This window comes from Triturus cristatus, chromosome 11 (assembly GCF_964204655.1).
Source record: "Triturus cristatus chromosome 11, aTriCri1.1, whole genome shotgun sequence".
NCBI classification, from domain to species: Eukaryota; Metazoa; Chordata; class Amphibia; order Caudata; family Salamandridae; genus Triturus; species Triturus cristatus.
This window is the reverse complement of record NC_140594.1, coordinates 419,526,237-419,598,325: the sequence shown is the minus strand read 5'-3', so window position 1 is coordinate 419,598,325 and position 72,089 is coordinate 419,526,237. Positions and strand designations below refer to the sequence as shown.

Genomic DNA, 72,089 nt, shown 5'->3' with positions numbered 1-72,089 from the left:
CCTTATAACAGTAATGTCCTGTATATCTCTCATATCATACCATTTTCTCCATTTAGGTTACAAGGAGCACGTAAGACCCAGTGGGGCGGTACCAACTTTTGGAGGCTATTTACCTCCTTTGTTTATTTATTTATTTTTTCACCCACTATTTCTCACCACATCACAGTGCATTGTTGGAAGGGATCTTCTTAGGTCCTGACGAAGAAGCTTGGGGTAAGCTTCGAAACATGTCGACACCAGGAGGTCAAGCTCATTGAGGCATACACCCTCCATCCCCACATTTTTATTAATACCAGCTTAGATGGCAGAATAAAAATTTTTTCCTAGTCCAGTAAGCCAGGTATTTTTTAACATCACTCTCCACTCACTCCTGACCCTTCCTTGCACACCCCTGCACTACACATAGTAGTCCTACCAAGAACAGTGCTCCCACGTACACGCTGGTCGTAGCACGCCCCGTCCCGTAGAGGGGCGGGAAGACCCCTATGATGAAGCATGACACCAAGGGCCCTTTTGGTGTGTGAGGGGTATTTTAACAACAGATGTGTATTCTCCACGACCGTGGGACACACATGGTATGAATGGGAATCTCTTGATATGTTATACATGCGGGTGGATCCCTTTGTTTAAGTACGCTTTGTTGGGAGGAAGTATCCACCTCCACCACTCGTTGAGTGGAACCTCTCTACTCCCCCCCCTTGTTTCTCTTTCCATGATAGACAGCGTACAGCTGTGGGAGTTTTTTGTTTTCACCCAAATTCTGGGTACTGTGATATCAGTGCTATTAATATTAGCACTATATATCCCATTTTCATCTAAGAGCAAAGGCTATTTACCTCTGCTACACATACTTTTTTGTAGACTACCATACTACTAACCTCCTTCACATAACTTTTCCCAGTCGACACACACACTCTATCAAGTATCACTATACTTACACCTCCGGTTCACCAAGATGGCAGACAACATGGGTCTAACCTTCGCTGACGACGAAGTAGAAAGGATCCTGGCAGCTATCAACCCTTTTGAAGGACTGAGCAATACCGATCCAGGTCCCAATCATGCTGATTGGGATGAGCTAGCTAACTTAAGGAGAAACCAGATCAGAACTGCCCTGCATGGTCTATTAATGACGGAATACCTGCGGGCCAATGCAGCCCCCCAAGGTTTAATTGTCCGCAATGAGCCTTTCATTTTCCAACAGGATAAGACTTTCAAACGTGATTGGTCACTAATCTCGTGGCATTGCACCCGGGACTGGCTAGTCCTAATTATAAAAACAGCCACCAGACTCACACAAGAACTCAAAGTCGAGATTGTCAATCTAGAAGTCCGTTTGAAAGCCTATATATCCCCCAGTGTACTCAAGAAACGTTTAGAGGAACTCAATCAAGAGATGACTGAGTTCGAAATGACTTTAAAACAAAGCAAATATAACAAACTAAAGAAGGACACTTCACGGTTCAGTCACGAACGAGTATATCCCTATATACGAGATGACTATGTTCCCAAGAACCAGGAACAGAGTGAGGATGGTGACTCCTCTGACACTGGTTCAGATAACTCTAACTCCAGCAGGGGCAGTGGTAAACGTTTCTATAGAGGGAGAGGCAACTACAACCAGCGCCCTCCGTACCAGAGGGGAGGGAGATGGGATGGTTATCAAGGCCCCCCGATGTATCCCCCATACGCTTATGGTCCACCTATGATGGGACCTTTTCCACAATGGATACCTCCTCCTCAAGAGTACGAATACAATTACAACCCACAACCTTTTTTAGGGGCACGCCAAGGCCCACGGAGGGCCCGCAACAGAGGAGGACACAACGTCCATTGGTCTGCACCCGAGACCGAGACCCCACGGATGTCAACCAGGAGTATGACCAACAACATACCTCCTCAACCATCAACGAGCCGGAAGTAAATCTGGTGGTTAATCTCACCGATGTGGTTCTTACACCAACACAAAAGAAGGTCCTTGAGAGAGGATTGGGTTTTGTACCCACTAATCGGTTGGATAAATTTAAGATCCTCACTGAGATTACCGAATTCATACGTAAATTGAAATTGAAGGTTTTCTTTGAGAACAATCCATCTACCACTGAGGGGGTTAGACAAGATACTGGCCTCCGTAACAAATCCACTTTTGTTCCCCCTAACTCCACCCTACCGGTAGAGTTGCTTGCTTTTGAGAAAGCGGTGATGGGTGAAATCCAAGACATCACTACAGGTTGTGGTAACACCTTTCACAATACATCAAGGGAGGAGAAGGTGGCTATACATGAACTATCAACAAACCAGGATATCACCATCAAACCTGCAGATAAAGGGGGAGCCATTGTTTTACAAACCACTGTCAACTATGACATTGAATGTAGGAAACTGCTGGATGACCGCAGGAACTATGGAATCCTGCTGACTGATCCCACTGAGTCGATAAGGGTCAGGATTGTCACAATGGTAGAGGAGGCCCTAGCCAACGACTGGATCTCCAAGAAGGAGGCTGAATTCCTGGTTAATACCAATCCCAGGATCCCCTATTTCTACACCATACCTAAAATCCATAAGAACCTGGTCTCACCACCTGGTAGACCCATCGTCTCTGGTGTGAATTCCATTTTGGAACCTCTGTCTAGATTCGCAGATGCGTTCCTTCGACCGTTGGTTCAAAGCACCAGTACATACTTACGTGATACCAAGAACGTCCTACAAATTCTGCGGGATATTGATTTTGACCCCACCAAAAATTTACTCATGGGATTAGACGTGGAGAGCCTATATACCAGTCTCCCACACGACGAAACACTGCTAATCATTGAGGAGGTTCTATTCTCTACTCCCTGGGAGTACCAGACACCTTGTAGTCTGGTGATGGAATGTGTTTCATTGGCTCTCACCCGCAATTTCTTTATGTATGCTGACAACATATATGAACAACGTCACGGTACCAGCATGGGGAGTACCTTTGCTCCAAGTCTAGCCGGGCTTTATGTACACCATCTGGAAACCAACAAGATCCTACACACGACGAACCCATACCTTGCTCACATCAAAGTATGGAAAAGGTACATTGACGATGTCTTGGTCGTGTGGGAGGGCGACATGGAATCAACAGAGGCATTCATGCTGTGGCTTAACCAACAGAATGCTTTTCTGAAATTTACACACAGTGTGTCAGCGGAAAACCTGGTGTTCTTGGACCTGAATATCTACCCTGAACAGGGGAAACTCAAAACCACGACACACTTTAAAGCAACAGCTAAGAACTGTCTACTTCTGTTTGACAGTTTTCACCCCCGTCACCTGAGGGAAAACTTACCGTACGGCCAGTTCCTGCGTCTGCGGAGAAACTGTACTGAACTCAGTGACTTCAAACAACAAGCATCTGAACTACGTACCAAACTGATGAAACGCAATTACCCTAAGAAAATCGTTGACAAAGCCTTAAAAAGAGCAAGGAATAATAACAGAGAGGCTCTTTTGGAAGACAAAGTGGCAAACCAGATCGATGAGAGACCGATATGTGTAACAACTTACAATACACATTCTAACCAGATCACTAAGATAGTGAATAAACACTGGCGTCTACTCAATTCCTGCGGATTAAACATAACGAAACCTATGTTTGCCCACAAGCGGGGACGCAACTTAAGAGACATGCTTGTTCATACAAGACCTAAGAACATATCTCGACCAAGACCTGTTGGTCTACTACCCCCAGTACAGGGGCATCATCCCTGTGGGAACTGCAGCACTTGTCATCTGACGAGAAAAAGCACACACATTACATTCCGGAATGGCGATAAGTGGGATCAGAGGAGCTTCACGAATTGCAACAGCAAAAATGTTGTGTATCTAATTACTTGTCCGTGTGGCCTTGAGTATGTGGGTATGACATCCAGACCAATCAAGGTACGTATTGGCGAACATCGCAGCAATGTCAGATGTGGTAGGAGCACTACCAAGATGTCCAATCACTATATTTCCAAAAGCCACTGTATAGATGATTTACAGTGGACAGTGATAGAACAATTGAGTAACGAACACAGCCTCCTAGAGAAGGAACAACGTTGGGTGTTCCGTCTCAAAACACACATCCATGGATTAAATGAGGATATACCATGGAATCAGTTCCGAGTATAACCACCGTCATCATACTTAACTAAGCACTGTTCAACTACCGGTTATCTACCTGACTAGAGATACCCCTTCAAGTCTGCCTTCTTTCCTTCTCTTTTGCCCCTCGTATCTGCCTAGAACCAGCATGGTACCACTCCAGGACCACTGGGTTATCTCTTTTCGTTTTTACATGTACTTGTCATTTGCCCCCTGACCACAGCCGAAGCCCCCCTGTAGTAGCTATCCGATACATACACATACCTCTTGATGCAGCCATACACCAGCTGTGTGTCTTCACTAGGCATGGTTGGGGCATTTTTCCTACCTGTTACATATGTTTAGATTTAATTTTATATCAACCTTCCAGATCAATATCTGTTAATCCGTATGTTACAGGCAAAGTATTTGGACACCTAATTATTTTCTTAATAATGATATCTTCCATAGTTCATTTATTTTGCGAGGTTTCATTACACTCGATTTTGTGTTATGTAGATTATCCTTTACACACACCCCAAAGCCTCTTTTACTCTTTTAATTATGAGTTTATGTAAGGCGCTCCATCAGGCACCTACTTAGACACCTCCCTGGGGGTCCTTACAGTCTCATTGCAATGACCCGTCTGCCTCTACCTTCCGGCTCCGGGTCTCGTGCAGCAGCGCCTGCGCGCTTTAGGTTACTCTACTAGCAGGGACCGTCTATTGGTCCGCCATACGGGGCGTTTTTTGACACTCATTCCCTGATTGGAGGGGGTATTTAAAGTACATTTACTCCGATCTTAATTTATCGACGGAGCCGACCGGGGTGGTTTTTCCAGCAGGACATTGATCCTAGGAGGCGTAAGTACGGCACAGCCGGCAGGTGGAAGGTCAACCTTCTAAAAATGACAATGGGAGTACATTTTCCTCTCTCTCGCTATTTAGGTAGCCTATTTTGTCACTTCAACCACCCGGTAAATGAGCTCATGAGGAAATTATCCTTTTTGCAGCAAGTATGTGTTCATTTCTCTGCTTTGTTGGGCATGCAAACAACCACAAATGACATTTTCGCCCTACAGGAACTTCGTTTCCTTTATGAGTAGAGTGTGTGTTTTCTGTTGTTTTGTTATTGTGTATTTTAAATGTAGTATGTCACACTATGTTTTTTATCACAGATCACGTGATAAGGCTAGAAGACGATCATTGCTCACTTCCTTTTCAGATCACTGTTTTAAACACCACGGAATGAGCGTCTGTCCTTATAACAGTAATGTCCTGTATATCTCTCATATCATACCATTTTCTCCATTTAGGTTACAAGGAGCACGTAAGACCCAGTGGGGCGGTACCAACTTTTGGAGGCTATTTACCTCCTTTGTTTATTTATTTATTTTTTCACCCACTATTTCTCACCACATCACAGTGCATTGTTGGAAGGGATCTTCTTAGGTCCTGACGAAGAAGCTTGGGGTAAGCTTCGAAACATGTCGACACCAGGAGGTCAAGCTCATTGAGGCATACACCCTCCATCCCCACATTTTTATTAATACCAGCTTAGATGGCAGAATAAAAATTTTTTCCTAGTCCAGTAAGCCAGGTATTTTTTAACATCACTCTCCACTCACTCCTGACCCTTCCTTGCACACCCCTGCACTACACATAGTAGTCCTACCAAGAACAGTGCTCCCACGTACACGCTGGTCGTAGCACGCCCCGTCCCGTAGAGGGGCGGGAAGACCCCTATGATGAAGCATGACACCAAGGGCCCTTTTGGTGTGTGAGGGGTATTTTAACAACAGATGTGTATTCTCCACGACCGTGGGACACACATGGTATGAATGGGAATCTCTTGATATGTTATACATGCGGGTGGATCCCTTTGTTTAAGTACGCTTTGTTGGGAGGAAGTATCCACCTCCACCACTCGTTGAGTGGAACCTCTCTACTCCCCCCCCTTGTTTCTCTTTCCATGATAGACAGCGTACAGCTGTGGGAGTTTTTTGTTTTCACCCAAATTCTGGGTACTGTGATATCAGTGCTATTAATATTAGCACTATATATCCCATTTTCATCTAAGAGCAAAGGCTATTTACCTCTGCTACACATACTTTTTTGTAGACTACCATACTACTAACCTCCTTCACATAACTTTTCCCAGTCGACACACACACTCTATCAAGTATCACTATACTTACACCTCCGGTTCACCAAGATGGCAGACAACATGGGTCTAACCTTCGCTGACGACGAAGTAGAAAGGATCCTGGCAGCTATCAACCCTTTTGAAGGACTGAGCAATACCGATCCAGGTCCCAATCATGCTGATTGGGATGAGCTAGCTAACTTAAGGAGAAACCAGATCAGAACTGCCCTGCATGGTCTATTAATGACGGAATACCTGCGGGCCAATGCAGCCCCCCAAGGTTTAATTGTCCGCAATGAGCCTTTCATTTTCCAACAGGATAAGACTTTCAAACGTGATTGGTCACTAATCTCGTGGCATTGCACCCGGGACTGGCTAGTCCTAATTATAAAAACAGCCACCAGACTCACACAAGAACTCAAAGTCGAGATTGTCAATCTAGAAGTCCGTTTGAAAGCCTATATATCCCCCAGTGTACTCAAGAAACGTTTAGAGGAACTCAATCAAGAGATGACTGAGTTCGAAATGACTTTAAAACAAAGCAAATATAACAAACTAAAGAAGGACACTTCACGGTTCAGTCACGAACGAGTATATCCCTATATACGAGATGACTATGTTCCCAAGAACCAGGAACAGAGTGAGGATGGTGACTCCTCTGACACTGGTTCAGATAACTCTAACTCCAGCAGGGGCAGTGGTAAACGTTTCTATAGAGGGAGAGGCAACTACAACCAGCGCCCTCCGTACCAGAGGGGAGGGAGATGGGATGGTTATCAAGGCCCCCCGATGTATCCCCCATACGCTTATGGTCCACCTATGATGGGACCTTTTCCACAATGGATACCTCCTCCTCAAGAGTACGAATACAATTACAACCCACAACCTTTTTTAGGGGCACGCCAAGGCCCACGGAGGGCCCGCAACAGAGGAGGACACAACGTCCATTGGTCTGCACCCGAGACCGAGACCCCACGGATGTCAACCAGGAGTATGACCAACAACATACCTCCTCAACCATCAACGAGCCGGAAGTAAATCTGGTGGTTAATCTCACCGATGTGGTTCTTACACCAACACAAAAGAAGGTCCTTGAGAGAGGATTGGGTTTTGTACCCACTAATCGGTTGGATAAATTTAAGATCCTCACTGAGATTACCGAATTCATACGTAAATTGAAATTGAAGGTTTTCTTTGAGAACAATCCATCTACCACTGAGGGGGTTAGACAAGATACTGGCCTCCGTAACAAATCCACTTTTGTTCCCCCTAACTCCACCCTACCGGTAGAGTTGCTTGCTTTTGAGAAAGCGGTGATGGGTGAAATCCAAGACATCACTACAGGTTGTGGTAACACCTTTCACAATACATCAAGGGAGGAGAAGGTGGCTATACATGAACTATCAACAAACCAGGATATCACCATCAAACCTGCAGATAAAGGGGGAGCCATTGTTTTACAAACCACTGTCAACTATGACATTGAATGTAGGAAACTGCTGGATGACCGCAGGAACTATGGAATCCTGCTGACTGATCCCACTGAGTCGATAAGGGTCAGGATTGTCACAATGGTAGAGGAGGCCCTAGCCAACGACTGGATCTCCAAGAAGGAGGCTGAATTCCTGGTTAATACCAATCCCAGGATCCCCTATTTCTACACCATACCTAAAATCCATAAGAACCTGGTCTCACCACCTGGTAGACCCATCGTCTCTGGTGTGAATTCCATTTTGGAACCTCTGTCTAGATTCGCAGATGCGTTCCTTCGACCGTTGGTTCAAAGCACCAGTACATACTTACGTGATACCAAGAACGTCCTACAAATTCTGCGGGATATTGATTTTGACCCCACCAAAAATTTACTCATGGGATTAGACGTGGAGAGCCTATATACCAGTCTCCCACACGACGAAACACTGCTAATCATTGAGGAGGTTCTATTCTCTACTCCCTGGGAGTACCAGACACCTTGTAGTCTGGTGATGGAATGTGTTTCATTGGCTCTCACCCGCAATTTCTTTATGTATGCTGACAACATATATGAACAACGTCACGGTACCAGCATGGGGAGTACCTTTGCTCCAAGTCTAGCCGGGCTTTATGTACACCATCTGGAAACCAACAAGATCCTACACACGACGAACCCATACCTTGCTCACATCAAAGTATGGAAAAGGTACATTGACGATGTCTTGGTCGTGTGGGAGGGCGACATGGAATCAACAGAGGCATTCATGCTGTGGCTTAACCAACAGAATGCTTTTCTGAAATTTACACACAGTGTGTCAGCGGAAAACCTGGTGTTCTTGGACCTGAATATCTACCCTGAACAGGGGAAACTCAAAACCACGACACACTTTAAAGCAACAGCTAAGAACTGTCTACTTCTGTTTGACAGTTTTCACCCCCGTCACCTGAGGGAAAACTTACCGTACGGCCAGTTCCTGCGTCTGCGGAGAAACTGTACTGAACTCAGTGACTTCAAACAACAAGCATCTGAACTACGTACCAAACTGATGAAACGCAATTACCCTAAGAAAATCGTTGACAAAGCCTTAAAAAGAGCAAGGAATAATAACAGAGAGGCTCTTTTGGAAGACAAAGTGGCAAACCAGATCGATGAGAGACCGATATGTGTAACAACTTACAATACACATTCTAACCAGATCACTAAGATAGTGAATAAACACTGGCGTCTACTCAATTCCTGCGGATTAAACATAACGAAACCTATGTTTGCCCACAAGCGGGGACGCAACTTAAGAGACATGCTTGTTCATACAAGACCTAAGAACATATCTCGACCAAGACCTGTTGGTCTACTACCCCCAGTACAGGGGCATCATCCCTGTGGGAACTGCAGCACTTGTCATCTGACGAGAAAAAGCACACACATTACATTCCGGAATGGCGATAAGTGGGATCAGAGGAGCTTCACGAATTGCAACAGCAAAAATGTTGTGTATCTAATTACTTGTCCGTGTGGCCTTGAGTATGTGGGTATGACATCCAGACCAATCAAGGTACGTATTGGCGAACATCGCAGCAATGTCAGATGTGGTAGGAGCACTACCAAGATGTCCAATCACTATATTTCCAAAAGCCACTGTATAGATGATTTACAGTGGACAGTGATAGAACAATTGAGTAACGAACACAGCCTCCTAGAGAAGGAACAACGTTGGGTGTTCCGTCTCAAAACACACATCCATGGATTAAATGAGGATATACCATGGAATCAGTTCCGAGTATAACCACCGTCATCATACTTAACTAAGCACTGTTCAACTACCGGTTATCTACCTGACTAGAGATACCCCTTCAAGTCTGCCTTCTTTCCTTCTCTTTTGCCCCTCGTATCTGCCTAGAACCAGCATGGTACCACTCCAGGACCACTGGGTTATCTCTTTTCGTTTTTACATGTACTTGTCATTTGCCCCCTGACCACAGCCGAAGCCCCCCTGTAGTAGCTATCCGATACATACACATACCTCTTGATGCAGCCATACACCAGCTGTGTGTCTTCACTAGGCATGGTTGGGGCATTTTTCCTACCTGTTACATATGTTTAGATTTAATTTTATATCAACCTTCCAGATCAATATCTGTTAATCCGTATGTTACAGGCAAAGTATTTGGACACCTAATTATTTTCTTAATAATGATATCTTCCATAGTTCATTTATTTTGCGAGGTTTCATTACACTCGATTTTGTGTTATGTAGATTATCCTTTACACACACCCCAAAGCCTCTTTTACTCTTTTAATTATGAGTTTATGTAAGGCGCTCCATCAGGCACCTACTTAGACACCTCCCTGGGGGTCCTTACAGTCTCATTGCAATGACCCGTCTGCCTCTACCTTCCGGCTCCGGGTCTCGTGCAGCAGCGCCTGCGCGCTTTAGGTTACTCTACTAGCAGGGACCGTCTATTGGTCCGCCATACGGGGCGTTTTTTGACACTCATTCCCTGATTGGAGGGGGTATTTAAAGTACATTTACTCCGATCTTAATTTATCGACGGAGCCGACCGGGGTGGTTTTTCCAGCAGGACATTGATCCTAGGAGGCGTAAGTACGGCACAGCCGGCAGGTGGAAGGTCAACCTTCTAAAAATGACAATGGGAGTACATTTTCCTCTCTCTCGCTATTTAGGTAGCCTATTTTGGCACTTCAACCACCCGGTAAATGAGCTCATGAGGAAATTATCCTTTTTGCAGCAAGTATGTGTTCATTTCTCTGCTTTGTTGGGCATGCAAACAACCACAAATGACATTTTCGCCCTACAGGAACTTCGTTTCCTTTATGAGTAGAGTGTGTGTTTTCTGTTGTTTTGTTATTGTGTATTTTAAATGTAGTATGTCACACTATGTTTTTTATCACAGATCACGTGATAAGGCTAGAAGACGATCATTGCTCACTTCCTTTTCAGATCACTGTTTTAAACACCACGGAATGAGCGTCTGTCCTTATAACAGTAATGTCCTGTATATCTCTCATATCATACCATTTTCTCCATTTAGGTTACAAGGAGCACGTAAGACCCAGTGGGGCGGTACCAACTTTTGGAGGCTATTTACCTCCTTTGTTTATTTATTTATTTTTTCACCCACTATTTCTCACCACATCACAGTGCATTGTTGGAAGGGATCTTCTTAGGTCCTGACGAAGAAGCTTGGGGTAAGCTTCGAAACATGTCGACACCAGGAGGTCAAGCTCATTGAGGCATACACCCTCCATCCCCACATTTTTATTAATACCAGCTTAGATGGCAGAATAAAAATTTTTTCCTAGTCCAGTAAGCCAGGTATTTTTTAACATCACTCTCCACTCACTCCTGACCCTTCCTTGCACACCCCTGCACTACACATAGTAGTCCTACCAAGAACAGTGCTCCCACGTACACGCTGGTCGTAGCACGCCCCGTCCCGTAGAGGGGCGGGAAGACCCCTATGATGAAGCATGACACCAAGGGCCCTTTTGGTGTGTGAGGGGTATTTTAACAACAGATGTGTATTCTCCACGACCGTGGGACACACATGGTATGAATGGGAATCTCTTGATATGTTATACATGCGGGTGGATCCCTTTGTTTAAGTACGTATTGCAAGTCACAACAGAGTTCAATGACCTTACAAAGGAACTCCTTGGTGATTTCTAACCTTATAATGTATAACAGGGCGCACTTTATCTGTTGTATGTTGTCACTCTGTAATGAAATGGGCTTATAATCAATCAGGCTGTCTTTGGGTAGATCTCAATAAACTTTAAGAATAAATCACAATCCGGAAGATAAGCTCTGTTAAGTTACAGGTAATCTGCTTATCCAGCTGTTCTTTTTCCAATATGAACTAACTATTTTTTGTGTGTGATGCCAGTTCCCGCTTTAATTAATTTTATTGTAAGGACATGTTTGTCCTCTAAGACATGGAGAGTTCTGTATCTTCTGTTCATTCTATGCTGGACCTCTCCTAGCACTCCAGCCTCGTTATGACATCACACTCATATGATAAGGAAAACCAAAGCACTCAATTAGTAATAACAAAAACTGTATGGAGTCCAGACAATCGGGACTTGTGTGGGATGAGATGTTGCTTTATTGTAAAGATGCATTGATACAATGATCTTCAGTACATTGATGTTTTACAAAAATCACGTTGTTCAGTTCTTGATATTGAATAACAGCTGACACGTGTTTTGTCACGCAGGGACTTTTTCAAGGCTGTATGAACCATAGATCAATCTAACAAGAAAAGCAGCAAACAGAAGAAGAAAAAAAGAAAAAGGAGAAGATAGAGAGCCAAAAAGAGACAGGCCCTTAGCAATTTGTCAATACTTGACCTAAAACATGGGATTCAAGCAGTACTGGATCACACTTAGTTTGGTTGGAACGCTGAGTCTGGATTTTTTATGCGCTCCCTAGGGAACACTGCGACTTATCCTTGGCCAACCAGAGTGCAGGTTGCAACCCCAGTTATCCTATCATACGAAAGCCTCGATTTGGATGCCTAGGATGATTTCGTGTTTATCTCACCTGGTGAAATCAGATACCTCGTAATTGTGATAAATACTACCAATTGAGAGTTTGTCCCTAAAAATGGCTTAGAACATGCGGTTTTCGGTTCCTTCCACCCCAGGACCTCCCCCCTCCCCCCCCCCCCTCCCGAGCATCCACCTGGAGTGCAATCTTTAACGCATCACTTATAACTGTGACATTACTTTGTACAAGGGCCACAATTTCAGAAGGCACTCATTCTACTGTTTATAAATGAGACAACTTTTGACTCTCATCACACTAAAGCTGCTGTTGCCCCAACATCTCCAGCTATTTTGTTCCAACTAGATTCTACCGTTTCTGTCCATAGGTTTTGCAGTGGAAAAGATTCCAGACAATCTAGATGCCGTTGTGATTGGCAGCGGCATCGGTGGGTGGGTGTGGCTGCGGTGCTGGCCAAGGCTGGCAAAAAGATGCTCGTCTTGGAGCAGCACACCAAAGCCGGAAGCTGCTGCCACACCTTTTCAGACAAGGGCTACGTGTTCGACGTGGGTAAGTGTCATCTGTGAACTACTACTTGGCCTTAAAATCTGCATCGCTCTCTTCCACACTTACAATAGTGCCTTTTATGCATGCAAATGTCCTAGTTACTGCTGCAGTGACAATATGCTTGAAAAACAGGATAAATCAGTGTCTGATCACTGCTTATGGGGGCTGACTATTGACAGAACTGGCTGGCGAGGCCTGATAGCTCGCACTGTAACTGTGATGAAGGCAACATTATCCCCAATAATTACTATTATTAAGGACTAAATTCTGCCACATTATCCACTCAATAGTGGAATGTTTACTACACAATAACTGTATGATGACACATGATGACTCCTGGCCGTGATGGATTGCCTTCTGAGTTTTAGAACACCTTTTAGGAACAACTAGCATAGCCTCTACTGGAAATGCATTTTGTGGCGAGAAATGTGGGCTCGTTGTTGCCTTCCTTACAAGCAGCTGCCATATTAGTTCTAACAAAACAGAACTGAGTCACCCTTGAACATTCATCTCACCAACTCCTTCCCATGCTCAATTTAGATCGCAAAGTCCTAGGAGAAGTCGTTCCTACTATACTCGTGTTGGTACGGTCGAATCTGGTACCACCCAGACCAGAGTGAGTTTGTGCTTGGTTGGTGCACGCCCCTGAAAATGCAGAGGCTCGTCCATGCCATGGATGGGATTTCTGCGATCTCTCTAGAATCAGGGATGACCCCCAGAAACATGGTGAACGCTCTTGACACAATAAGCCGAGTGTGCCTTTTCTGGGTTTTGCCGACATATGGGAATTGGAGCGGATATAAGCTTATTGCAAAGTTTAGTTTCATTGAGTTTAACTACTCACATTGAATACGTGACGCCCAAACGGTTACTTAGAATCTATCCAGGCATTCCCATTTTATGTTCTCGCTGCTCTTTTCCACATGACGTGGACTTGTCTTGACCTACAAGATTGCTGGGTGAGAGTGATAGACTAAGGAAAAAGTGCTTTTGGTGGGACATATTTTATGGACCAGGGTTTTAATGATTGAGCTGATGCCCACAACTAACACTGAGAGGTCTAGCACTAGATTCGTATACCTAGTCTTTCTGCTGCCAAACTTGACCTAGAGGCCTGAACTTTTGGAAATGAGCGATGGCGTGAATATTGTGATCCTCTCCCTTTGTAGGTGTATGGGGAAGAAAGTGTGCACATGAGACTCCTGCCAACACGTGTCCCGAAATTTTATAAAAAGCTGCCATTCAGTACAATGGGCCTCTGTCTTTGCCTCCCGTGGCTGAGAGGGGCTGAGATAGGATGGCTATAATGCAGGCCCCCCTTTTCTCCCCCCCCCCGCTCCTTGTTCTGACTGACGTTTAGCTGCAGCTCCAGCCCCATATCCTTTGGATTGATTTACATCTGGCCAGGATGACCATTATGGGTTTGTTGTTTAAAAGCACAGTGTATGCATGCACGCAAAGCTCCCGTGACATAGCCCTGATGCCCCAGGTTGTTTTAGTGGTTGATTTGCTTTGCTTAAGAATTGTATTCATACCAAATGTGCAAGAAATGGCTATTATACATGTGAAATCACTGAGGGCCAATTAAAAATAAATATGGTGCATGATAACGGATGCTGTAACTATCTGATTAAGGTGTTATTACTGACAAAATAACTAATTAAATGAGAAAGCAAATACTGGAAAATACTGGGCCAATGTTGGTATACTACTGATTGATTGGGAATGTATGGGCTTCTAGGGACAGAGAATGCATGTACTTTGCTTCAAGACAGGGGACCGGCCTCCCTTATGAGTTTTGCGAATGAGCGGGAGCATAAGGAAGTTCCTCTTTGCAAACAGGTTTGGACAAGAAGGCACGGTGAGTTGAACGGAGGACTGAAGGCAGAGCAGACCAGACTGATGGACTGCCCTATGCACAAGGCGAAGTGTCCTACTGGGAGAATTATTGTGTTCACTGCAACATTACTGGCCCAATAACTAAGTTTATGGTTAGGTACTAAGAGCCAGATTATGAGTTTGGCAGTCCTGGAGCGGGCCGTCACGCCACCACTCACTCCAGGACTGCCAGACTCGTTCACCGCCTGCCAGATTACAAGTTCTAAGTGACCTGGTGGGGAGGCGGGTGGCATGGCGGTGCTTCAGAAACAGGCTTCACAATGGGACCACACAACAAGTTTCCTGCAGGGCATGGACTCAAAGTCCGTGCCATGCAGAAACTGGGGTGCATGCACACAGGGGGGCACATCATGGTCCTCTCTGCATGCATCCCCATTCAGAGGATGCACAGGGGGTTCATGTAGGGCCCCCTTTGTTTCCTCTCCGCCACAGTTTTCATCGAGTAGGAACCTCCATCACACCCATGGCGGAGAGGAAACTTGTAATATGCTTGGTGGGATCGCATATTGTGGCCTCAAGGCCACCACCATGAGAACATGGCTCCCTGGTAGTTGCAGTGGTGCCATGGCGGTCCAACCACCAAAGTTGTGATACGGCGGTCGGACCACTGGTGCAACAGTGGCTGTACTGCCACCCCCAAGTCTGTCAGTCCATGGACTGCCAGACTCGTAATGAGCTCCTTAGTGATGCAACAGGCTCACTAGCAGAAAAGACTGACTGATAAGGGGAAGCAGGTGCCGACATAATGACCATATCCGATCACTAGCACAGGAACTCTCTTCTGAAGACACGAACACTGGCAAACAAATTTATTGATGGGCACAGGATTACAAATCCAATAAATATGTGTTTGGACCAATTGAAAATGGGAGCTTATTTCCTTCAGGACCTTCACACATTACTAAAAACCTTTAAGCATTTTTCCCCACAGTCATAAGAATGATATGCATGTTTAGGTTTTTGTCACTGTACTTGGAGAAATATATGCATAGATGTGGAAACATACAAGTTGCGTCTTAGCTGCTATGCAGAAAAAAGAAATGCAGAACAATTCTGGTAAAAAGAGGTTACGGTAGAAAATGAAGACCGTTAGATGACAAGTACCTTAAATCGGAGGAGGCAGACTCAATTAGATAATTATTAATATTTATGTTGCTTTTTAGGAATCCATTACGTTGGGAGGATGTATGAGAACGGCCCTCTGCGATTCCTAACAGACCAGCTCACCGATGGGCAGCTACAGTGGGAAAAAAATGGGAAGTCCCTTTGACACTGTGGTTTTGGGAGACCCCAGTACAGGCAAGAGGTACCCCTTATACAGTGGGGAGAAGGAGTACATAGAAGGACTGAAAAAAAGCTTTCCAACGGAGACAAAGGCCATTGACAAATACATGGACCTTGTGAGGGTAAGGAACACCTTTTTTGTGACAAAACCTAAAGCCACAGGTTTATTGGACTATCGGCACTGGGGATTAGTGGGGGTGGCGCGTTCTTCAAAAGCCAGTGTGGCAAAGGAAAGGCTCACCAGCATAAACAGTCTCCCTTTAATAGAGTGGACCCGCTGTTGTGTTACCTGCTTTTTTAGGTCTCGCCTGACCCAGCGCATGCGCTGGTTTGGCGAGACTTATTGAGAGGGCTCCAAAAAGTGCTACCAGGCCAGCCTAGAGCTACAGTTCATGTGCGTGGGCACGCGTGCCGCGCTTTACCGCGATTACTTTCGCGGCCGCAGGGCCGCTTTGATGTTTGATCCCGATCACTTTCGCAGCCGCAAGGCTGCTTGGCATAGCCAATAGGTCTCGCTTTTGGGACCTTATAAGTATTTAGTTATGCAACTGTTGCATGGCTAAACACTTATAAGATCCCAAAGGCGAGACCTATTGGCTATGCCAATGCTTGTTTTTAACTGTTCTTCATGGTTTACTTTTGGTTTTCTTGCAGGCGGCTTCCAAAACCACATGGCATACGGTTTTTCTGAAAGTTGTACCCCTTCCTCTGGCCAAATTCCTCATTTGGACCGGCCTGGTCAACAAGCTGTCTCCGTACTTTAAGTTGGCGTCCAAGTCTGTCAGCCAGGTGTCGAATGAACTGACGGAAAACGAGGAACTGCGAGCTGTGTTTGCATATATCTTTGGTTGTTATGGTATGTATTCTACTCTCCCGACACCACTCCTTTGTGTTATACCCAGTCATTGTTCTTACTAATTCACTAATAAACGGAGAGCACTGTCATCGTACCCTTACACCACTTGGATACGTGGAAACATGCTTTTTTGCGAACCTCTTAATGGGTTCGTTGTTTGGGCACATTCCCCTCCCATGGTCATCGGTTATGCTGGTACAGAGTGGCAACTAGACAGATTCTGTTTGTGGCTACTATTCTTATGCTGAAGCTTGCATCTAGCTCAGGCCCAGTGAATTGCCAAGCAGTGTCCCAACACTGAGATAGCTGCACTCATGTGCATGCAACCCGGAGCAGGGAGGGGCTGAGTGACTATCAAAGGTTCCTTCTCCACCAGAGACCAGCTCCAAAAACCTCACTTTTTTCCAAATTATTCTTTAGTGGTTACATTTATCATATTAAGTCATTAATGAAGTAGGTGTCTTGTGGTTCCCCACTCCAGATACCTCACTTAAAGGACAATCAGTGACTCATTTTCTTAAAACTATGTCCTTACTAGCGAGCGGTGTCCAAAGTCAAGCAGGGCTCTCATACGTGGCCTCCAGACTCCGAGTTCATCTTTGTTTCCCGCGATGGTCTGCCGAGTGTCACTTTAGTGAGCACAGGGATGAGAACATAGAGACTGCTTTACTTTCTCAAGCTCTGTATGCTTGAAACAAATGTAGGGTCAGTGTGCACAATTAGACTTATGATAACCGCACACAATTCAAATTGTTTTTGGAACTCCATAATAAGTGTTATTTCTACTTTTTTCAATGGCACCAACTTTAAAAACCTCAGAGGAACGAAATATAGAGTTTAAACCTTGAGAGGTTCAGTTTATTTGTCCCTTGGGGTGCATGCAGTATGCGCATAACCCCCTTATCTATTTTTTTTCCTCATTTTTTCTCTTTTTAATTTTATTTTCATATCATTCGTCTGAAACTTTGCATAATCTTACAATGCAGTATACAAACTCATGTTCCCGACAAGTAGGTAATTATGTCTCATCTAGTAAAAAGTGTCATAAAATATTTTTCCAGTTAGGAATTGGTAAAGATAGATGCCATAGAACATCCATGCTCTATCAATTCCCCATTTGATGGCGAATCAAGCCCTCACTCAATCTTATCTTATCATCTGATGTAATTCTTTTGTCACATTAGAATACAGTTGTCTTCATTTGTTTCAATCTAGCCTGTTTCAAATTTTTCATGTCATCATAATATCCACATTGTCTAATTCAATGTCTGCTATTCCTTTTCTTTACTCTTGTTTCTCCTTCAACACCCCTACGTTTGCAATAGCCCTTTATCTATTTTTACAGTTTTGAAAGTTGTGATCTGTAAATTACGTATGGACATCCGCAACAAAATGCATCAACCTACTGAACCATTTTAAATAGACCAAACAACTGTGCCCCACACATTATACACAGTGTTTATTAATCAGCAAAATTATTTGATGATAATCCAGAGATTAGAGATGTACATCCCGGAAGTGAATCCTTTAACCTCTTAGGCTATAATACTGGTAAAATAGTTCGAGACTTGCTGAATACTTACAGATGGGTACAGCAAATACCTTAACCCATAAATCAGTCTAAAAGGTGATCTGTTTTAGACCAAAAAAGAAAGCAGTGCACCCTCTTTTTCACATGTTTCCGTTCATTTATGCAATGCATAAAAGCAAATAAGTATTTGGTACAAATTAAGCACTGATGCTTGCCAGTACATAAGTGTAAGTGTCCAAACTTTTTCTCAGGAGCCCACTGCCGGTGCTGTCAAATGCTGAGATAGCCGAATACCAGTCGTGATTCCACCAGATTCCTCTTTCTTTAATGCCTTACCCTCTCCACTTGTTTGTCATTTTTTCATCCCTACTTTCTCCCTTTGTCACTGTTTTCCATTCTTTCACCCATTTCTGCCTTTCTCTTGGTTGCGCTGGGAGAAAGTTTGGTGATAAAAAGTGAAGTCACAGTTCGCTCAATTTTCGCTGGTGGTTGGAGGACACTGGGACTTGTTTTTGGGGAGTCAGATAGTAGGCTGAATGTCATTGACTACTCCCCACAACACTGCCTCTCCGGACTACGCCTCTTCATGTAGAATTCTTTTTTTTGATAATCTCCAGTTTTGGTCTTTGAATACTGTATTTGAACTGCCTTCACTGTTGTCAGTGATCTAGCATCTTGTCGACAGTGAAGGGGCGAGGAGTAGATTAGCATTGCATTCCCTTCAAGTGTAATAGCTCAATTGCTTCTGACCATGGTGATTAATTCAAGGAACTCCTGTTTTTCTCCTACCTTTAGGAGTTTTCCCAAAGGATGCCAGTTTTAACTTGCATGCCATACTTATCGATCACTACCTTGAGGGTGGTTGGTACCCTGGTGGTGCCAGCGAGATTGCCTTCCACCAGATTCCCATAATTGAAAAGGCAGGAGGCGCCGTTCTCAACAAGGCCCTGGGTCCAACGCATCCTGGTGAACAGTCAATGGAAAGCCTGTGGTGAGCGCTATCTGTGCGTCAACTGAGTTACTGTACTGCAATGTGTAATGGGGTCAAACTGACATTTGTGAGTAGAAGAACATACTATTATTTCAAGCTATTTCAGTGTTTTTTTAGGATGGTCTTCACAACCGTGTGCAAGACCTATTGCACCCAAGTCTTTAAAAAATATGTAGTGAGTTTTAGCTCCACCCAGATAAATATTTATTGCTCAAGTCATTCTGTTGGCTTTTTGGTGCATCATTCTACTACCTAGGAATTGCTTCTACTGGAATGCATGCGAGGCCATTTTTTATCTGAAAAGCACACCCAATCACCACACTGTCACATTCAGTTATTTATCACCCATATCTGTTCTACACAGATGGCAAGCCTGGTTCAAAAAAAAAAAAAACATTTTTCCAATGTTTGGCAAACCCATCAGTTCTGGTTTTAATGTGCTAAACAGCATGTGTGCATGTCTGGGCTTGCATCTATTTTCACATTAAATACAAGCTCATTGACTTTGCCAATGCTTGTTTTAATAGCTATTGTAATGTTTTTTGGCAGTAAAATTCTATAATGGGTAGGTGCAAGAAAGTGTAAAATAATTGTCGTTTAGTCTCTGGATGGAAGTCGATTTGTGTGCTTAGGAAAATGAACAGTTTGGAGAACATTGTTATAAATATAGCAAAGTGAACATAGAGAAGTGTGTGAATTAGTACAAATCTTTTACGGTGCGATGATCCAACAAAATAACTGTTTCTGTAAAAACAAGCATTTGCAATGCAGTCTCGCCTTTGGGACCTCATATGTATTTAGCTATGCAGCACATTAACCTGGGTGCTGAAACATCTACTGTTCTTTAACATGGTGGAAAGTAAGCACCAAACTGCGTGACACACCAGGTATGGGAACACATTGAGAGAAATATTGCCTTTCAGTGGGAAATGGTATAGTCCAAAGCTCTGTTTTTAATATAAAATAAGAGTCTTCGGTGGTCATATCACTGAAAATACAAGATTTGAAAAAAATATTATTGTCTACGGGTGCTCGTGGAAGACAATTTCTATGGACAGGAATCTAGAGAATGCTAAAGTGATACTGTTTTTTTACTGACCTCTGCTGGTCGTTTTCTCTCAAGAAAGTTAAATAGAGGCAGTTGCCAGAAAAAAAGAAAGTCCCTCAGCAGAAAGCAATTCTGGTATTTTGCTGACCTCTACTGGTCCTTTTTTATTAAGACAGTTAAATAGAGGCAGTTGAACAGAAAAAAAGTCCCTAAGCGGAAGCAGACAAGTCCTAGGGCTGATCTCCAGAGCCCACAAAGTACATACACATATAAGTATGTACTAATATACAAGTATGTACTAAAGTATATACAAAAGGTCTTGAATGCTCGACCTAAAAATGGGTCCGAGTGGAGAATTTGCGTTAATAATAAAATAAGCATTAGCATGCCCAATGTGTATGGTTTGCGTGTCTGCAGTATCAAAAGTGAACACTTGGTGGTAGCAGAATGCCATGCATACGATACATTATGATGCTGAAAATCGCAGAGTCCTGTCACTGCCAACATAATGGCAAGTGAATAGAACTATACCCTTCTACAATATGCTGGGCAATGTACGGAATTCATTGACATGGCAATAAACAGCTACGGTTGTCCCTAACCAGAGGCTATATAAGAAGCTACGAAGCTGGCAAGATGACTGAGTTAAGACACAAAAAAACAAAGCTGAAAGGCAGGCAAGGAAAAAATTATAGTTCCTACTTTCTTCCAAACACGAGGGCTCGATTCACAAAGCCATTTGGTTCAACGTATTTGTACAGCTGTTGGAGGGGGAGGGGTGGATCTACCTAGCAGGCATAAAGTAATTTACTACTTTGTGATAAAGAGTTTGTGGACATTCACACACTCCTCCTTTGACCCTTTCCCTCTCTGTAAAAGGTCAAAGATTTGCTGCAGGAAAGGGCTGGGGTTGTGGGCTGAACAGTTTAGAAGACCAACAAAATTAGAGAAAGGGGTTTCTCCAAGGATTGCCGGTGCCGTAATGGTACTGTATGTACAATCCGGCATTGGGGAAATAAAGTATACGTTTCCAGGTGTATTACTGACAAGGTCATGAGACAGTTTTATGACTGCACAGCTTTCCTGTAGAAGGTCAGTCAAATTCTTTTTTTAATTCCAAAAAGTAGTAAATCTGTGCCAGTTCGTAGGAGTACTTCTGCTGGTGCACATCTATTTTTATGTGAATTGGACTCAGAGTATAAAGCTGGGTGAACGATGCAGAAAAGGAACCGTAGGGGAAGGAACGTGATTTATCTTTATAGAGGTTTATTCGCATTTTATTGAAACGCCAGGCTTTGCATGGAAGATGAACATGTACATTCTTATTATGAACTGCTGTCTCACTCAGGTTTCATATAAAATCCACATGCAATATATTAAGGAAATAGGCTTTTAATTGCCACTTACTATTTAAATAAAGATGTTAACATATTTCTGTAGTAGCCATTTACAAGTATGCAGCTTATGTAGTGTCGGCTGGCACCAAAATGGTTTCCAACAATTTGTCCATAATATGCAAACATACATGGAATGTTGTGCCGCATAGTAATATGTGATTTTATAAAGTGCTTCATACTGCAGTTCTGCCACTTCTAAGCTCTGTAACCGTTGCTGCCATCAAACAATTCCTTAGTACTCAAAATACCAGTCCCGTCATGTGTAGGGTTGGAAGTCTGAGTTGGCCTTGCAGAGATTCAAACTTGTAACCCATAGATCACAGCAGATACCGCTTGTGGGCTTTAGCTCATCACGCCTTCTCGTGTACTTAACAGGTTCATAAAGTTTTCTGCAATTCATGAGCTGTTGGGCAAGCTACTGCAAGCCTGGGGTTTGTGAGATCTAATGCTATTACAACACTGTAAGCAGCAAACTAGAAGGAATATTTGTTTACAGGCCATTTAAGGGCTGTCACATGGTAGGTCAGGCAGTTTATTGGTTGCCATTGCTGGACTGGAAGTGCTTAATAGAAACTTTGACTGTTGTATGGCAATTCGTAATAGGCGCTAATCATTGTACGCACTGCTGTCACTTCAGTAGAGCCAAGGGTGCCAGGCTCTTTAAGGCACTAGGCCATCGCCTCTTGGGGGTGGCTGGGTGAGAGGGGGTTACATTGATCTCAGATAAGTCACCAGGATTCTTGCTTGTTCCATTATGGGTATTCTGTATACAGTTGTAACAGCGGTGTTGAACAATTACAAAAGGGTGGCATGGAAAGGAAGGCAAACTAAAAGCTCTTTATAGCATACCACGTATGTTAGAATGAGCCGGGTCCCAATGCCTGCTATGTTTACAAGAGCCGACTTGTGGTGATTCTGCTGTAGTGTCGAACTATCTCAGCTATGTATAAGTTACCTAAATTATGAGGTGACTCTTCTCCTCCCCTCTTTCCAGGACTACTATGTTGATATTTATAGAAACGTCAGCCTTTTGCGATGATCTTGGCCAATGTCCATTAGCCAATAACAGACATCTGGCACATGGACTTATTATATCACAAGGCATGTGTTAGCTGCCCGACATGCCTCAAAGACAGTGAAATAGCCCGTGTGCAGTAGAGGATTTTGTTGAAAATGGGTGGTGGGCGCACTCGTTTTTTAGGAGATAAACTGAGATTATGACGGTAGGCGTGCAATATTGCCTTATGCTTGCGTGGCACGTAGTATGAAGGAAAGGGGGTGGCCTAGTATAAAATTTACCAGGACTGCAATATGCACAGCTATAAAATTGTTTCAACATTTAATTCATTTCACTTCAAAATAAACAATGATCATATGCAATTTTATCATGTGAGCTTCCACAATATACATGATCATTCAATGTGTATACATTTATACAGTAATAAACACAAGTTACTAATGAAATAATTTTACAAACACCCAATGCATTTCGGGACATTTGTGGTCCCTTCTTCAGGGGTAAGCTGTTGGAGAAGAAAGGAGAGTGTATGTCAGAATCTGCACGGTGCGTGAACAGAATGTCGTGTTTTTTAATTTAATAATGAGGTATACGATACCTTTCAGTAGTTCACATGAGTTACATGTTTGTATTCTGTGAAGAGAGTTCAAGACAATGAAAGTATAAGAACAACTGATCTCTCTGTGAATTAATAATGATAAATAATGCAAGGAGCCCCGATTTCGTACCTGGACAGTTATGTCATTTTGCGCGATTCTCATGTTGCTAACGAAGAAGAATCTGCAGAAATAAAAACTCTATATTAACTACGTTGTGTGAAGCATTATGTCTGGATACACTCAATGCTTAAAGCCAAGCTCACCTTAATAACAACAGTTCAGGTGGCGGTGAAAACCGTTACTGGAGCAGTATGTTACTGATCTGAAAATAAAGGACAAACCTTACATTCCAATCAAATTTTTAAGTGCAAGCCCATAGAAATGGGGTCGTAGAGTATAACGTCCTTACCGATTCGAAGAAACGTTCGTGATGAAGTATGTCTCGGTCGAAGTTGGTAGTTCATCAGTATCAGGTGAGTAAATAGTCGCGCTGTAAAGCGTGGACATAGAAACTAAAAAAAGACTACGAAGCACCATGATCGCGAAGAAAGATTCGAGCGTTACCTCTGCGCTCAATACAAATCTACGAAATCTATTCACCTTAAGTGCAGTGTATAGATCATCTGGTTGGAAAATAGAATGTTATTAGAACCATCGAAAATGGTTCGAATAATTTTCAGAGTAGAATGAAGACGCGATGAAGCATGCTTAGTGTGCCCGGGTCGTATGTCAATAAAGTTCTGAAAAAAATGGAACCTGAACGAATGTTGTTGATGGATGTATATAAATTATGTGACCGCCAGAGTGTACCTGGCTTCATAAAATAGTGTGAGTGAGCGTAGTTTATACGCTGAATGTCAGCAACAGTATATCAATTTAAACATAATCAAATAATACATATGAATCATATGGTCAAACATAACATCAACAAATAAAAAACATGATCATAATCAAATATTACGTTTTAAGGTCTATGTCTAAGGGAGTTCAGAAAAAAAGGACCAGTGTGTGGGGAAATATATGTGCGTGTAATGTCAGGTAGGAAATAAACGTGGGTTGAATGCATTATGAAGTTAAAGTGCTTTCATATTGAGTCGGGGTCCCAGGGTGGAGTACAAGTATCAGATATGAATATTCTTTTAAAGAAAGCAAGCCATCTCAAATTTGTCGTTGAGTCCGTGCGGAGTAAGAGTTTTAAGCTTCTTAATCCAGAATGCCTCTCTTTGTAAAAGATACTTTGAATTGTCGCGATCTGTGTGTTTTGGTACTTCTTCGATGATCTGAAATTTCAGTTGGGCAATTTGGTGCCGTGATTCCTCCCAGTGTGTCGCTAAGCTAGACGTCGTGCTTTTGGTGCGTATTTTGCTTTTATGTTCCGTCAATCTGATTTTCATTTTCCTCTCTGTTTTACCGACGTATAGTAGCCCACAAGGGCATTTTATTGTGTAAATAACATTTTCTGAGTTACATGTTGTGTTGCTGTGAATTTTAATTTTTTGACCCGTGGATGGATGCAATAAAGTATCACCTGTTATTACATTGTTGCAATGTGTGCAGTTCCAGCATTTCTGTGTGCCTTTACTTGGTTCAAGAGACCTTATTGGTTTTTGTTTTTTGGATAATAATTCTTTCAAGTTTTGGGCTCTTGTGAAGGCGAATAGTGGTTTCTCTTTGAAGAGATCTTTGAAGTCCGTTTCCAATTGGAGTAAGTTCCAGTGCTTGTTGATAGTTTGTTTAATCTTCCTGGATGCTGTGGAGTATTTAGAGACAAAAACTGTACGTGTGCTCGTGTCTTTTGGAACTTTCTTCAGCAACTCTTCACGTGGTCGGGTCTTGACTTTGTTTAGTTGTTCTAAAACAAGTTTCTCAGGATATCCTCTGTCTGTATAGTTCGTTATTTGTTGATGCCATGTGGATTCACATGCCATATCTGTAGAAGAAATTCTTCTCGTTCGCAAAAATTGGGACACTGGTAGATTCCGGATCAACGAAGGAGGATGGAAACTGCTGAAAAGCAGAGCATTATTTCTGTCTGTTGGTTTTTTGTACACACTCGTTTGTATTTCGCCTTGTCCAATGTCAATCCATACGTCTAAAAAAGCAATAGATTTGCGGCTTATTGTATGAGTGAATTGAATTCGAGGATCGATCAGGTTAAGTGTACGTATGTTGTTGATAAGTTCTGGTTCTGACTGATTCCAAATGAGGAAGATGTCGTCTATGAAGCGTTTGAAGAATATAAGACCTTCTTTCCATGTGGGGTCCCGGAGGATATAGTCATGTTCGAATTTTGCCATATACGTATTAGCGTATGCTGGTGCTCCTGGAAATCCCATAGATGTTCCATTTAGTTGTATGTAGAACTTTTCTTCCCAACAAAAGTAGCTGTTTTGTAAGCAAAACTCCAGTAGTTGTATAATGAAATGCTTAGGTATTTGTGTATTTTCTTGTTGCAATAAAGCCCATTCAACTGCTTCAATTCCGTTAGCATGTGGTATCGAAGTGTATAATGCTACTACATCAATAGTGCATAAAATCCAATTTTCTGTATTTAGGTGATTAAACATTTGTAAGTTTCTCAGGAAGTCCGTAGTATCTTCAATGTAAGTCTCCCAATTTTGAACAAATGACTGTAAGAATGTATCGATAAACCTGCCTGGTTTTTCAAATATTGAGTCGCATCCGGAGACGATAGGTCTAAATGGAGGATCCATCAAATTTTTGTGGATCTTTTCATTAGTAACTTGTGTTTATTACTGTATAAATGTATACACATTGAATGATCATGTATATTGTGGAAGCTCACATGATAAAATTGCATATGATCATTGTTTATTTTGAAGTGAAATGAATTAAATGTTGAAACAATTTTATAGCTGTGCATATTGCAGTCCTGGTAAATTTTATACTAGGCCACCCCCTTTCCAGTAGAGGATTTTGCCACAATCCCTGTTCCTGTTGTAACCCGTCTGGTCGAATGGTGAAACTTCAGCAGCCTTATTTTGGGACGCATGAAGTATTTTCATGTAAAAAAAAAAAAAAAAAGTCATTAAAAACTGTTAAGTTTATATTTTTTTTTTTTATAGTTTACTGAAAAAAATTCTTCCCTTTTAGTCTGACAAATAAAGGCTGCCTTCTTCTTGGTGGGGCTTGGGGATGATTCAGTGAACCCATTTTTTCAAAGAACGCCTCTCATACAGGCCAGATTACGAGAGGAGTATGTCGTGGTTATTGCACGGCTGTGGTAAATACTTCCTGTTCCCCGAGTTCTCTATGAAAATGTGGAGTAAATGCGAAATTTGGTACTTACCACACTGAATTCCACCTGTATCGGTAATTAGTAGGCATTTCTTTATTGTAAAAGGTGTTAGATGTAACCACCCGACATTTACCTGGGGGAAATGGCTGGAGAATGGTAATGGCTACACAACTCGGAACTCCAAAATGCATGATAACAAAAGCATGCATCAGAATTTAACACCCCATTGGTGCACATAGCTATAGTGGACTGTGTAATTCAAGGCGTTAAGCAAATTTATCTACGCACACAAACCCCTCCCTTTTGCCTGGACCTCGAAGTTCCAGTTTGCCTTCCATTCTAGAAGAGCTTTTAGGACTCTGTGGACTTGATTACGTGCTTGATATCGCCCATGTTAAACAACAATACCACGGGTACGTTTTTATCGGGTGCAATAAATAACACCTATTATGAGTTTATGGCCAACAAATAACATGTGGATTTTAGTGTTTCATGCAACAAAGTCTGCATGATACGGTAAATACCGTATGTTTTCCCATTAAATTGTCAGGTTTGAGCTGCTGAAATATAACGAATATTGGATAATTATCGGAAGCGTTAAATAAAACCAACCTCCTAATTATGTCCCATGTGTAAACAGAGGCTTATGCACAGAATGGAATATAATGAGCCACTAATAATTAGTCTCAGTGCCTGCTATGTGAAAGGTTTCTTTGCATTCTGGAACCACGTTTCCCATCTTAATATGAAAGGTTTTAGAAAAGAGCAAATCAAAAAACCCAGGAATGTCAGCTCGCTGAGCGTATGACGCAGTTTGTATTGTTGAATATCCTAAGGAAGTTCCTGCTACGTTTCTCTTATTCCTCCCCCTCCAGTCCCTGACTTGAACCTGCTTTGTATTGTAGGTGTCAGTGTACAAACCAAAAGCCAGGCTCTGGTGAACATTCTCGCCCCAATTGTGATGCTGGGATATACAACACGTACGAGAAGCTTTTGCGACCGGAAATGCAGGGTTTACCAGGTAAAAACAGGATGCATTGTGTAAATTGCATCTAGGACGCTCGTTGATGGAACATCCATGTTTTGTGTCTTACCAGCACATGGGCATTAGTTAAAGGTTGGAATGACCTCGTTTTACCGGATTAAAGTTTTTGGCCTTTTAAACACCAATTAAGGGCCAGAGATTCATGAGCTCCACTCTTTCCCAACAGTTTAGCTTTCCTTGTGCCTTTTCCCAGTTTTCTTACAGCCTGATTTCTGTCTCTCCAGTTCGTTTTTTTAAAGTCACTATAGTATCAATCCCATGCGTTTGTTTACAGACCTTCCAGTGCCTCAATAGTGAGTCAATTTACAAACGTTTATTTCTGTTGTGAATCCATTTACTGTCTCTCATATGTTCTTAGCTCATCTCTTTGCTGTTCAGCTTGTGTCTTCAGTGTGCTTATTTGCAGTACACCTTTTACCTCCTCTGGTGTCCCCCTGCAATCTTCATTGTGTTTCTCCGGTGAGTGTTTACAGTCCCTCTTGCCTCTCAAGTGAGTATTTGTATAACCCGTGTGTACCGCTCCAGCTACTTTGCACAACTTTTTAATCTATCCACCTATAAGTTTACGCTCATTGTTATGTTTCACTGGTGAGTCTGTTTGCAGTTCCTCTTTGTTTTTCCGCGGGCTATTTCCAACCCTGGTGTCTCTAGTGAGTCTGCGATAAAGATTAAATATTACTCTATGTTATTAGAAATAGTGCAATTGCATAAAAGAGCACCACAAACCTGTGAGTTTCTGTACATTTTATTCTCTGTAAATAAAAAAAAAAAGTGCGGCTTATTAAAGTTAAAAAAATTGTGTATGCTGTATTTTAATGTACATAATTTCAGCCCTACACATTAATTCCCTGTTTGCAGCCATCCGTCTCACACTCGGACGTGTTTGGTCGCTGTTCCTAGTATCAGGCAAAGGATTTAAAAAAGTAATGTTGATGCATAGGAGATATAGCATGTTGGTTGGGGTCGTTATATTACTGATTTGAGCACCGTGTCTATGAAAAATGCAGAGGCATCATACAACTGAGTGAGTCGGAGGACAGATTGCAGTGTGGTGTGACAAAGCATGGTGCCCCATTGGCTATTCCTGTAGCGCTGTTGATGAGTTTCCATAAGAGCAGTCATTTTTCTGGAAATATGGCTTGATGGTAGGCGTTGCAAAGGATGACAAAATGATTTCGCATAAATTCCCAAACTCAAGTTAGTGTAAATTTGCTTCAGCAGGGTGACCTTGTTAGGTCCCCAATTTTATTTTGTCTTGTGGTCTGCCTTTCCCTTTTCGGAGGGGGCATATATGTCCATTGTCTGGGAGATGTTTCTCTGAGAACGTGGAGGTAGGTTCCATTAGCACCCTTGGGCGATGGGATCGAAGGTTGGTGGATCCTCCAGGAAATGAGTTCTTGAATGAAGCAGATTCTCGTGTTATACAGTAGAAGGAGGTGTAGGACTGTGTAGAGGAAACTAGTATTTTAATAGGGAAGAGGATCACATGGTGGTAGGAAACGGTGACTGAGAGGATAGACGGTGAATGGGTCTGTATCCACAAGTGAGTTATGGTGTCAAAACAGAGCCCCCTCTTTTTACAGCTTGCTTTTGGCATGATTTCTAAAGTTGCTACTGTCAGAGTTGGGAAAGCTCTTGATAATCGAGATGCAGGGGTCTTCTAATGAAGTGAAATCCCATTAACTAGATGCCTTTTGGAGGTTAAGAATGTGGTGTGAGGACATGTTGGGTTAAGATTCCCAGCATTGCTTGAAAAAAAAAAACTGTGCTGCTCCGCACTGTTCCCTAGCTTGCCTTTAGTTCAATATAATAGGTTATACTAGAAAGGGGGCTGCCCCCAATTCTTTACCCAGGGCCAAGGGTGGCTGCTGACCCCGTATCCCGCTATATGAGGCGACTTGGTAGCAGGTGAATGATAGTTAGGCATATGGGCTTTAGCTGTACTCTGGTAAAGAGGCAGCCTATAGGCCGTCCCCATCTCAAATCTACACTGTCCCCTTAACTAGGTCCCTTCCCTTACGCAGGCTGTCTGAAGCACTTAGTGTGACTTCTGATTGTGTGACAATGTGCCATGTCCTTTGTTCTGCAGTTCCTGCACTGACACTGTCTTGTAGATTTGGCAAATGCATCTGCTCATTTGCCAAACCAGTTTTTCTCCGCTTGACCATTTCTTGTGCTGTGCTGTGCTGGTGCTAGCCTAACAACTATCAAAATTTGGTCGAGGAGAATAGTGAACTACACAAGAAAAACCATTTGCCAGGGACAAGACATTATTGGAAGCAGTTTTCCCTGTCATGACAGGACCAGATAAACCGGGTTTAAAACCACTGCTGGTCTGCCCTTCCAAGGAGGCTGAAGTGCCCATTGAGAGAGGATATGGGTCTCAAACAAGAGAAACTATTTTCTGAAAGCCCCTTCCAGATGAATATGACTATAATTAGTTGATTCTGACATTTGTGCCCTTATGTTTGGTTCCCCCCAGGGGCTCTGCTGTGCCCTATATTTAACTCCCACTTGGGTATGAACCAGTTCCAGTTTCAGTGGCCGATTTTGAGGATTTCCTTATTTTTCTAACTTTCTGGTGTGGAAAACTCAGCCACTCCGAATCAATCATACTGAGTTGCCTTACCTTGCACCTGGGTTATTAAGAAACTAATGCAAAAGGAAAACAAAACATATACAGAATGGTATATTTTATCTGGTATCTCGGCCTTATTTACTGTCTTGATGCAAGTAAACAATAGTAGACAAGGGACTTCTGATGGCTGCCTGGATCACCCAGTGGTGAGCCAATGGAATAATATTGGGTGTAGGGCCCAGTATTATGGAAGTCAAGCACATGGCACATTACTTTTGTACATGTGTTTAGGCCCATGTCTCTGCATCAGAAAGGTACTAACTGATAGAGCAGTTTAATATAGGATATATAGAAAGGTCCTCTGTTTTACTTGCATGTAAATACAATTGTTTTCTTCATAGAAGGAATAACTGACTGGACAGTGGGTTCATTCTGTGTCCCTTACAGTGCCATACTGCACCTGAGCTTACAACTCGTCACTTCCCAGAGTAGGCCTCGACTGCTGGACTTGGCTACCTCTTTAGACACCTGCTTGAAAGGGAGTATCTTGATTACCCAGTAAGTGTGCAGCAGTACTTTGGTACTGAGAAGCCAGTGGTAAATGAAAGTACCGCTTTGTCTACTGCCCAGTAAGCAATAACTGTCCAGGAAACAAAAAATAAGCCTCACAAGAGGGTTGCTATGTTTTTCTCAATTCTTACTGAACTGGGCACGGTAATAGTGGAATCTAAAATTCAGTGTCTGTAAGTTTGCATTCAGTTCTAAGTGCTAGACGGAGTGGAGTGGCGTGCAGGCTGTTATTGCAGAGGATTTTGGTGACTTCTCCATGTCAGGGCTCGTCTTTAATGGAATGGAAGTGTAAAATCAAGGGTTCGATGTAGGTGAATGGAGAGGCGGTGTTGGTGAACAATGCTTCAGTGGCTATTTGAATGTCAATATAGTATATTATTACATCAAGTAAATTTAATGTGTACATCATAAATCAATGTGCACTGATTTAGAGTGCTGCACATCTGCAGAAGGGTTAATTTTCAATAAATTATTAGCAAGAGATAATGTTCAAAGTGCCCTTCTTGACATTGGTGGCAAAACGAATCTTTCCAAGTAGAAACTGGAGTCAAGTAATGTTTTTCTAGACAGGGTTGCCATCCTCCGCAGACCAGGGGCAGCTGAGACAGGGGGATTTAGGACCTGGGATGCTGTATGCTCTAACAGGAGGAACCAGTTCTGTGCATCTCGGGCCCTTTGAATAATGTGCAAGACAATATGGAGTATGTCTTGCTAAGGTGAGCAAGGAAATACCCAAAGTTTGGTTGTCCAAATGAATTGCTGGAGGCTGGTCGGATGATGACTGCTATGTAAACCATCAACATCAAACAGGAAAGGATGTGTATAGTGATCTGTTTGCATTCAGTCCTGTTTTTTGGAGAGTCTGACTACACTACCTTTATCCTTGCTGTTGTGTTTTCAGTCATTGTTCTATCACTCCCAATAGTTTATATCTGCTTGTAGGTCTCTACGGCGTGTCTTGTAATAGCCACCCCATCCTACAGCTCCCTCCTCTGAATCCTATGATGTGCACTCCACCAATGGCTTGCTGAACCATATAATGGCTACAATTTTTTTCATATTCATCTCTAGAAATCCGTTCTCAGCTCGCCATGGTCAAACATGGTCTTGCTGGAGTAAGCCTTTTCTTGGGAGTCAAAGGCACCAAGGAGGCGCTGGGACTCACAGCCAACAACTATTATTTGTTCCAAGACAAACACATCAATGTGGTGTAAGCATACACATAATTCAGGCTTGGTATTCCAAGTGCTGGCAGGTGGGGTGTGTGAGAAGTTGGCCTGATGTATGATGTCACTAGTTCTAGTGTACACTCTATATCAGTCCAAACAACCCTAATGGTGATTGGTTGTAAAGTCAACCTTATAGACCAGCTATCCTAGTGGTAGCATGGACAAGAGCAGTCTTAGGCTAAACTCTGAATGGCATGTGAAGCCAGCTGTGATACCATATATAATCCCTTGAATACCAAATGAAAGGACACCACAACAGATATATATATATATATAAAATAAAGTGTATTTATTCTAGTCAAACCCTCAGCACTCTTTATGAGATTCGAGGTAAGTACAACACAGTCTTATTTAAGCATACATTAAGTCACACAGGTAAGTAATACAGTTAGGCCCTAGGGGCCACGCAAACCATATACTAAAGAAGTGGTATAAGGACCACGGTCACGGAAATAGAATAGGCCTAGGGAATCGCTGGGGCTACACTACACTACCAACAGTAAGTGGGAGGCCCACGGGATTCAGGTGCAGAGTGGAAACACTCACGCGTAATGCGTATAATCGATAGAAATAGTACAGTTCTGAAATAAGCAGTTTTAGGACACTTCTGGAGTAGCTAGAAAGTCGAGACTCGGAAACTAGACCCTAGGATAGTCAATACCCTTGTGAGCACTGAAGTACCCAAGTTACCTAGCCCACGGGCTGCGGGTGCATAGGTGTGAACTTGTGTCGGGTTTCATCGTGTACTTCTATGGATGCCTGAAGGAAAGTTGCTGACAGGCAGTCCAAGGCCGGGATCAAGAAGGAAGGGTACCTGCAAGCAGAAGGGACAGAGTCAAGGTCACTAGCCAGTGACCACGTGGAACCAGGAAGGAACCAGGCGATGTCTTGAAGATTGCAGGTGAAGAGGTGAAGCTTGTCGCAGCAGCCACGGGTACCAGGAGACGTCGAGGATGACCAGGACCAGGAGGTGAGCTGTCCCACAGAGGCTCTTGCGATCGGCGGCGTCGAAGTCGAACTAGGACTCACCAAGCCTTGGCAAGCGGAACCCACGAAGAATGGAGGACTTGCTTCTGGTACAGACCAGGAAGGTCTGGGGTGCTTCTGTTTTGCAGAGGAGCGGGAGCCAGTCTGGAGGAGCCAAACCAGCAGTGAAGATTTAAAAGTGTGTCGTCGCAAAGGCCGCTAGCCAACGGGCAAGCAACCGGACAGACGCGGCAAGCAGGAAAATGCAGAAGGGCCCCACGCAGGACTCGTGGAGTGTGGGGGGCTGATCTTCGGTGCAGATGGTGCTTGGGGTTGGGGCTTCTCAATCCCCGGTGCACAGCTTCGAGGGAACCTCAGAAGCTGCGCTGGAAGATACTCGCCACTTTTCCCAGGTAGCCGGTCCCACGTCTCTCGTCGCCTCCACGGATCTCAGCTCGGCTGTGGATGTGGATCAGGGTCGGAGCAGTCTGGAAGTCGAGGCTCTGGTCAGGCTCTGCAGTCGGTCCCTCGTAGAACTTCAGCAAAGCAAAGGGTAAGTCTCTTGATGGTGCTTGTTTGCACAGGGTAGCCACTCCTTTGCCACAAGGGAGATTCTTCAGTCTTCTTCTTTCGTCGAATGTCGAAGGTCCAGAGTTTCTGTTCAAGTTGCAGGTTCAGGATAATCTAATCTCCTGGGGCCCAGCTACCACACTTATACTAATCGGGGGGGCTGGGTTGCCTGCTAGGTCACGCCTTATGGGTGGGACCTGGGAGGGGGGTGGTTACACCCCCTTCCCTTTGTCTAGTTTCGCGCCAGGACTGGGGCTGGTGTACCCCAGCACCGGTTTGAACTGGACTATGCATGGGACACCTTGTGTGCTCCAGGCAGTGTCTCGTTTCATTCATCCCTCCCTGCCCCAATACACTAAGGCCTGTCTGGGGTGGTGCTCGCACCTCCCAAGGCAGGAAACCTATTGTCCAAGCCTCCCTTGCCGGGATCACTCCCAGCAGCAGGAGGTCAGACTTGTGTTGTGGCAGCAGCATCCATTTTGTGATGCTGGGGCTCTGGTTAACTTTAACCGGGTAAGTAGGTTTCAACATGTCTTCTCCCTCTAGAAGGGAGGGATAATATCCTCATCCCCAGAAATGGGATGGGGGTATTATTCCAAAGTGTTAGACACCTTACACGACATGTTTTGATACAGCCAAACCATAGTTACCATAACCGTTTAAGATTATAAGGCACTTTAAGAGTATATGGTAGGCTATATCATAGAACAGCTATAAGGACATGGTTCCGAAAGCTGCAGACAGGCTCAGCTCATGCTAGAGCACCATCTCACATGTTACCAAGCACTCTGCCTCCAGGATTGTTAAGGCCTGCCATAGGAGTGGCTGATAGGTACACATGTGTCTATATATAAGATAGGTATAGGAATACTACACCTAAGCAAGGGGTGATTACACGACCTTGCCCCAGCTGAGTGATCAGCCAGTTGTGTCATAATGGAAGGCCAGGGGTGGCATAATACATGCTGCAGCCCCTGGTAGGCCTAGGGTACACCTATGCCCTGGGTACCTAAGGTACACTGTACAGGGGCCAATAAGGTGATCCTATCCAATGAGGTTATGCACCTAAAGTACATAGTATTAATTTAGAGAGAGAACAGCAGGGCTGTGGGTCTGATTAGCAGGCCCACAGCCGCATCTAAGTCGAAAACCAGTAAAGCAAAAGCAAAAAGTGGGGGTGAACATAGAAAGCAGACCCTACTCTCCTACACTCACTACTATCCTTTACTATCGGGCAAACACTACATACACTACTCTTACTGCTCTCTCTACTCCTTCATGTATACTACATACTGTCTCTTCTTTATTCTCACTTTTTTTTTCCCTTCATTTTTCGCACTTTCAACCTATACGTTGACAATAGCTAATGATGAGAAAGTGAGCATGCAGGGGAGAACCAATCTGCAAACTCCAATGGTGTTACTTACGTGAGGCACTGTCAACTTTTTTTTGCAACTTTTTTCTTTAGCTACCTCTATGTTTTCACCAGTAATAGACTTCATTTCTCTATATACACTCTTTCCCGCGCCCTCTTTGGCGCGCCCTCTTTGGCGCGCCCTCTTTGGCGCGCCCTCTTTCCCGCGCCCTCTTAACACACGTACTCTACTGCACACATTTTTAGGCACACCTCTATATACATCATAGTTAATGCTTGCTTTTTTACTAGATCCATAGCCCAAACAGCACCATACATACCGGGGAAAGTGCTCCATGTACGACGCTGCACCGGAACGACCCAGACCGCTGAAGCCCTGCAAACAAACAGAAAAACACAGAGTTAGTTACAAAACGTAGAATATGCCTTACCTAACTCCCGCAAACAGCACCATACATACCGGGGAAAGTGCTCCATGTACGACACTGCACCGGAACAAAACAGACCGGGGAAGCCCTGTAAAAAAGAAACAAAGACAAAGTTAGATAAAAAGCAAGCAAACAACAAAACAATAAAAAGCATAAAACATTGCTTACCATACTGCTTCAGGAACACTTAGCCTCACAGCAACAGACACGAAAATAACCCTGAAAAGGGTGAAGCAAAAAAAAACAAAAAAAAAAAAACACGTCCACCAGCAAAGACGGGTCGGGCTGCCAAAAAGAGAAAAGTAGCAAAAAAAGACGCCCCTGAATCCGAAAAGGGCGGGGCCTGTTCGGAGAAACAAACCTCTTCTACAATGGCTGGCCAGCATTCAAAGAGGCCAGCCAATGGAAAAGGGGAGAGAAGAGGGGCGGGCCAAAAAAAAGCAATGGATAGATGGCTGCGCACAATAATGTATTATTGCTTTTTAAGAACTGAACAAAATTGAAAGTTTCAATGGAGTATTCAAATTGATAGTCGAATGAAGCAGTGTGTATGTGTTTGTGTAGGTTTATGTAAATGCCTGTGTGACATGTTAAAAAAGTGAGTAGAAAACCACATTTGGCATTAGCTGTTGATGAGAAAGTGAGCATGCAGGTGTAAACCAATCGGCAAACTCCAATGGTGTTAACGTGAGGCGCTGTCAACTTTTAAGTTTAAGTAGTTCAGTTTATTATATAGCAATATAGTTTAGTTCTCTACAAACACTCTGTACCATGCACGCTTTACCATACAATCTTTACCATGCACTCTTTGACATGCAATCTTTTACAACATGCACTCTACTGCACACTTTTTTAGACACACCTCCTCTACATATATCATACTTAATGCTTACATTTCTACTAGCTTTGTTCTTTACTCGCCTCTTTTTGATCCTTACTTTGGATTACTTTCAAGCTATATGCTGCCAAAAGTTAATAATGAAGAAGTCAACATACAAGTGAGAATTATTCTGCAAACCCCAATAGTTTTACTTACATGAAGAACAAGTTACTTACCTTCGGTAACGATGTATCTGTAAGAAACATTAGTTAGTTAGATTCCTCACCTTACAATATCCCCAGGCGTCAGACTGGATCCGGAAGATTTTTGCAGCAATACCCCTTGCGCGTCGCTAGGCGTCTGCGGCTCCGCGTCCGTCGTTGGCGTCGTGCGCCGGAATGACGGAGTACTTAGACGCCGCCCTCGCGTGCGGACGTCAGTTCTTGTACATAGCTTTCCGCGCCAGGAACGCAGAGCCATGCAAAGGGACTCCCCGTCCCAAAGCAGTAGTGGCCGCCGTAGCCCGAATAGAATGGGCTCGCAGCCCAACAGGAGGGTCCTTTTTTGCCAAAGAATAACAGATTTTTATACACAAAACGACCCACCGGGAGATGGTCCGTTTGCGCACAGCTTTTCCCTTCTTTGCACCCACGTAGCCAACGAAAAGCTGGTCGTCCACTCAGAACTGTTTTGTGCGGTCCAAATAAAAGGAGAGCGCACGTTTTGGGTCCAGACGGTGGAGCCGCTCTTCCTCTTTGGAAGGATGCGGAGGCGGAAAGAAGGTGGGCAAGGTGACAGATTGCCCAAGATGAAAGGGGGTCACCACTTTCGGCAGAAAGGAAGGACGAGGCCGAAGGACAACCTTGTCCGGATGAACAGATAGAAAAGGAGGCGTGGACGATAGAGCCTGGAGCTCACTCACCCGTCTAGCCGAGGTGATGGCTACCAGGAAAGCAGTCTTAAGAGTGAGAAGACGAAGAGGACAATTGTGAAGAGGCTCAAAGGGAGCGCACATCAGGAATGTTAAGACAAGATTCAAGTCCCACTGAGGCATTACGAAAGGGACAGGAGGGAACGTGTGAGTAATGCCTTTAAGAAAGCGTGACACTACATGGGACTTTAAAAGAGAGGGCTGATCAGGAAGCCGTAAGAAGGCAGAGATGGCAGCAAGATAACCTTTCAAGGTGCCCAGGGCAGAGCCCTGCCGGGCCAAAGAAAGAAGAAAGAGGAGAACCTCAGAAAGAGGGGTGGAAAGGGGATCCACAGCCTTTGCTGTGCACCATGCCACAAATTTGTTCCACCGGCAGGCGTATACCGTCTTTGTGGAGGGACGCCTGGCTGCCAGAATGACATCACAGACTTCAGGAGGCAAGTCAAATGGCATCAACTGCCGCCGCTCAATCTCCACGCATGGAGGTGGAGGCTGGACAGGTTCGGGTGGAGACCGTCCCCTGCTGCTGCGACAGAAGATCCTCCCGAAGGGGCAGACGTATCGGAGGATCGGTCAACATACTGAGTAGCTCGGGATACCAGTACCTTCGTGCCCAATCCGGAGCCACCAAGATGACTTGGGCCCGGTCGCGCCTGATCTTCTTCAGCACTCTGGGCAGAAGTGGTATAGGCGGAAAGGCGTACAACAGACCGCAACTCCACTCGCGACGAAAAGCGCTGCCGAGCGAGTGCCGCCTTGGAAATTCCAACGCGCAGAACTGCTGACATTGCGCGTTCTCTTCGGTGGCGAATAGATCTAACCAAGGCTCTTCCCCACTGCTGAAAGAGACCTTGCGCCACCTCGGAGTTCAGACGCCATTCATGATCCATCATGCACCGGCGGCTGAGTTCGTCTGCTCTGGCGTTCAGAGAGCCCGCCAGATGTTGAACCACCAGGGTGATGCCCTGGTGTTCCAGCCACGTCCAGAGGCGCAGAGCCTCCTGACAAAGGGTCCACGACCCCACCCCGCCCTGTTTGTTGCAATACCACATGGCGGTGGTGTTGTCCGTGAACACCTGCACGACACTTCCCCAGACAGAGGGAAGGAAGGCTTTTAGTGCAAGTCGAATTGCTCTCAGCTCAAACAAGTTGATGTGGAGACGAGACTCCGCCGGAGACCAGAGGCCTCTGATCTCCGCCTCTCCCATATGGCCACCCCATCCCAGGAGGGACGCATCTGTCACTACGACATGCTCCGGTAGGGGTAGGGAGAGGCTCTTGCCCATGACCCAATCGCGGTCCGTGAGCCACCACTGCAACTGCTGTGCAGTGCCCTCCGAGATCAAGACATGGTCGGACAGGTTGCCGTGATGCTGGGCCCACTGAAACTTCAGGTCCCACTGCAGAGCCCGCATGCGCCGCCTGGCGTGATGCACTAGTAGGATGCAGGAGGCCATCAGCCCCAGAAGCCGCAACACTAGCCTGACCGAAACCCAGGATAGAGGCCGAAAGATGGGAATCAGGGCCTGTATATCCCGGACCCGCTGTTCCGGTGGATAGACCCGGAACTGCGCCGAATCGAGAACCGCTCCGATGAAGAGGAGCTTCTGAGAGGGGCTCAGGTGTGACTTCGGCACGTTGATGGAAAACCCCAGCAAATGCAGGAGATCCGCCGTAGTCTGGAGGTGGGAGACGACTGTCTGGGGCGAGCCCGCCTTCAACAACCAGTCGTCGAGATAGGGGAAGACTGGAACCCCTGATCTGCGCAGATGAGCTGCGACCACCGCCATCACTTTCGTGAACACCCGAGGGGCACTGGTAAGGCCGAAGGGGAGCACGGTGAACTGAAAGTGCTCCTGACCCACCGTGAACCGCAGGTAACGCCGGTGGGCCGGCAGGACGGGGATGTGGAAATATGCGTCCTGCAAGTCCAACGCTACCATCCAGTCTCCAGGGTCTAGGGCAGCTAGAACCTGAGCCAAAGTTAACATTTTGAACTTTTCTTTCCGGAGGAAGGCATTGACGTTACGGAGGTCCAAGATAGGGCGTAGGCCCCCTTTGCCCTTCTTGGGAACCAGAAAGTAGTGGGAATAACAACCACGACCTACTTCTGGGCCCGGAACGCGCTCAACGGCCTCTTTGGCCAAGAGGGCCGAAACTTCCTCTTGCAGAAGATTCAAATGATCCCCCGAGATACGGTGGTGCTGCGGTGGCATGGCTGGAGGGGTCGTCTCGAAGGGGAGGGAGTAGCCCCGGACGATTTGCAGCACCCACCTGTCCGAAGTAATGGTACGCCTGTGGAGCAGGTGATGGCGAACCCGGCCTCCCACTGGCGAGGAATGGACCTGAAAGCTCGGACTAGGAAGGCTTTGAGGCAGATGCTGCCGGGGTGGATGTGGACTGACCGCGTCGTCCTCCAGTACCGCCTCGGCGGAAACCACGTCCGCGACCGAGTGCAGGCTGGTTCTGTGGCCGGTGGCTAGGCGGACGTGAGGAGGTGCCCCTTCCTTGGCCACGAAAGGAGCGAAAAGCGGAAGTTTGTGGCCGCGTGGCCGAGAGGCCCAAGGACATGGCCGTAGCCCGGGAGTCCTTGAAGCGAGCCAGCGCACTGTCCGCTTTCTCACCAAAAAGGCGAGCGCCATCAAAAGGCATGTCCATGAGTGTGCTCTGGACATCCCCTGAAAAGGACGTGGACCGCAGCCAAGCGTGATGTCGAAGCGCCACCGTGGTAGAAATCGCCCTACCCGCGAGTCCGTAGTGTCGAGTCCACATCGGATTGCATGGCGCGCTGCATCTCTCCCATCGGCCAGAGCCGAGGAAAGCTGCGCCCGGGCACAGTGGCAGCACGTCCTCCACCGTATCCCACAGAGAGTGGGAATAACGGTCCAAGAGACAGGCGGTGTTTAAAGACCGCAGGCCCAAACTGAGCGAGGAGAACAGCTTCTTACCGAACTGTTCCAGTCTCTTGGAATCCCGGTCCGGAGGAGAGGACGGGAAGGAGGATTGGGAGGTAGAGGCCTGGATAACCAGACTCTCGGGGGTGGGGTGTTGGGACAGAAAACTGGGGTCGCCCGGAGCAGGGCGGTGGTGCCTGGCAACGTTCCTATCCACAGGAGGGATGCAGAACGCCCTGCAGAACGTCAGTGAGGGCCTCATTGAATTGCAGCAGAGGCTCAGTGGAGCATGCGGCAGACTGAAGCACCTCAGTGAGGATGTTAGTCCCCACAGCCACGGCAGGCAGCTCAAGCCCGAGGGCCGCGGCCGCCTTGCGCAGCACCACAGAAAAAGCTGCACCCTCCTCCGAAGCCACAGTCGGAGGAGAGATGAATCCAGTGTCCGGTGAGGTATCCAAACCACTGCCTCACCCAGTTCATCTGCCCAGTCCTGCGAAAGTTGCCCTTGAAGGGCCATAGGGTCCTCAGACCCCTCCCAGTCGCCCCAGTCATCCGATTCCTGGTAAACAGGAGGAATGATCAGAGCCGGTCTATAGACATAATGTGTCTCAAGCGGCGCCAGATGCGGCATCGGGCGGCACCGCATCGGCGTCGGGACCGGACAGGGGCTGAACCGGGGATCGACGTCGACCGGAGTCGGCGTCGGGGGTGGTACCGGTGTCGGCGCCGGCGGAGGAGGTGTGACGAGGTCGACCGGTGTCGACGGGGGCCCAGGCTCGGGCCCCTCGGGGACCTGCGGCGTCGGGGCCGGAGCCTCCAACGGCGCCGGAGCTGGAGCCGCCGGCACGCGAGGTCGCCCAGTCGAGTCCGCGGGGCCCGAAGGCACGCCAGCGGGCGTCGACGGCGGGGCCAGGCTGCTCATGGCCAAGAGGAAGGCATTGACCTCCGCCAGTGTCGCGTCAGTCCCAGGGACCGGCGGGTATGGGGACTTGCGCGGCGCCTGCGGAGCCTGGAACCAACCGGACCCTCGGCCGAATCGCGTGACCGGCGAGTGGAGTCCGAAGAGCGGTGTCGCCTCTTGGACTTCTTGGAGTGCTTCGACTTACCCGAAGACTTCGAGCCAGACGAGCGACGATGTCGAGGGCGGCTCCGTGACCGATCCTTGGACCTCCTCCTGGACCGGGATCGAGAGGGGTGCGGAGCAGAGTGGCAAGAAACTTGCGGGACCGCTCCCGCCTAGCTTTCGAGGTCAGGGCCATACAATCTGAGCACGACTCCGCGTCGTGGTCGAGGCCCAAGCAGTACAGGCACCGGCGGTGATGATCGGTCACCGACATCAGTCGGTGACAGTCGTCGCAGGCCTTGAAACCAGGCATCCTACCGGCACCAGAGTCGAGAAGTGACCAAAAAGAGTCGAAAAAGTTAGTCAAAAATTGACTAAAGGGGTAGCTCTCCCGGATCGGCGCTTACTGGCCCAGAAAAAAGAAGAACAGACGTCAGCGCGCGAGGGCGGCGTCTAAGTACTCTGACGAAGTCATTCCGGCGCACGACGCCAACGACGGACGCGGAGCCACAGACGACGCCTAGCGACGCGCAAGGGGTATTGCTACAAAAATCTTCCGGATCCAGTCTGACGCCTGGGGATATTCTAAGGTGAGGAATCTAACGTGTTTCTTTCAGATACACTCAACACTTCCTGAAAATGTTTACTTTACCTATGTCTATGTTTCCAGCAGTAATACACTTTACTTCTCTACAAACACTCTTTACCATGCGCTCTTTACCATGCGCTCTTTACCATGCGCTCTCTGCCACACGCTCTCTGCCACACGCTCTCTGGGTACACACTATGGTTTTACATACTCTTTACAATACTACCTGTTGTACACATTTTTATGTACATCTCCTCAACATGCACCACAGCTAATGCTTACATCTCTACTACCTTTACTATCCTCACTACTATCCTTTATTATTTGTACACAACATACACTACTTACTCCTCTCGCTACTCCTTTATGTATACTACACACTGTCTTCTTTATTCCCCTCTTTGTTTCCCTTGCTTTTTCACACTTTTAACCTATAAGTTGACAACAGCTAATGATGAGAAAGTGAGCATGCAGGTGAGAACCAATCTGCAAACTCCAATGGTGTTACTTACGTGAGGCACTGTCAACTTTTTGGGCAACTTTTTCCTTTTCCTATCTCGGTTTTCAACAGTAATAGCACACACTCCCCACTATGCATTTTACACCATGCATTCTCCATTACACATTCCGCACCACACACTCTTTAGCGCACATTCTCATTCACACTCTCTTCCATCCACTCTCTACAGCACACACTCATTGTGTGACTTGACACATGTGGCTTCGCGCATGTGGCTTCGCGCATGTGACATCATGTTGCACACGCTCTGGTTACAGCCTCTATGGCACTCTCTGTACCACAGGCTCTCTGCCACACTCTATGCCACACACTTTCTCACACACTATCTTTTAACATGCACTTTCACATACTACCTACTGTGCAAATTTTAATACACATCTCCTCTACATGCACCTTAGCTAATGCTTACAACTCTACTATCTTTATTATCCTCACTACTATCCTTTACTATCGGGCAAACACTACATACACTACTCCTACTGCTCTCTCTACTCCTTCATGTATACTACACACTGTCTCTTCTTTATTCTCACTTGTTTTCCCCTTCATTTTTCACACTTTCAACTTATACGTTGAGAATAGCTAATGATGAGAAAGTGAGCATGCAGGTGAGAATCAATCTGCAAACTCCAATGGTGTTACTTACGTGAGGCACTGTCAAATTTTATGGCAACCTTTTTCTTTAGCTATCTCTATGTTTTCACCAGTAATAGACTATTTCTCTATATACACTCTTTACCATGCACTCTTTACCATGCAGTCTTTACCATACAATCTTTACCATACAATCTTTACCATGCACTCTTTGACACGCAATCTTTTACAACACGCAGTCTACTGCACACTTTTTTAGACACACCTCCTCTACATATATCATAGTTAATGCTTACATTTCTACTAGCGTTGTTCGTTACTCGCCTCTTTCTGATCATTATTTTGGGATACTTTCAAGCTATACGCTGCCAAAAGCGAATAATAAAGAAGTCAACATACAAGTGAGAAATATTCAGCAAACCCCAATAGTGTTACTTACATGAAACACTCAACACTTCATGAAAATTTTTACTTTACCTATGTCTATGTTTCCAGCAATAATACACTTTACTTCTCTACACTCTTGCGCATGCGCTCTTGCGCATGCGCTCTGCCACACTCTCTCTCTGCCACACTCTCTCTCTGCCACACTCTCTCGACCATATGCTCACTGCTATACACTCTGCCACACTGTCCTTTGCCACACTTTACTACTCAATATATACTACATACATTGCTCATACTACTCTTTCAAACACATCCCATATACTACTCTCTCTCCATTCTTCACTTTCTTATCTTTGTTCATTTCTTTTGCACAATTTCCTATTCTAAGTTGGCATTTGCTAATGGTGAAAAAGTGAGTATGTTTGCAAACGCAAAATACATACTCCCATGGGGTGAATTACGTGAAGCACTGCCAACTTTTCTCACCATTTTTTTACCTTACTGTTTCTCTTTGTTCCGACTACTATTTCCATACATCACTCAGAAACCCACACTCTACTACTCTTTTCTTAACATTCCGCTACACATTCTCGATGTACACTTTAGAGAATGTGTAGCAGATAAACTATACTACATTTTCCAACAATTTTTCTAGCATACTCTACAGAAACCTTCCACTACAAACTATCTACGTATTATTACACCTGTATTACTATTTTCACAAAACTTTATGAGTATGTTTTTCTTTTATGACATTCACCAACTTTCTAAACCTCTAGTAAACAATGTTTACTACATACCTAACTACATATACTATAATACACTCTATGCTAAACTTTTCTTACTACTAAATCTCTATGACATTACTACAAATGCTTTCCTAATTTCTTTACATTCGACAACTTTCTGTATACTAATATGCTAAGTCATCATTAATACTTGTTTTTATTCTTCCCTAGATCACTGTAGCAAGTTGCTCATTCCTTATCAAGACATCAAGGTGAAAGTACCTTACTATTTTGTTAACCTATCAGCCTATGCTCAAAACAAATTAGTTCAAATCATTAGAATATATATATATATATATATTTTTTTTTTTTTTTTTTTTTTTTTTTTTTTTTTTTCCGCAAAACGGCCCACTTTGGAATTCCAGGCGCTCTATGGCGGTGCGGATGAGGTACGGCAGGGCCAAGCCGTTTGTAATTTCACCTTCGTTTCCCCAAGGGGGATTCCCCACGCACTCACGGACAGAAGCCAAACTTAGCCAGTAAAGTTTTCAGTTGTATTCCATTTAATCCATTAATTCACAGCGTGCCAATTCAAGTAAAAGGACTCTACGCGTTTCACCTCCCCTGAGGCTTGTTCACGAGATTTACCAATGATACACAGGCTTTTTTTTTCTTTTTAAATGCATGAAAAAAACATAAAAAAACGTGAAGTGACATCACATCCTGTTTTGGTGCAGCAAGGGATTATGGTCTTAGTAGTTTGTAATCCTATTTGTCACAAGTTTAACTAACAGTGTATCCACACAATTTATAAACAAAATTAACGCAAACAAATCGCAATTGAAGTTGATCAGGTTGACTTTGATTTAGTCATGCAGTCAATTGTTGGACTCTTAAGGTTTTAACAATAATTATAACCCTCCAGTGGGTCAATATAAATCAAAACCATGGATTATATTCACAATTGTTATATATGGGGCCCTCCAGTGTGCCTGACCTGAATCTGATATTTTGATATGTCGGAATGCAATTATGTGGCAATCGAACCTTGAATTCATTTTACGATGTGACGTGCTGCCTAGTGACACCCCAAATTAACAAAAACCAATTAAGTGAAAGTAATCATCAAAAAACCTAAAATATTAAAATACAGGAGGCCAAAGTTCATGTCCTTTATCATTCTATGACCTTATCCATGATAATGAAAGTTTATAGGTGATAATGGAGTTCTTCATCCTGATTTAACCCATGAGGAGTCAGAGTCCTGAAATTTAAGATGTGCTTCGACTCTTTCTGCCTGAGAGTTCTTTCACGGTCACCTCCTCTGGGATGCATTCCCACCGCTTCAACAGCGTAAAATTTAAGTTCTTTCCAGTTGCCATGATGTTCTTTTTCCATGTGCTTGGCCACCGCATTACTTCTGTCGTTGTTTATCGTGGCCCTCACATGCTCCAATATACGTTTTTTTAACTCGCACTTTGTGCTTCCCACGTACTTCAGAGAACAGGGACACTCAATGATGTAAACGACAAATTGACTTTTACAGTTAATCAATTGCTGGATTTTCCACATTCGTTTGTTTGCCATTTTGATTTCCTTCATATTTTGAGCAATTGTACAGACCTTGCAGCACGTGCATTTGAAAAAACCGATAGGTTTTAGCCAGTTCATCTGTTTTTTTTGGCCCAAAAAATGACTATGTACCAATTGGTCTTTGAGATTCTTTGACCGTCTGTATGTGATATTCGGGTGATCCCCCACAATACTTGAAGTTGTTTGATCCATTTTTAAAATGTGCCAGTTCTTACGCAGTATTTTAATCAATTGTGGGTTGTCAGTGGAATGAGTGGTTATAAATCTTATTTGATTTTCATCCTGTTTCTCTTTTTCTTTTTCTTTCAACAAATCAATTCTCTTGATGCTCATGGTTCTCTTTAAGGACTCCTGGATTGATTTCTCACTGTAATTCCTTTTCTTGAAGCGTGTGATTGCCTGGTTGCGATGTTTTAACCATTCTTCTTCCTTTGAGCATATTCTCTTAATTCTGAGAAACTCCCCGTAGGGGATGTTTTTGATCAAGCTCTTTTGATGGAATGATTCAGCATGTAGAACTGCATTCGTTGCAGTGTTTTTCCGATGTAATGTTGTGTGAATCATATTCTCAACAATGTAAATTTCAGTATCCAGAAAAACAACTTTTTCTTCACTGATGTGATATGTGAATTTTAAGTTGAATTCAGATGTGTTTAGAATCTCAAAGTATTCAGCAAATTCTTTTTCAGATCCCTCCCAGATAATAAACAAATCGTCTATGTATCTAAACCAAGCAATGGTTTTATTTACATAGACGTCATGTTCGCTGCTCCATGCCCAGCTCTGCTCCCATAGACCCATCGTTAGGCAAGCATATGATGGACTAAAGGAAAATCCCATTGCTGTCCCCTTTGTTTGACGAAAGATTTCCTCACCGAACATAAATGTGTTTTGTTCCAGACATGTCTGTATCATTTGTAATAACATCACATTATGATCAGAGAATTGGATGTTTCTTTCTGAGAGGAAGTGTTTACATGCTTTCAAACCAATGTCGTTTTGGATGTTCGAGTATAGTGATATAACATCCATTGTTATTAGTTTGTAGTTTGTTTGCCAAGGTGTGTCCTGTAAATGTCTCAATAGGTCCCCCGTGTCTTGCAAATAGGAACTCAAATTCTTTACATATGGCAACAAAAATACATCTAAGAAGTTAGCCATTGGTTCCAACAAAGCTCCTTTCGCCGAGATTATCGGTCTCCCTGGTGGTTGAAGTGGATTTTTATGTATCTTGGGAAGGAAATAAATGGTTGCCATTTTTGGATGTTCCATGGTCAGATATTTCACTTCATCATCATTCAACAAGTTTTGTTTATTCCAAATATTCAGCTTGACATCCAATTCTTCCTTCCATTTTTTTGTTGGGTTTGTTTTTAGTTTCTCATAGTATTCTCTGTTTAGTAATTGTGAGTATGCCTCTTTGATATAAGCATCTTTTTCTAGGATGATGATGTTACCCCCTTTATCAGCCATTTTTATTTCAATGGAGTCATCATTTTTGAGTCCAAGCAGGGCTTTACGTTCTTCCAATGAAAGATTGTCTTGTTTTCTCGAGTGGTTTATTTTATAAAGATCTTTTATGACACACTCGTGGAAAAGGTCAATTTTGTTCCCTTGTGGCAATTGTGGATAAAACTTGGATTTGGCTTTTTTGTAACTAGAACCAGCTCCCAACTGGTCGCAATATGATCGTAGCTCACTTTCCTGATGCTCTGGACCTTTATCCAGATCCATTAAAGTGATAAATTGTGTCGTATCTTTTGCCTGTAGTCCCATTTCTGGTTTTTCAACAATTTTGTGGTGTGACGCCATTTTAGGATTTTCCGCAAACAGCTTAGCTAATTTGATTTTGCGAACATATTTATATAGGTCGATTCTTGTTTCAGCAAGATCAATGCCGGTGGTGGGGCAGAAATTTAAGCCACGTTGTAGCAGTTTTATTTCAGTGTCGGTTAAGATTTTTTTGGAGAGGTTTATGACTTGTAGCTCTTGATTGTCATTTGCGACCATTTCAATCTGATTGACTAATTCCATTTCTGTCGCATACTTCTCGTCGTTGTTCCCACTCGACTGAAAATAGGGTTTGCGCTGCCGCTTGCCTCTTCTTGTTGTTTTCTGCGGGCATTTCCACGTCCCCTGCCTCTTCCTCGGGTGTTTGATTGTGGCATTCCCATATTCTTCTCCCAGTTTTTTTGTTGCAACGCTAATCTCATCTCTCCTAAAAAAGAGCATTTAACTCTTGCGTCACTCTGATCACCTTCCAGATCACTTGCATCGGTTGATGTTAATGAAGATAGGCTACTGCTGTTTGTAGCCATGTCTAATTTATCCTGTTGTTTCAAACGGTCATATTTTCTCGCATAGGTAAAGATACGACCCTCCAAGTAATCCTCTTTGTCTCGTTGGAACTTCGATAATTTTCTAGCTTTAACACTTTCCTCGTGTTTCTCTATATACTGTTCCAATTCCTCTTTGAATTTTAATAAATCTGGGTTCATAACCACCGTTGCCAATTCCTTTTCCATTTCTCTTAGTTGTGTGGTTGTTTTCTCAAGGGCTATTTGGATATGTTTCACCAAAATTTCCATTAATCCTAATGAAGATTTAAGGATGTATTCACCCCATTCACTCAATAGTTCATTGCTAGTGTCTGTGTGATTTGGCATTAATCCAATACGAAGCCCACGTGGTACTCTTTTTACCTCTAAGTACTTTTTCAAGGAGGTTACTTCCCACCACTTATTTATTTCTTCCCACCACTTATTTATTTCTTTTTTGGACAATTTCTCCCATATGCGCAGTCTATTTTTCACATCGGTTCTGTGTGTGCTGCTAGTCGTTTCATCGCCCGTATTTGCTGTTGTCTCTTGTTCAAAAAATGTGTCAATAAGGGCATTTCTATTGGCCTCCCTTTTATCCATTTTTGAACTGGCTCAAAAGAACACTTTGATTAGCGCTGTTGTTTTACGACCAAAACTTCTCCAGTCATTTGTGTTTTTCTTTTTATCCCATCCGTCTCTTGCATTACTAATTCCGCTTCCAATCTTAACAGAAATAGTTCTCCGAGTTACCGATGCAAGTGATCTGGAAGGTGATCAGAGTGACGCAAGAGTTAAATGCTCTTTTTTAGGAGAGATGAGATTAGCGTTGCAACAAAAAAACTGGGAGAAGAATATGGGAATGCCACAATCAAACACCCGAGGAAGAGGCAGGGGACGTGGAAATGCCCGCAGAAAACAACAAGAAGAGGCAAGCGGCAGCGCAAACCCTATTTTCAGTCGAGTGGGAACAACGACGAGAAGTATGCGACAGAAATGGAATTAGTCAATCAGATTGAAATGGTCGCAAATGACAATCAAGAGCTACAAGTCATAAACCTCTCCAAAAAAATCTTAACCGACACTGAAATAAAACTGCTACAACGTGGCTTAAATTTCTGCCCCACCACCGGCATTGATCTTGCTGAAACAAGAATCGACCTATATAAATATGTTCGCAAAATCAAATTAGCTAAGCTGTTTGCGGAAAATCCTAAAATGGCGTCACACCACAAAATTGTTGAAAAACCAGAAATGGGACTACAGGCAAAAGATACGACACAATTTATCACTTTAATGGATCTGGATAAAGGTCCAGAGCATCAGGAAAGTGAGCTACGATCATATTGCGACCAGTTGGGAGCTGGTTCTAGTTACAAAAAAGCCAAATCCAAGTTTTATCCACAATTGCCACAAGGGAACAAAATTGACCTTTTCCACGAGTGTGTCATAAAAGATCTTTATAAAATAAACCACTCGAGAAAACAAGACAATCTTTCATTGGAAGAACGTAAAGCCCTGCTTGGACTCAAAAATGATGACTCCATTGAAATAAAAATGGCTGATAAAGGGGGTAACATCATCATCCTAGAAAAAGATGCTTATATCAAAGAGGCATACTCACAATTACTAAACAGAGAATACTATGAGAAACTAAAAACAAACCCAACAAAAAAATGGAAGGAAGAATTGGATGTCAAGCTGAATATTTGGAATAAACAAAACTTGTTGAATGATGATGAAGTGAAATATCTGACCATGGAACATCCAAAAATGGCAACCATTTATTTCCTTCCCAAGATACATAAAAATCCACTTCAACCACCAGGGAGACCGATAATCTCGGCGAAAGGAGCTTTGTTGGAACCAATGGCTAACTTCTTAGATGTATTTTTGTTGCCATATGTAAAGAATTTGAGTTCCTATTTGCAAGACACGGGGGACCTATTGAGACATTTACAGGACACACCTTGGCAAACAAACTACAAACTAATAACAATGGATGTTATATCACTATACTCGAACATCCAAAACGACATTGGTTTGAAAGCATGTAAACACTTCCTCTCAGAAAGAAACATCCAATTCTCTGATCATAATGTGATGTTATTACAAATGATACAGACATGTCTGGAACAAAACACATTTATGTTCGGTGAGGAAATCTTTCGTCAAACAAAGGGGACAGCAATGGGATTTTCCTTTAGTCCATCATATGCTTGCCTAACGATGGGTCTATGGGAGCAGAGCTGGGCATGGAGCAGCGAACATGACGTCTATGTAAATAAAACCATTGCTTGGTTTAGATACATAGACGATTTGTTTATTATCTGGGAGGGATCTGAAAAAGAATTTGCTGAATACTTTGAGATTCTAAACACATCTGAATTCAACTTAAAATTCACATATCACATCAGTGAAGAAAAAGTTGTTTTTCTGGATACTGAAATTTACATTGTTGAGAATATGATTCACACAACATTACATCGGAAAAACACTGCAACGAATGCAGTTCTACATGCTGAATCATTCCATCAAAAGAGCTTGATCAAAAACATCCCCTACGGGGAGTTTCTCAGAATTAAGAGAATATGCTCAAAGGAAGAAGAATGGTTAAAACATCGCAACCAGGCAATCACACGCTTCAAGAAAAGGAATTACAGTGAGAAATCAATCCAGGAGTCCTTAAAGAGAACCATGAGCATCAAGAGAATTGATTTGTTGAAAGAAAAAGAAAAAGAGAAACAGGATGAAAATCAAATAAGATTTATAACCACTCATTCCACTGACAACCCACAATTGATTAAAATACTGCGTAAGAACTGGCACATTTTAAAAATGGATCAAACAACTTCAAGTATTGTGGGGGATCACCCGAATATCACATACAGACGGTCAAAGAATCTCAAAGACCAATTGGTACATAGTCATTTTTTGGGCCAAAAAAAACAGATGAACTGGCTAAAACCTATCGGTTTTTTCAAATGCACGTGCTGCAAGGTCTGTACAATTGCTCAAAATATGAAGGAAATCAAAATGGCAAACAAACGAATGTGGAAAATCCAGCAATTGATTAACTGTAAAAGTCAATTTGTCGTTTACATCATTGAGTGTCCCTGTTCTCTGAAGTACGTGGGAAGCACAAAGTGCGAGTTAAAAAAACGTATATTGGAGCATGTGAGGGCCACGATAAACAACGACAGAAGTAATGCGGTGGCCAAGCACATGGAAAAAGAACATCATGGCAACTGGAAAGAACTTAAATTTTACGCTGTTGAAGCGGTGGGAATGCATCCCAGAGGAGGTGACCGTGAAAGAACTCTCAGGCAGAAAGAGTCGAAGCACATCTTAAATTTCAGGACTCTGACTCCTCATGGGTTAAATCAGGATGAAGAACTCCATTATCACCTATAAACTTTCATTATCATGGATAAGGTCATAGAATGATAAAGGACATGAACTTTGGCCTCCTGTATTTTAATATTTTAGGTTTTTTGATGATTACTTTCACTTAATTGGTTTTTGTTAATTTGGGGTGTCACTAGGCAGCACGTCACATCGTAAAATGAATTCAAGGTTCGATTGCCACATAATTGCATTCCGACATATCAAAATATCAGATTCAGGTCAGGCACACTGGAGGGCCCCATATATAACAATTGTGAATATAATCCATGGTTTTGATTTATATTGACCCACTGGAGGGTTATAATTATTGTTAAAACCTTAAGAGTCCAACAATTGACTGCATGACTAAATCAAAGTCAACCTGATCAACTTCAATTGCGATTTGTTTGCGTTAATTTTGTTTATAAATTGTGTGGATACACTGTTAGTTAAACTTGTGACAAATAGGATTACAAACTACTAAGACCATAATCCCTTGCTGCACCAAAACAGGATGTGATGTCACTTCACGTTTTTTTATGTTTTTTTCATGCATTTAAAAAGAAAAAAAAGCCTGTGTATCATTGGTAAATCTCGTGAACAAGCCTCAGGGGAGGTGAAACGCGTAGAGTCCTTTTACTTGAATTGGCACGCTGTGAATTAATGGATTAAATGGAATACAACTGAAAACTTTACTGGCTAAGTTTGGCTTCTGTCCGTGAGTGCGTGGGGAATCCCCCTTGGGGAAACGAAGGTGAAAATATATATATATATATATATATATATATATATATATATATATATATATATATATATATATATATATATATATATATATATATATATATATATATATATATATATATATATATATATATATATATATATATATATATATATATATATATATATATATGCAAAACAGAAGGTTGCCCTTATTCGAAACGCCACACAGTGGGTAAGTAACTCCTTTTATTCACCGCCAGCTGCAGGTACATCAGTGTTCTCTCCCAATTTGCCAGATGCATTTCGGCCGCCATGGCCTTTTTCAATGGCTTCTTCACAAGTCCCGACAGTCATTGCGAACTTATATACCATAAACCCGCCCTAATGGGACTTTCTTAATGATTGAAATGGTTGGCTTGACAAAGGCTTCGCCGAAACGCGTCGTACTGTTTTGTTTTTGAGTCAATAAACCTAAATTGAACTCGTCCTCTGGTGTGCCGCTGGAAGTTATTCTGAAGTTTGGGATAACGTCTTCTTTGGAAATACATATAGGCGGACTGTGCTCGCTGCTGGCACCGGCGTCGTCAGGAGGGAGAGCGGCTCTTCACAGTGACCCTTTTGAGAAAATATATATATATATATATATATATATATATATATATATATATATATATATATATATATATATATATATATATATACACACATACACACTTTTAGAAACATACTCCTTGTGTTGAGCATGCATAACCTAAATTTTCTATAGCTATAACATGCCTCTTAAAGATACAAAAGCAGATTATAAAGTCTAGTACTTGCAGATTTGTAAATATCATTCACAGGCTATTTAATAGACACGGAGCTTTGCTTAAAGCAGACCATTCGTGGAAACGCACTAAAAACGTATACAAACACACACCCAATGCATGCATAGAAAACACTTAAATTCATTTAAAAATCCTATGCATATAGCATAAATAGATAGACTACGGTATACATAACCTATTTTACGCAAATCAGTTGGCTGAACAGCATCTGTTCATTCCTTCCTATTATTAACAGCACAGGAAAAGTTGCATAAGACTTGGTTATCTACAAAACTAAATAGTAAATACTCAGAAAAGGTCGAAGGTATATATAAATATTTATATATGCTAGTTAGCATTATATTTATATATAATCACACATATATATATAGTCGATACAATATACTTACAACACTAAAATACAGCATAAAGAGAACACTGCAATACAGACATATAATAGGTAGTTTAGGGCCTGCAGTTTGTGACACAGAAATAATGTTCAAATAATCAATATCATGGAAATACTGCAAGCAACTTATCATCAAGGACATAACAAATTTTCCCCTACTTCGCGAGGCAAACAATGTTTGCCAAACAGCACATTTGCAATCATACACAATTGCTACAGACCTGCTAATACATGGACTGTAGAAGATTTACATGCCATTATGGACTTGGGGGATGCTTTATATATAGATATGCATTCCATTAATCAAGAACACCTTATGCATCCTGATGATTTACCAAATTATATACAACACAATAACACTATCTATTCGCTTAAGCTTAAACAACCTTCTTATGGGGATATACTGAAACATTTTGACCCATCTTCACCAAAAATGCAAACAGTATTGAGAGCTGCACTAAATTTACATTGCGGTGTTTTACTTTGCATGGATATGTATGTTATAGCCATTATGCACAGTGAAAATTCATACTTTGTATTTGACTCACATAGCCGCGATAGCACAGGAATGCCTCACCCAAATGGAACATGTATTACCATACAAATATCATTTGAAGGACATAGAGTACATTACAAATCTGGCATATAGTCTAAAGCGACCCAATACAAATTACTTACCATATGAATTAACTCCAATAGATATAAGTACAATTAAAAAAGAGTCACTACATAAGGCAATGCTCATAGCAGAAAAAAATACAAGTACCATATTACACAAACATATTTATGTGCATTCTACTAAAGTATGTACAGATTTTTTCACACACAAATTGAAAACTCGCATAGAAACTGAAAAACATTCGCTCCGGAAATCAAAGACAGGCACTCTTGTAAATACACAACAGCCATCAGCATCATTAGCTACTACTCAGCATATTCAAGAAGAAAAAAATGCCCTTGTACCTATAACAACTGCACAACTGCCTCTACCTACCTGCAATAGCATAGATACAACACAATATACTAGTGACTCACATAATACTACTACATACGCAAGTATACTTACAAATGCACTTACACACAACACAGGAATCACAAGTTGTAATACAAGAAACATACATACACAAAACAGGACAGCCTGTGATTTGCATACTAACGCATATACACAGAGTTCCCATCCTACAAACATACCTAACACTCAGTGTAACAAAATAGTTAGTCCACAAAGTAACACCAATGCTATATTGTCCAAAAGGCATAATACCATCAAGAAAAACATAGACCACACTTTTTTAGCAGAAACACAACAAAATATAAATGTAGTAAATAGTACAGACAAACAGCAAACATAAACAGATCTTAGACTACCATCAAGGTGTGCACAATCTGTACAAAATAGTCTATTTGCTATTCTACATAACTACTGTAAACCCGCACATAGTTGGGATAGTCTAGACTTGCAATCTATTATGGAACTTGGAGATGCTCTATATATTGAAATACAGTCTGTTAATAAAGAAAATTGTATGCAGCCACAATATTTACCCAATTACATAGATCACAATAACATTATATATGCAATTAAGCAAAAAAAGAGCTTTGCGATTGAGGGGAAACAAACAGAAATACAAAATACCAAGCTTTTGAGAACCCTTACTTCAATGAATTTGCAGAATGGTATATTTGTTTGTTTAAATGCATATACTATTTCAATATTCAAAACTATCCATGCATACTTTGTATTTAATTCAAGTAGCCAAAAAGAGAAATTGTTCTCATGCTGAGGAGACATCTATTGCTATAGAAATCAAATCACCTAAGCAGCTTATTGAATACATCATAACGTTGGCTCTTCAGAACAAAGTACCAAATTCATTAAGTATTACTTTATACTTCACTCCAGTTACAATACGCAAAATTGCAAATTACACCGATAAGAAACATATATCCATACTACAAAGGTAGCTCTAAATGCATCTATACATATCACACCTATAGAGTTACAGGTAGAAAATACACTCACAGAAACACTCAACAGCGATAGTCAAATGCATACAGAGATTTCCACAACCACAAGTAATATTGGATCTAACATAGCTATTAAAAATCCCAATGCACTAACGAGCACATTTACACCCGATGCTGGAATTCACAATCAACCAGCTGCAATAGGAGTCCAACAAAATACCAGTAATAGAAAAAGATTGCATGCACAAGAACCAGAAAATACACTGAATGACACAAATATAACATCATTGCCAACAAATGCCATGATTAGTAGTTTCCATGCACAAATTAGATATGGCCCAGAGTATGCTTGCACTATTTGCAATCAGTTATGGCATAAACAAAGTTTGCAAAAAACGCACAATGTAAAAAAAAGGGCTAAATTCAGTGAATGTAACATTAGCAAATATCAAACAGAAGATATATGCAGAACATGTTACAAATATATTGCCAAGGACAAAATACCACCTTGTTCTTTCTATAATGGGATGACATTTCCTGATATACCACCAGAATTACACTTGCATAATTTAGAAGAGAGATTAGGATCACCAAGAAGGATTAGTTACTTACCTGTAATCCTAGTTCTCTTCCAGGGGTATCCTCATCAAAGTCATAAGCATTAGAATATTCCCGCCCATGTGCGGGATCCCGGAAACAGTATATTATATGTGCCCCACATATACATATCCATACATATATACCTATATGTATACACAAGCAAATGCAGCCCCTAACACCCTAGAGCTGAATCATGCTGTAAGGAATTTCCACTACACATTAGAAAAAATAGCATTATAAACATGAGAAACAACATTATAACTTGTTTGGAAACTGTTTTAATGCTTAGAAAACAGCAGAAATTCTTAGAAAACACTGAAAGCATAGGAAGCTCCCAGGCTGCATTGCAAATACCCAGTCTAAAAAGACTGAAAAGCTAACTCATAGCTGTATAGTAAGAACTGACACCGTGCCTTTAAGGCACACCTGACCCCCACCTTCCCATCATGCCTCAGGGGTGACAGTTAGGTCAGTTGTTCTTTGCGGAGACTGAAAAGTCATGGCCCAAAGAAAATAATAACCTCTGAAAACTATCACACCTTTGCCCGGGGAGGCGGGAGGGTTGCTTATGACTTTGATGAGGATACCCCTGGAAGAGAACTAGGATTACAGGTAAGTAACTAATCCTTCTCTTCCAGGGGATCCTCATCAATAGTCATAAGCATTAGAATAGAATAGCGAGCCTCACCTCATCTCCCTGCGGGCAAAGGAAAGAAAAAAACAGAGAAGGAACAGTATGCTCAGATAGCTCAGCTACCCAAACAGGTTCCTCAAGGAGGCTTGGCCTACTTGGGCATCCGCCCTGGAATCGGATTCGAGGCAGTAGTGCCTGGTAAAAGTATGGACCGATTTCCAAGTGGCCGCCTTGCAGATCTCTGCCATAGGAACGTCATGCAGGAAAGCTACTGTGGCCGCTTTCCCCCTAGTAGAATGGGCCTTAGGGGCCAAAGGTAAGGGCCTTTTCGCCAGCTGGTAGGCTAGGGTAATGCAAGAAACAATCCATCTGGAAATGGATCGCTTAGCTGCTGGGAAGCCTGTTCTCATGGCGCCATAGTTGACAAACAGCTGGTCCGTCTTCCTAATGCCTCTGGTACTTGCCAGGTAGAATTTAAGTACCCTTTTGAGGTCTAAGGAGTGGAGCGACCGCTCAGCCGGGGTCGCTGGATTCGGGAAGAAGGATGGCAGAGAAATGGACTGATTAATATGAAAATCAGACACTACCTTAGGGAGAAAGGATGGATGTGCCCTTAAGACCACTTTGTGCTGGTGAAAAACTGTGTACGGCTCTTTAGTACACAGAGCCTGGATTTCGCTTACTCTGCGTGCCGATGTAATGGCTACCAGAAAAGCCGCCTTCCACGACAGATGCTGTAAAGAAGCTTTGTGGATCGGCTCAAAAGGTGGGCCCATCAACTTGGATAACACTAAGTTCAACTCCCACGGAGGTGAAGGGTTTCGAACAGGGGGGTAAACTTTTTTCAACCCCTGCAAGAAGTCCTTGACCACCTGCATCTGGAAAAAAGAAGGTTGACTGGGAGACCTCCTGTAAGCTGTAATGGCAGACAAATGGACCCTGATGGATGCATACTTCAAGCCTGATCTAGCTAAGTGGAGGAGGTACGGAAGGATGACGTCCTCCTGCCCCTTTGTAGGATCATGGTGATTCTCCCTACACCAAATGAAGAACCTCTTCCACTTAAACGCATAAGACGCTCTTGTGGAGGGTCGCTTCGCTTCCTTGAGAATATGCATGCAGTCAGGAGGTAGACCTAAATGTCCGTATTGCAGGACCTCAGGAGCCATGCCGTTAAGTTCAGTGAGGGAAGGTTGGGATGCAGAATCCTCCCGCCCATCTTGGACAGCAAGTCCGGCCTGCAAGGCAGCCGCCTGTGAGGTCGAACCGAGAGATGAAGAAGGTCCGGGTACCACCACTGGCGCGGCCAGTCCGGAGCTATGAGGATCATCTTCATGTCGGATCTGAGCAGCTTGGATACCACCTTCGGAATCAGAGGCAGGGGCGGAAAGGCGTAGGCAAATGTCCCTGACCAGTCCATCAAAAGAGCATTCCCCCTGGTCCCTGGACGGTGGAATCTGGACGCGAAGGCGTGGCATTTTGAATTTTCGTCGTCTGCAAACAGATCGATGTCTGGACGACCCCACCAACGGAACAGGTCCGCCACCACGTCGTCGTGCAGCACCCAGTCGGGCTGATCTTCGAAATGCCTGCTGAGTGCGTCTGCCTTGATATTCAATTCCCCTGGAAGGTGTACTGCCACCACCGAGAGGTTCCGGGCAAGCAGCCAGTGCCAGATCGCCTGCGCCTCCAGGGAGAGGGGCCGTGACCGAGTCCCGCCCTGTTTGTTCAGGTAAAACATGGTCGTGGTGTTGTCGGTCTGCACCAGGATTGAGTTGGTCTCGATTGCTGGGAGGAACGCTTTTAGAGCAAGGTGGACTGCCCGAAGCTCTAGCATATTTATGTGGTAGCCCTGTTCTTTTGCAGACCACTGACCTTGTATCTGGAGGCACCCCATGTGGGCTCCCCATCCTTGTAGCGACGCGTCTGTCACCACTGATTGCACCGGAAGTGGCTGGTGAAACGGGACTCCCACCAACAGATTGTTCTGACGAGTCCACCATGTTAGGGAAGATTTCGCTACCTGGGGGAGAGAGATCCGATCTCCCCAACGACCTGTGGACTGATCCCATTGATCCTCCAGAGCTTGCTGCAAAGGTCTCATCCGCAGCCTGGCGTGGGGAATCAGAAAAATGCAGGACGCCATGGAACCCAGCAGAGATGCTACCTGCCGAACTGACTGCCTCCGCATCTGCTGCATAAGCCTGCATTTTTTCTTCATTGAAGACAGTCTCTCCTCCGAAGGATACGCTCTTCCCACGCTTGTGTCCAGAACGGAGCCAAGGTAGTGGATGGACTGAGTAGGCCGCTGCACGGACTTCGCCATGTTGACGTGAAGGCCGAGAGCGTGCAACTGTCTTAGACAGATTTGGAAGTCTTTCCTCACCTGTTGCTGGGTTGGAGCCTTCAGTAACCAGTCGTCCAGGTACGGGTAGACGAAGAGACCCTGCTTGTGTAGGCAGGCCGCCACCACTGCCATACATTTGGTGAAGACTCGCGGGGCCGACTTGAGTCCGAATGGAAGCACTTTGTACTGGTAGTGCTTGTCTCCTACCACAAACCGCAGGTACCTGCGGTGATGCTTTGCTATTGGAATGTGAAAATACGCATCTTGGAGGTCCACCGAACACATCCAATCTCCGACTTGTAGATGTGGACATATTTGGTGAAGCGCCAACATACGGAACTTCTCCTTGACGATGACTTTGTTTAGGAGACGAAGGTCCAGAATCGGCCGAAACTTGTGCTCTTGATCTTTCTTGGGCACCAGGAAGTACCGGGAGTACACTCCTTTTCCGACCTGTGAAGGAGGAACCCTTTCTATGGCATGCTTTTGCAGAAGGGACCTCACTTCCCGCTTGAGTAGGTTTAGGTGGTGAGGACGGGACCTCTTTGGCGGGATGTCTCTGGGAAGCGCTCGAAAACGTAGCGCATATCCATGACGCAGTATATTCAGCACCCAGCGATCTTTTGTGATGCTGACCCACTCTGCTAGATGTTGCGACGCACTTCCTCCCACTGGAGTGGGCAACGGTCGTAGAGGAAGCCACAGCTCATGACTTTCCTCCTCTTGTGGCAGTGGAGGACTGTTGTTGGTGTCCACCTCTGCCTCTGCCAGACTTTCCGCCTCGAAACTGGGTTTTCCCTTGGGGTTTGCTCTGAGACCACTGAGGGGTTTGAACCCTCTGTTGAGGCCCCTTGCGTTGGGTGGGTCGAAAACGGCGCTTGAACTCCTTTTTCTTCTCCAAGCCCACGGCTTTGAGAGTGTCCAGCTCAGTTTTCATGCGCCCCATCTCCTCATCCGTGTGAGTGCCGAAGAGGGAGTTGCCAGAGAACGGGAGGTTTAAAATCCGTTGCTGTGCGTCCGGCTTGAGCCCTGTCAGACGCAACCAGGACGACCTCCTGGCGCAGACGCCGTGTGTATAAGAGTGGGCTGAGATTAGCGCACCATCCGCCGCTGTGCTAATCGACTGATTAGCCACCAGTGCCCCTTCAGTAACAATCTCCTCAAAGTCCTTTTGGTCCTCCTTGGGCAGCTTGGATTTGAAACGTTCCATCGAATCCCAGAGGGCCCTATCGTACCTGCCCAGAAGCGCCGCCGCGCTGGAGATCTTGAGGGCTGCCGCCGCCGAAGAGCAGGTCCTGCGTCCCCATGAGTCCTGGGTTCTGCTCTCCTTGTCTGGAGGGACGGAGGAGGAGGAGGACGACGCCGTCTGACCCTTCCTGGCAGCTGCCACTATGACGGAGTCCGCAGGTGGGTCTGTCTTTACAAAGACGGGGTCAGAGGTAGCTGGCTTGTATTTTTTTAGGATACGAGCCGGAACGGCTTTGACAGTCGCCGGGGTGAGAAAAGTGTCCATGACTGGTTCCATGATTCCTGGGACCAAAGGTAGCAGCGGACGAGAGGCAGACTTTTGGTGAAGTGTTTCAAAAATCACCGAGGTTGTGACTTGGGGGACTGACATCTCAATCCCCAGCTTCAGTGCTCCCCGCTGCAACACTTCCTGGTAGGTGTTGATGTCGTCTACGGGAGAGACCCTGGACACTGGGCTGTCCGTGAGCGTGGGAGAATAGTTTCTGATGGAGGACTTGGAGGATGAGGAAGAGGACGATGATGGAGTCCTTTTGCGCTTCCGGTGATGATCACGCGCCCTTGACCCAGGTGAACGCTCCTCCCGTCTGGGGGAGCGCGATCTGCATCGCCTGTAGTCCGGAGATCTCGGACGTGCTGGCCTGGGGGGACTAGCTCTGTCCACAGCGGCCACCAGGCGTTGCAGCGGAGAATCATGCACTGGGCTGATGTATTCCCGCATCCTCCTTGTAGGCCCTGAGTCTAGCCAATGATGTGCTGGTAGTAGCCATCTGGGCGACAGAGTAACGTTCTGAGTCTGAGGAGAAGACCTACGGGGTTGAGCTGCATGGTCTCGTGGCTTTGCTGGTCGTGGAGAGGCCTCTGAGTGGGAGGAGGAGTGGCGAGAAGCCGACTCCGTAACCAGGACCACCGACTTGTCTGAGGCCTGTCTCGACGTCGAGCGCGGTCTTGACGACGATCCGTGGTGTCCTCTCCTGTCTCGGTGGGACTCTCTCGACGTCGAACGCCGTCTCGACGTGGACCGGCAGCCATGTTCCGTGGGCGAAGCCTGCCGCCTCGACGTCGAGCGGCGATGTGAAGCCGACGACGGAGGCTCTCTCTCCCTCGACGCCGGACGCCGCGGGGACGCCGGCGGAGATGCTGCCACTCTCGACGTCGATACCGATGCCAACCTCGACGCCGAACGCCGCTTGGAGGACGACGGCGGAGGATCCTGCTGCTTCGACGTCGAACGTCGATGAAGCCTCGACGACGGTGGGGATGGTGCCCTCGACGACGGAGGGGTGACACTCCTCGACGCCGGTCGTCGCCTGGTTGACGACGGCGGAGGGTCCCTGCTCCTCGACGCCGATCGACGTCGAGATGTCGACGGCGGAAGGTCCCTGCTCCTCGACGCCGAACGCCGCTGGGTTGGCGACGGCGGAGGCTCTCTGCTCCTCGACGCCGATCGTCGCCGGGTTGACGACGGCGGAGGTTCTCTGCTCCTCGACGCCGATCGTCGCCTGGTTGACGACGGCGGAGGTTCCCTGCTTCTCGACGCCGATCGTCGCCGGGTTGACGACGGCGGAGGGGGGGTGTCTCTCGACGCCGAACGTCGCCGGGTTGACGACGGCGGAGAGGATCTGGATCTCGACGCCGCTCTGGATCTCGACGCCGATCGTCGCCGAGTTGACGATGGCGGTCTGGACTTCGACGTCGACGTCGTACCTGCTCTCGACGGCGAGCCCGCTGTCGAGAACTTCTTTTTCGAAATATGACCTACCGGAACATCTTTTCCCAGCGCCGAGCCCGACGCTGAGGCGGAAGGACGAGAGGACTTGCTTCTAGATGATTTTTTATGCCTCTTGGAGCCCTTCCTCACCGGAGATCGGCCTCTAGATGGTTGCGCTAGGCCATAAGCGCGACTTCGCTCTCTGTCCTTCAAAGTTCTTTTGGACAGGCCCTGGCAGTGAGGACATGTGCTGGAATCATGGTCCTCCGGCAGACACAGGATACAGACCCTGTGAGAGTCAGTCGCGGCCTTTTTCTTGCCACAGGCAGGGCAAGGATCGAAAAGAGAAGGCATTTTAAGTGGAAAAAATGCCCAAATAAGCCTAAAAAAAGGCAGCCTCTTACTGACTTAGCTGTGAAACGTCGAAGTAAGGGAAAAAGAATTGAAAAAATAGACAATATTTTCTGACAAACTCAGAAAAAAGTGGAGCTCTGTTGCCAGGATCCTTCTAGAAGGAGCCGGAAAGAACAACTGACCTAACTGTCACCCCTGAGGCATGATGGGAAGGTGGGGGTCAGGTGTGCCTTAAAGGCACGGTGTCAGTTCTTACTATACAGCTATGAGTTAGCTTTTCAGTCTTTTTAGACTGGGTATTTGCAATGCAGCCTGGGAGCTTCCTATGCTTTCAGTGTTTTCTAAGAATTTCTGCTGTTTTCTAAGCATTAAAACAGTTTCCAAACAAGTTATAATGTTGTTTCTCATGTTGATAATGCTATTTTTTCTAATGTGTAGTGGAAATTCCTTACAGCATGATTCAGCTCTAGGGTGTTAGGGGCTGCATTTGCTTGTGTATACATATAGGTATATATGTATGGATATGTATATGTGGGGCACATATAATATACTGTTTCCGGGATCCCGCACATGGGCGGGAATATTCTAATGCTTATGACTATTGATGAGGATCCCCTGGAAGAGAATACCTTTTTTACAAATTAGAACGCTGCCGCGAGGCTTTCATAAATCTCTCAGGTGCAGTAGTTAACGTCCCTGCCGATGTTATGACAACTGTTACTGTTTTGCCAAGACAAATTAATGATAACATGACAATCCCAATTAAATTAAAAAGGAAATTAAGCTATAAATCCGATACCCATTTAGAAAATGTTAGGCCAAACAAAGTAAAGCGTGCAGCTCTATATTTAGCAACTACTAGCAGTATGTTCCAAGAATATGGAGTCACCGTTAATCAGGATTGGGAATATACACCAGAAAATATACCACCTTGTAATGACACTTCTGATACAAACAATACGTCAGATTCCTCAGACAACATTGCAGCAGGGAATTTAGATACTATGCTAACTAATGAAACTATAACTACAGAAAGCATTAATATTATGAATTTAGCACCTGCTGAATATCACACACCAAGGGGTCTATATGAAGACAACGATTCTGAATATTTAGCTTTCCCCACTATCTTTTGTGGGAAGCGAAGGCCAACAAACAAAGAAAGACATGTAACAATACATTACAGTACAATATGTCAATGGGAATTAAGAAGTAATGATCTAAGAGTAGCAAAGTCCATAACAAATGTTTTCTTTAAATTGAAAAAGTTGCATATTAAGCAAATACAGAGCAAAATATACATCTCGCTTAGAAAATATTTTAACAATGGTAACATTATTACAGCAAAAGACATAAAACAAAAATTAGATAGCATTTTCCAATTTAATGAGGGATACAACATACTAAAAACTATACGTAGCTCGCCACCATATTGGGAGCAATGCAAAAAAGACTTATTTGCTATGATTAGACAATTGGGGATACCAACATTTTTTTTAACATTATCAGCAGCAGAAACTAAATGGTATCATTTAATAAACATACTATTACGTACAGAGAAAAAACAAGAATGTACAGAAGAAGAATTCAAAAATATGTCATGGGAGGCAAAATGCAAATTAAAACAAATAAATCCCATTACTTGTGCACGACATTTTGACTTTCAAGTTAGAAAATTCTTTAATTGTATTTTATTGCATGAAAGTAACCCAATTGGCAAGATAATAGATTACTTTTATAGAGTAGAATTCCAACAAAGAGGATCACCACATATACATGCAATAATATGGATTGAAAATGCTCCACAATATGCAACTTCAGAACTTAATACAGTTACAGCTTTTATAGATAAATATATAACTTGTGCAAAAACACAGGATCCAAATGTTGAGTCTTTATTGCCCCTACAAAGGCATGGACATACCAAAAATTGTCGTATTAAACATAAAAGAACCTGCAAATACCAGTACCCAAAATATCCAAGGCCAGAAACTTTTATACTGGAACCATTACCACTAGACAAAACTGATCAAGAGCTCTTACAGCAAATTGAACTAATCCACCTGACTATGAACACACAAGAGTTCCCAAATTATTCCTTTACTCAGTTTTTAGATTCTATGCAACTAGATCTAAGACAATATGTTATATGTATACGCTGCATTATAGAAAAAAATACGATTTTCCTAAAAAGAACACCAGCGGAATGCTTTATTAATAACTACAATACTACAATTTTACAAGCATGGCAAGCAAACATTGATATACAATACATCTTAGACGCATATGCATGTGCCGTATATATAGTATCATATATTAGTAAATTACAGCGTGGAATGAGCAAGTTAATTGCACAAGCAGCAAAAGAAGTTCATCACAATCCAAGTATAAAAGAGCAGCTTAAGCATATAGGTAACAAATTCCTAAACTGTACAGAAATAAGTGCGCAAGAAGCAGCCTATCTTATACTTCAAATTCCTTTACGCAAAAGTTCTAGATCTTATGTTTTCATTAATACAAGCCCTCCAGAAAAGCGTACCTACTTATTAAAAGACATTGAGACTATAAATTTGTTACCAGATACATCCAATCACATACAATATGATAATGTTATAGTAAAGTACAGCAAGCGTCCTACAGAATTGGAAACATGTACATTAGCTGACTATGCATCTAGGTATAATGAAAATAATAAAAGTAGAAAGCGGAAAAATGAAACCGACCATGAGAATTTCCTCACAGAAAATAACTTTTATAGCTCAGATGAGGAAGAACTTGAAATTAATATACCAAATGAAACTGCAGAAACAGACTATACAAAGCGCAAAAAACAGAAGGTAATTCGCTATTGCAGATTTAACAAAAGGAATGACCCTGAAAATTATTACAGAGAATTGCTAATGCTTTATTATCCCTGGAGAGTAGAAAATCTAATAATTGGTAATAAGGGAACATATTATGAAAAATACCTAGAAATTCAAACCATAGTTGACGCTAATCATACTAAGTATAATAGGCATAATACCCCATTAACACCTAATACCAATGGAGACTGTACATTAGACACATTACTTATACCGCCAATGGATATAGAAACCGACGAAAACATTTGTCCTGAAGTTCAAGTGAATGAACCACTATTATATGACTTGGCATTTGATTTAGGCATTAGAAGTACAAGTAATGAAGAACTTTTAACCAATAATATAATGCCAAATGACCAATATCACAGTTTGGTGCAAAATCTTACAAATGAGCAACTTTAACTTTATATACCATCACTTGCATTGGCTAAAAACAAAAGAAACACCTTGCTATACGTTTTGCACAGGTGGTGCAGGAGTAGGCAAAAGCTTCCTTATTACAGCCCTTTACCAAACCTTACTACGCTATTACAATACCAAAGCTGGAGAAAATCCTGATAACATTTATGTATTGCTTACAGCTCCAACAGGCAAAGCTGCACATAACATACATGGTAAAACGCTACATAGTACATTCAAAATACCAGTTTCGCAATCGCTAACTCATAAACCACTAACTCATGAGAAGAGGAGTGCACTTCAAAATGAATTATTGCATCTTAAATTGCTAATAATTGATGAAATAACAATGGTAGGGGCAAATCTTTTCAATTTTATACATAACAGGTTGCAGGAAATTAAAATGTCCAACCTCCCTTTTGGTGGAATATCCGTATTAGCAATTGGAGAGTTTTATCAATTAAAACCAGTATTTGACACATACATATTTGAAAATTCTAGACATTCATACAGACCAGTAAGTACAAATTTGTGGCAAACACACTAAGTTGTTTGAATGGACAAAAATTATGCGGCAGCTAAATGACTTGCCATTTGCTCAATTACTAAACAGATTAAGAGAAGGAAAACAAACTAATGCCGATATTATACAAATACAAACACGCGAGTTAGAGCCACCCCAAAACATCACCAAAACCATCCCTTATATAATGGCAACAAACAAAGAAGTTAATAATATTAATAATGAAGTTTTGTTACAACATATAATAAACTATCCTGTTTACACATCAACCGCAATAGATACAGTTGCATCTGACCTAAGCGAAATAGTAATAAAAAAAAAAATACTAATGCAATTACCTGCAGATCCAACTAAGACCATGGGCCTGCCATTTATATTGCATATTGCATTAAAGTTACGATACGATCTGACATGCAATATAAATGTTAACGATGGCTTAACAAACGGTGCTACAGGTATATTTGAATTAGTAGAAACTATCAATAGCGTTCCACATGTGATATGGATTCTTTTTGATAAAGAAAATGTTGGGAAATTGACAAGACAGGAAAATAGCCAGATATATTGCAATAACATTTCGCCTCATTGGACACCAATTCATGCTATCTCTAGACATTTTCAATTTACACAAAAATGTATAACAATTATACGCAAGCAATTCCCACTACGCCAATCATCTGCACGTACTATACATACAACACAAGGAGAAACTATTGAACCACTTTACATCCATTTTAACAATAGTAAAATACATCATTTGCATTATGTTGCTTTAAGCAGAGCAAAATCATTAGAAAACATATATATTAAAAACTTTCAGCAAGACAAAATAGTTGTACACCCAAAAGTTCATGAAGAAATGGCCCGCTTAAGGACAGATATGCAATTGGAAATATCAGTACCACAATTATGTGACTATCTGCTAAACTTTAATATTATTGTACACAACATACGTTCACTACAAAAAAATCACAAAGCTATACAAGCCGACACAAATATCATGAATGCAGATATTATATGTCTCACTGAAATAAACACAACTAGGGAAGGAAACAGCAATTCATTATATATTCACCACTATCATCTGATGATATTTGATAAATTCCATAATCAGCATACCAAGCATGGAATCGCTATTTATTACAAAAAAAATATTTGCCTTTTACCAATTTATGAAACAGCACGAAATTGACATTTTACATTTTACTTTAATTGTAAATAATTGTGACTACTTATTTGTGATATTATACAAACCACCACATGTACAACTACAAAAACTTTTTCAAGTATTAACTAGCGTATTGAACTTTTACCCAAACTACAAATATATAATAATGGGTGACTTCAACATAGATTTAGCCCAAGTATCGCACAACGCAACACCACTATTAGAATACATGCAAAACCAATTCCAATGTCACCAAAAAATACAAAACTACACAGACTACAATTCAACCTTAGACCATATATATGTTAATGAAAATGTAACTCACTTCGGTATATTAGAGTCCTACTATAGCGATCACAAAGCATTATGGGTAGCAGTTTAACAAGCAGAATTTATCAATTGGTATGTTCTTTTCTTTCAGAAATTTGCTTTCTTTACATGCTATATTCAAAAGGTCTACTCACATTTTTTTCTCTCATTGCAGATTTCTTCTATACAAGAAATTAAGGAAGCAAAACACGAGGAAAGCAAACCTTATCAGAATGCAATACGAGCAAACATAGTAAAATGCTCTGCAAAAACAAATTGCAAAAAAAATAAGATTTTATTCCATATTGCTCTAGCTGATGAAAGTGGGTCAATAAAAGGAACTTGCTACAATGATGATTTTTTCAAGCTGACAAAGGAAGGAAATGGGATTATAATTCGGGATTTTATCAACAAGAACAATGTGATAATCTTAACCAAACAAACAAAGATTTCAAGAATGCCATTAACAATCCCGGAACCAATTACCCAGGAAGCAGAATATTTACTACAGCCGCCTGCACCGCCAGTTTCTCCAATAAAAACAAAAAGAAAAGCAAATTTACGGTCATTAATGAGCATATTAGGCACAATATCTGGGGTATGTCTCATAAAAAAAAATTGGTTGCATATTAGCAATTCCATGTAATAGTCAGTAAACCCACATACTATCAGCCACAGTATCTACCACACACACTTTGAAAAAACACTCTTCAGACCACTGTAACATACATTCTATAACACATTTGGTAACTCCAACTCTTTAAAACACATACTCTTAGCAGCACACTCTTTACTATAAACTATGTACAACACTCATTACAACACACATACTATCTATAAACATTTCTAGTACTAACTGTTAGTTCCTCCTCTTTCACACACAACACAATGTATTACATATATTTATAGACACTCTATAACTCATTCTTTACTACATAAACCTTTCCAATACTTTCTAGTACAATCTACTACATGCATAAAAAATAGTGTAAAATATTATCTAAAGACTAGATGTAGAAATAATCGATGTAGAAAATCAAATATAATACACAATGTTGATGCTAATAGCACTATACTTACTATACACCACATACAATGTACTAGCGACTCCACTCGCTCCTTTTATAATATTTATATACAACTGTTACAATTTGAGAAAACGGTATTACCAATGAGTAAGAATACAGGTGATACCCTAAATGCACTATTGAATCGTGTTGATTGCATGGAACATTCCCACCAGTTTCAAACACATGTAAAGTATTAGTACTATTTATTCGCAACACTTGTAAAATTGATAGCTATACAAAATATCATCATCTACTCTTTTATATGCACTCTCCTACAATTTAGATCATATATATACACTTTCATACAATACTCTCTACCGCACACTCTAACGTACACACTGTAGCACACACTATTACACAACAAATACACTACACCAATCAACAAACATTTGGTTCTCATGTTCTCTCCAATAAACAACTATACTGCTCAACTGTATACTATCTATGCAAGAACCAATAACACTCATTTTTTGGAAAATTTGACAGGAGGAATAAACAAAAACAGTATTCATTGGAGGACAAGAAACTAAACTAAAATCGATAACAGTCAACGATGCAACAGACTCAGTGAAAATAACACTATGGAGAGACGCGGCGGACTTTCCAATCGAACTTGGAACCTATATCAAAATAACGCATTTAACAGTGCATGAATTTAATAACCAGAAAATATTGAATTCTACTCGAAATACACAATTGCAAGTAAGTACAAAGTAAAATAACATTTTTCTCAATACAAAACTTGCATTCTTTACAAAACACTTACTTACACATCTAGAACACAAGACAAATTAAATTCACCATTTTAATCTCACACCTAACAACATCAGTTGCTCTTTCTTCAACATATAATTTGCAATTGTACACAACTCTCATACACATAACTCTCATACACATAGCTGTCACACCAAAATATTATATCACTTTACATACATGCATATACATTAATACAAAACACTCTGAATATCTCTAACTACATTTCTGTTTACCTTCCCTACAGCTCACTACCTAACGACAAAATACAAAACTTGTAGAAAAATACATTGCAGAACATACTACATCTTTAGGTCTATTAATTTTGCACACATTTTAAAATGCTACTCCATAACCATACCATAGTAACTATTTTAGTCACTATCTATACCTTACCTACTACCACATGCAAACTTCAAATACCTTACTTTGTCTATATAGAACGCTAACTTTCACTCAGAATACCAACAATTTCATACATTACTAAATCTAAAGCAAAACATCCAACTCTAGATCTACGTCTACATTTACCTTTTCTTAAACCATAATACTACACAACTTCCTTAAATGCAAACTTAGTTTTTACCTTAACTATAACTTAGCTTCTAATTTATTCGCACTATATCACTCCTTACCTCTGCATATTCAAATTCTATTTCAAAGTTTTCATAAAATGCACTGAACAAACATACATTTCTCTAAATATCTTTCACCTTTAGTTCATCTTACATTGCATTTCAGACACTCTGCATCAAAAATATACAACACCTCCTTAATAAAATCCATAAGTACTAACACATAATTACGCACTTTAGGTCTTTGCCTTTAACTAACCATACACACACTTCGCAACCTCTCCGACAATATGCAATTAACAGTAATATCTTTGATAACTTCCTTCTGCATCTATGGCACTTTTCTATTTCTTTCAAAAGCACGTTCTAAAATAGCAATAAAAAAACGCATATACAGTAAAAATGGCTTTCGTAACAAATGTTTTTTTCTTTTCACAGAAAATAGAGCCACCCCAAGAAGAACTTCAAATCACAATATATGGACTAGAGAATACTACTCAGGAGAAAAGTACCATAACAATACAAATTGAAGACAATGAACATTTGAAATCAGTACAAATTAGCAATGCACTTCTAATGGACCACCTAAATATACCAGCGGATATTGATGACTTTGCAGAGGCTCTTATGTCACACCTGCCAAAGACATTAAATATCTTTCAAAATTAACACATTATCGGAATTCTAGACGAAGCTTAAATTATGCAATGTGCAAAAATCATAATTTTTTTATTTTAAATAAAGATAATAAATAACAATTACACATTTAAGTTAATAAAAATCTCAAATGACATTTGGCTTACTGTTTCTTGTTTCAAAGACAGAATACTGTTTAATATGTACTTGGATGCATTTATATGCTCCATTCTGATAACCAATTACACAATCACTTCTGTATACATGTACACATTTTGCCTTATATATGTACTAATATTACAAAAAAAGGAATAATAGAGGTCTATACTTTCTCAGTAATACTTACTGCACTCTGCCACTAATACTTACTCCTCCATTTAGAGTCTACAACTTCCTATTCACACCTTGCTCTCTCTTAACAGCTATTACTCATGTAATAGTACACTATCTAAACACTAACTCCACCAACAATACTACTTCTACTACACAACTACAAACACTTTTATACATTGCAAACAATAGCAATATTTACCAAACTCTTTCATACTCGCTCTAATCCTCACTAAAATATAAACATTAATACTACTAACACTCTAATATACCATTCCTACTTAATTACAAAACATACTACTTAATCAATACTATACTACTCACTCTTTCTTACTCACTTTCTATCAAACAAATTCACAGCTTCAAGTCTCAATATATGTACAGGAGACTTGATATCTATGTATTTTTATTTGCATGCATCTAAAAAGGTGCCTTTAAAAGGAAATGCCTCTATACATTACTGCCTCTTACAATACTGAGTAAATATTAGTATGCAGGTAACTCAGAATAAGTGGCTCTGTTTTAACTGGTACTCTATGCCAAAAGCTTTTTATACATAGAGTCTAACATATGTCAGTTATAGCAACCTGTGTCTCTAAGCAAACACACTAAGTCTCACATTTAAAACACATTTTACTACTAACTTAGAAATAGCAACACAGTGTCATAAGCAATATCAATAGCTCTAACTTTACAAATGCCGAGACCATTGCATTGTAAATGCTTGTTGAAAGTGGGATGGAGATACAAAAACAGATTATCCTTAACAATCAATCAATCTTGAATATCAGAGTCCAACATACAGAGCACAGAAGAAGAGGTTAAATGAGCTTCCTTCCGTAAGAAGGTAACACTATCGTTCTAAAGTGAGAGAGTGCATTTCAGCCTCAAAGGCAGCAATTTCCTCAAAGGGAACATTGCTAGCACCAGGATCTAAAGCAGGCTTTAGTATCGTTGGAGCCAGACAGTCTTATTATCAAGACCAAATCAATGTGATCCATATTAGTTCCATCTTGACGGAAATATTATTCAGGCACAGGTTACCACTGTAAGGTAGGGAGGACTTTCTGATGCTGTGATCGTCTTTGTAATGCCTGAAGGAATGATTGAGAGTTTTACTTACCATATAAATTGGTAAAATGGTGCTGTATGCCGGAAGACTGCCTTTTTTTTTTCTTCAGTCTCGGCAATTCAGAGAAACTCTGTCGTGAAACACTGCCACTGCTGGTCATTCAGTATAACCTGCAGATGGAAAAGTCCACTGTTAGCACATTTACTATAAGTAATACAAAAAATCGTGATTTTTATAAAGGTAAACAGATCAATACTATTGGGTGTTTTATTGTGAAAATCAAGAGCTCACTAGAAACTCAAATCATAATTTGTGTTTTTAACTTCCCATACTTCTCT

The 72,089-nt window shown here is 42.8% G+C and overlaps 1 long non-coding RNA gene and 1 pseudogene across 2 annotated transcripts; both read left to right on the top strand.

The window, feature by feature from the left end:
- Window positions 1-11,861: 11,861 nt before the first annotated feature.
- Window positions 11,862-32,074, top strand: LOC146784358 (all-trans-retinol 13,14-reductase-like; annotated as a pseudogene). Its single transcript, XR_014970363.1, has 7 exons — window positions 11,862-11,871; window positions 12,607-12,788; window positions 15,848-16,090; window positions 16,623-16,824; window positions 19,151-19,346; window positions 27,573-27,688; window positions 31,932-32,074. The product of XR_014970363.1 is annotated as an all-trans-retinol 13,14-reductase-like (transcript).
- Window positions 32,075-44,164: 12,090 nt separating this feature from the next.
- Window positions 44,165-70,469, top strand: LOC146784357 (uncharacterized). The gene is made up of 4 exons (XR_014970632.1): window positions 44,165-44,226; window positions 67,491-67,913; window positions 68,872-69,087; window positions 70,152-70,469. It is a non-coding gene; the product is annotated as an uncharacterized LOC146784357 (long non-coding RNA).
- The last annotated feature ends 1,620 nt before the right edge of the window (window positions 70,470-72,089 follow it).